The 66,252-nt window shown below is 48.2% G+C and overlaps 4 protein-coding genes across 5 annotated transcripts in view; 1 reads left to right on the top strand and 3 right to left on the bottom strand.

Annotated features, from left to right (window-relative positions):
- PPP1R2 (protein phosphatase 1 regulatory inhibitor subunit 2) overlaps positions 1-8,038 on the bottom strand; it is a 15,258-nt gene extending 7,220 nt beyond the window's left edge. For both annotated transcript variants that reach the window (XM_059822518.1, XM_059822519.1), the window contains exons 1-5: positions 7,881-8,038; positions 3,006-3,113; positions 2,449-2,529; positions 2,043-2,146; positions 611-790 (exon numbers count right to left, since the gene is read on the bottom strand). In XM_059822518.1, the coding sequence (XP_059678501.1) occupies positions 611-790; positions 2,043-2,146; positions 2,449-2,529; positions 3,006-3,113; positions 7,881-8,038 (631 nt within the window). The remainder of the gene's footprint in view (positions 1-610; positions 791-2,042; positions 2,147-2,448; positions 2,530-3,005; positions 3,114-7,880) is intronic.
- Positions 8,039-10,693: 2,655 nt separating this feature from the next.
- Positions 10,694-14,868, bottom strand: APOD (apolipoprotein D). Its single transcript, XM_009815534.2, has 4 exons — positions 14,746-14,868; positions 14,331-14,452; positions 12,433-12,521; positions 10,694-10,929 (listed from the first exon to the last, which is right to left on the bottom strand). The coding sequence occupies exons 1-4, from the start codon at positions 14,866-14,868 to the stop codon at positions 10,694-10,696; spliced, it is 570 nt and encodes a 189-aa protein (XP_009813836.2).
- A 15,720-nt stretch (positions 14,869-30,588) lies between these two features.
- LOC104256140 (D-beta-hydroxybutyrate dehydrogenase, mitochondrial) lies at positions 30,589-44,390 on the bottom strand. Its single transcript, XM_009810469.2, is given in 5 exon segments — positions 30,589-31,398; positions 33,065-33,217; positions 37,278-37,419; positions 44,107-44,241; positions 44,244-44,390. Coding segments are annotated over 5 exon segments (1,059 nt in total). The 3' UTR covers positions 30,589-30,916.
- A 3,814-nt stretch (positions 44,391-48,204) lies between these two features.
- Positions 48,205-64,558, top strand: BDH1 (3-hydroxybutyrate dehydrogenase 1). Its single transcript, XM_059822611.1, has 7 exons — positions 48,205-48,267; positions 49,599-49,730; positions 52,767-52,839; positions 54,308-54,418; positions 59,399-59,540; positions 61,114-61,266; positions 62,707-64,558. The coding sequence occupies exons 2-7, from the start codon at positions 49,648-49,650 to the stop codon at positions 63,174-63,176; spliced, it is 1,032 nt and encodes a 343-aa protein (XP_059678594.1). The 5' UTR covers positions 48,205-48,267; positions 49,599-49,647; the 3' UTR covers positions 63,177-64,558.
- The last annotated feature ends 1,694 nt before the right edge of the window (positions 64,559-66,252 follow it).

The raw sequence follows: 66,252 nt of genomic DNA, 5'->3' as shown, positions 1-66,252 counted from the left end.
ACTTTCTTCCAGTAGCTGCACTAAAAGCAAAGCTGAGTGTCCTATCCCATACTATAGAAATAAACATTACTGCTTAAGGGCAAGTGCATACTGAAGTCCTAACAGCAGTTTTACATTACAGTAAGACAGGCAGAGATTCTTACTTAGGAAGTTAGATACACTCCTCTCAACAGGGAGGAAACATTCGTGCTAGTTTCCCATTGCTGGCTACACGATGGTTTGAGAGCAGAATATGAACTGAACCACAACATAAGGCCAGGCTGTCCCATATGGCCACAGCTTTAAGTGTCCTTTAGCTATTCCTTTAAAAAGGATGCTGGCAACTTCACTACCAGAAGTCAGTTATGCTGGGGAAACAGTACAAAGCAGAGGTGTTTGCTTTGCTGTTATGTCACAACAAACAAAAGCCCACACGCTTAATTAGCAATACTGATGGTTTTGGTACCATGCTGCAAATCTACCTATCAAGACAGCATGCAGTATTGCACATTGAGCATTACATACATACTGTACCCTTTCTATTCATTCTCACACTTCAGTGTATTTATTCCCCAACAGCTGAAAGGAGCATCAGTACTTAAACATGCTTTTTGATTAATCAGTAGCTCACCATGTTCGGTAGCTTCTGTATTCATTGTTTCTACATCTGCAGCATCACGCATCTCTTCATCCTCATCATCATCCTCTTCTTCACCATGTAGTTCTTTTGCAATGAGCTGTCTTGCCAGTTTGATGTTTCGTCCTTCATTGTAGTGCATTTTTCTCTTCATTTCAAACTGTTTCTTTTTCTCTGTGGACAAACAAGTGCAAATACTTACTTCTCACCTTTTTAAAAAGAAAATCAACTTATTTCCTCTTCAGAAAGGCACTAAGTGCTTCCTAGGTCAAATTTATTTCTACCTTGAAAGTCCATTGATTATATGATCAAGCAATCACGGAATTAAAATTATTTTCTTCAAGCAGTGAAGTGTTCTTTTAAATGAGTCTGACTTACAAAAAGGCTAGTAATTAATGGACTGGAATGGCTGAAGCACTTGTTAAAAGAACCTGTCTGCAAGTAAGAGCAAGTCTGAACCCAGAGAAGGATCTAGTAACAGCATAAGAAATTCCTAAGTTTTGCAAACCATGTTTCTAAGTAAACTTAAGGACAAATTAAGACGTACTGGTGGAATAGAAGATGAACTTTTGCAGATGTCCGACTTGACTCCTGGCTAGCAACCAAAGGCCAGTTATGAGAGATATATTTACCACACGTAGAAGAAAATATTTTCCACTTTCTCCATGGCCTGAAGCCTAGCTTTGCTCCATATGTTAAACATTAGGCAGGTCTAGCAGTAACGTATTATAATTAAACTTTTCTTATTGACAGCTGCAACACTTTTTTTTTTTCCTTCCTTTAGAGTACTAAGGTTACACCCTCAAAGTTGGGGCCAGGAAAGATGAGAAGCAACAGCTAGATAACGCAAGCCTGAAACCTTAGAAGTATTATTGTTTGACTGTTTCCTCAAAATGTTCTAGCCCAAGCTAACACAAAACATCATCTCTGTTGAAGATGCATGAGGCAATTTGCTTAAGAATAAATGTAGATTTCCTGCTGGATCCATCTGCCAGTTGCTTTGAAAACAGAAATATCATCTGTATGTTTGCAAGCAATTAGTAGCATATTAATTGCAGCATTACTCATTGAACTGTTAAATCTACCCGAAATATGTTCAGATTAAAAAGTATTCCCTCACCCCAAAACCAGAAGAGTTTCTTATTTGGGAAGTCTAGGTTTAAGAGGAATTTCCACACCTTAAGCTCATATACAAGGGGGCAGCCGGTACCAGCAAATTCCTGTTTGTACCTAATTGGGACTCTCTGGTTTGGGACCTACAAACAGCATATTTGTTCAGTCTTTTACTTGTCCTTCAAAGACTATTCATCTCCATTTTCAAATGACGACATTCTTCTGTTAGACAGTACTTCCCAAATATTTCTTACTGAAAATCTGAAACTATTTGTAGGGAAAAAACAAAACAAAGAAAATAATTTATGCCTACCCCGTTCTTCAGGTGTTAATTCTTCGTCCTCTTCCTCCTCCTCACTGCTTTCCTCTAGCTTTGCTATAATCTTGGGTCCTTTACCTTCAGCTGCAGCTGCCAGTCTACATAAAACATGCAATACAAAATGCTGAAGCAGCAAGTTTTTCACTATCTAAAATACATGAAATTTCAGAACACTCATACAAACTGCTTTGTTAATTATTTTTGCCATCTTTATGTGTGCTAACAACCTGCAAGAGGTTTAAAGTACCAGTGGCACTATCAAACACCGAAAACTAATTATTTGACAATAGCAAATGTTTGACTTCTGGCGAAACCAGCAACACCTTTCCATAAAGGAAAACTACTCCAGGAAAGAGACAATTATCTTAGTATTTAGTCAATTTTCTATGACAATACTTACTTTTTACTCAACACATCTGCTTTTAAGGGCTCGTTTGATTCTGAATCACTCACTGCATCCTCATCGTCTTCTCCTACCATGCTTGGAAGGCAAACAAAGAAGGTAGCCTTTATCAATAATTTGCTGCTTAAAATTTGCTTGATGAAACAGTAAAAACCTTACAACACTCAATTAAAAGACTCCTTTAATACTTTAAAAACTTTCCAAATCTAATTTAAATATTGATATGAATGACAACTTTATATTCTAGTACACAGATGTTAACTGAAAAAAATAAAAGCAATACAAGTCAGACTTATTTATTCCATTCAAAGCCTAAAGGCTGCTAGTCACAAACCTTCTAAAAATTGACTTTGTCCTTTTTGACAGTTCTCCTCGATAGCTATAAGACTTTATTTAGAAGCTTTGTAAATCTGAGTAAGTTGCATATATCCAGTAGGCCTGCACAGTCTGTCAGGCCCTCAGCTATAGTTAATACTACAACATCCACACAGTCAATTTTTTTGTTAAACTATGTCACCTGGCATCATTTAGGACAGCAGTTTTAGCAAGCCTACCTGTGATAAGGAGTACTTGGCTCATCTATTTTCATCAAGCCATAATCTTTGCCTGCAGGGTGGTACGTAGCTATGATGTTCATTTCATCCCATTTCTGGGATTTTTTACTGAAATAAGAAAAAAAGTTAAATTTTCTTATATTCTAAAAACAATTAGTTCTGTTTGGCCACAGAAAAGGAATGTTTAGAACTTCTTTTGACCTCTACTACATACTATGCACAAAGAATATTGTTATGATACACAGGCATTTTCAAAGTATGTCTATTAAACACTGTTCTAAACATACTTTAGTTAAGTCATGACTAATTATCAATGCAACTTAATTTCCCTAGCAATTCGCAATATCTAAATAAATTCAGTGATGTATTCTTATTCATACATATACTTTCTCAAGAGACAAATCACTGTCCCATTAACTGTTTGCTCTTGTTACAAGTTACTATAAAACCATTCTTCCTCTTACTACAACCCACAACACTTCAACAAAACCAAGTAACTTCCACCTCACCACCTCACCTCTGCTCAGTGAGCTGCTGTGATTATTAGTGAAACTTGCCTAAACAGTACCAACCAACAAATAACTTCCTGCAGTAAAATAAACAGCACTGAACAAGCTGGTTATTAATACTGCTTCTGTCATCCTAAGGCGGAATTATAAAACAGAACTGATTCACTGCTGTAATTAAGCTGAGGAAGTTTCACATTTTACACAGACAAGCACCAGTGATGTGATGCTATTTAGAACCTCCTCAATTAATCAGAGAATGTACCACTTTCTGTGTATTTGCAGAAACAGAAGTCCAACCAGATTGACAAAATATATAAGCCACAAGGAAAGCAACAGCCTTGAGGCCAGAGGAAGAGTCACCCCTCCACTGATCTAAAAGCCACAGAAACGTTTAATCACCAGAACCTACCAGGTTCCACATTTTCTTTAAAAAGGTCATTGCAACCCTCATACAAGGTGGTCTTTCCCTTAGACTAAACCAAGAAATTTAACTTTAGAATAGTAAAATAATTCCACTATTTAATATTACCTTTTGCATTAACATATTCCTGAAGTGTTACCAATTATTATTTAAGGAAACAAACGTTACAGGGCTTTGTTGGTTTTTGGTTTAGGGTTTGTTTTGGGGGTTGTTTTCGGGGTTTTTTTTGGGGGGGAGGCAGTTGGCTAGAAGACTTTAACTTAACTACTCTTATTTAAACACAGACTGTTCCAATAACAAATTACCTGATTTAAAAAATATATTCAGTCTCAATAATACAACTGGTCTTGAGCAGAATGCTATCTGTAAAACAAACTGATAAAGCAAAATTCCAAGAAGAAACTAAATTTTACATTTATGGAGAGCACTGCGTAATACAATGTGAAAAAACTAAAGGGATAAAAAAAAATAGATGCGGGAGTTAATGCTGAATCCTATATGCCACAGACTTGTACTCCAGAAACAAATACAAATTAAGTGAGCTTAATCCCCTTAGCATATAGTAACCAATGCCAAACTCTCATGTTTGAGGTTTCAGGTCTATCTAATCATTTTGTTCAAACTGCAACACAAGAACTGCAACCTAAGCAGACAACACGTGAGTCAGACTGCCTGCTCTGGCAGAGTGGAGAGTCAAGAGCTTCACAATGACAAAGCAAGAGCTCTAGTCTGGGAATGCCAGTTATTCAAACCTATCTATTTAGGAGTCGAAAAATCACCAGTTAAACATCAGCTAAACACCTGCTTGAAGTTCATCTATGACTAACATAAGATGATCATACGGTTACATAGTGAGCGCGTGAGCATTTTTACTCGCCATAGCAGTCAAACCATGGTACACGGTGCCCCTATAAAGAGGCAGAGCTTAGTTGAAGAGGAAACATGACAGATGGGAGAAACTCCCATCACACACTTTGTGTTCACCGCACTTGCCCGGAACACATCAGGGTTTATTGCCTGGGATCACAACTCAACACCTAGTAACAATATTGGCAACCTTAGAAGAATCTCTTTAGCATACACTGCTCTTGAAATTAGACAGCCTACAGCTAGCAATTCAGTAACTTCTAAATACAAGGCTGAGGAAGATTTTAGTGGTTTAGTTTTTCACACTCATTTCTTTAAACTTCGATTCCAACATTAAAAGGCTTGGCTGTGGAACACCTCCCAAAGCACAATTTAAAATTCAGCTAGGGAAAAAAATAATCATTAGTGGCAAACAGACAAACGTGTCATTTTACACCTCCATGTAAAAAGCCGTCACAGGAGGGTGACTAAGTGCTCTAAAAACACACACCTCCCTTGACTGTCTCCAGTTTAGCACGCTTAGGCATGCCTGAGCAGTATAATATTAATGATAGAGCTTAGGACCATCAGAGGAAAATACTTCCTGACACCCCTTCAGATACAGAAATAATGAAATCTAATCTTCCTTAGGAAAATCAGATTTGAAAAATCTCAGAAGTGCTCACTGTAGTCTCTCACATCTTTATATATATATATATATAATAATTTATTCTGAGACCACACCTTGACAGGCGAGAAGTTTCTGCAGCAATAGTACTCAAAGGAACACCTCTCGCGCCTCACTTGCTCCTACCACAGCAGACTCTTCTCTTGCCTGTTCCAACACCACAGTTTACACACACACACTTAGTTACTTCGTAAAATGGCAGATCAGATCAGTCCACAGGCTCTTCCAGGAGCCTTAAGACAAAAAATACTGTATACCAGGAATGCCAAGAATGTATCTACCATTAAACAATGATCTTGGCTCTTAGGATGCAGTTCCAGTGGTGTCCCAATTTCACAAGCTTCCCTCTTGCATCATATTTTCATTAAGGAAGTTTTCCAAAGAATTTTATCATCACTAACAACATTGCAAGCTCAATAATGATGTAAATACATGAGAGCTCTACTGAACATGGTGCTTTAAAAGATGACAGCTGACACAATGAGCTTTCATCTGCAGCTATTTTTAAAGGTATTCAGATCTGAATTTCAATATTAGAAATAAGCAGGGAGGTTGTTGATAGAGATGCACAAAGAAAACAGATACCTTAATTTATAAACTAATTTTTAACCTTCATGGAAAGTCACAGCTGTACTGCTTATCATTCTTTTAAGTACAAAATTATTTTTCCGAAGTCAGAAATAACACTGATTTAAATGAACTGCTGCCAACCAAAAAGAAAACCTGCACACAAACCAGCTTTAAATACCATATACTGATCTTTCCAGGAAATCTTCTAATGCAGCCTGCCAGGTTTAGCCAGTATCCTTTACCTTCCAAGGCAATTTCACAATTAATCTAATTGACTTTATTGACTCACATTGGTAAACAGGAAATAGAAGCTGGACTCCTGCCCACTTAACTGCTTTACAAGAAATTACTGTGTACTATAACCAATACATCATATACTCAGCTCATCAGTTTGTGCTCTAATTTCTGATCATTCTTCAAGATGGTATAAAAGAGACTGCAGAAAATGAAGTAGAGGCTACCAACAGCCAGTTTTACTTTATGTCTGGTGTGGCAGAAAACACCTTGTGCTAAATTATATTAAAACTAAAGAACAGGAAAAAAAAAAAATGACAACATTTGTGTAGCATATTGCTACTTACATTCACCTCCTTCAAAAACATCATCTCATTCCTCCAGTTGCAATAATTTCTCTGGAAAGCAGGAGCAGCTAACACAGGCAACACAGCAAACCAAAAACTTTTCATTCTTACCTTGCTGAATTTAGACTATATTCATGACTTAACTAGGCAAAGAGGAAAGGAATATTACCATAATACGAAAAAAATAATTGCAAGTCCATTCTATTTTATCATTATTTTTCTCCCTGCAAGAGTGAGGTCCCAAATGAAGAAAACTGTCAAAAGCAATTTTTGAAACATAGAGTTCAGGTCAAATCCTGGTCATCATAATGCGATGGAATCTCAGAGCAACATTAGGCAGCACATACTGGGTGCTAACATCAGGAAAAGCGCAAGAATTCTTACTGGTCAAGGGCAGCTGCTGGCTGGCTAAAGACCACTTCTTGCATATTTGAAGTAACTCAGCATGTTACAATTAAAGCAAAATTTTCTTGACATTCAAAGTACAAACCACGTGGCCACTACATATTCTCAAGTGTGACATCTTTACAGATGAATCTTGCAAAACCAAGAATACATCTTAGTTTATGTTCTGACCCAGGACAGGTCCTCTCCCAGGGACATGCTTCTGGTTACAAAGAAATAAACTACCTTTAAGAAGACTGAGAATAAATCTCCCATGGCAAACGTATTTCCCAAACGGTACACTATCCTCGTAGCAACTTTAAAGCCTTTGTGGTTGTCTTTCTGAATGAACATTTAAAGATAATACTGCTCCTGCTAATATTTCATAAACAGCAAAGAATCACATCAGCTCTTCCAGCTGCCACACTGCACTCTTACTAAGAGTCACGACTACAGTTCCTCCGTTCCCCTCACTCCAGCAGCCGCCTCTCTCTCACCCGGGTGCACAGCCCCGGCACACCCTTTCTTAACACAGAGCCTGCCCCAAGCGGTTCCGGCCTCAGCAGAGTGCTTCCACTGCCTGACCCCCACCAACCTGTGGGATTGTGCCCCAGGACCGCCGCAGCGCGGGAAGCACACGGGAGTGACCCGCTAACCCGCCTACCCCATCACTACTCTGCCCACTTCACCTCATCCCTAAAAGACGGGACAGCCCAGAAATCCCCAGCTGGAGACGCCGCCTGGCAGACCCCGCTGCGCGGAGACCTCGGACGAGCGGGACGGCGGGAGGCAGCGGGGCCGGAGGGGAGGTCCGGCCGGGACCCGCCGCCGCCTCACCACCACCGGGGCCCCGGCCAGGCTCGGCGCGGCCCTCACCCGTGCTCGTCCTCGTCGCGGGCCGGGCTGGCCCGCCGCGCCGCGGGGGCCGCTCCCCCCGCCGATAGCTTGCCGCCGCCCTTCTTCAGGATGCCCTTGATAGGCCCGCGCCCCGCCACACCCGACGTCGAGGCGGCCGGCACCGAGGGCGCCTCCATCGCCGCGCCGCCCGCCCGCTTCCGGCCTCGGCCTCGGCCTCCGCCCCGCCGCGCGTCACAACCGCCGGCGCGAGGAGGCGGGGGGGCGCTCCGCGCCGCCGCCTCAGCCCGCCGGGGCCGCGCCCCCTGGCGGCCGGCGGACCGCCAGCTCCCTGGCTGCTGTGCGCCTGCGCGCCCGCGGCGGGGCGCCGTGCGCGCGCGTGCGGGTGGCCGGCCTCGGCGGGGCTGCCGGCGCCTTGCACGCGCACGGGGGCCCAGCCGGCCCGTGGGGCTCTGGGGCAGGCGGCGGGCTCCGGCACGCGCGTGGCTGCTCGTGCGCGTGCGCAGGGCTCCTGCGCGTGTCCAGCGCCCGCACGGGCGGCGGGGGTCTTGCACCCGCGGAGGGCGCTCGGGCAGAGGCGTCCGTGCGCGTGGACAGGCCTTGTCCCCATGCCCGGGGGTGGCTCACGCGCACCTTCGGGGCGTCGGCGCCTGTGGGGCGTGAGCGAGGCCTTTGCAGCTGTGGCACCGTGCGCACACGTGGGGCTCTCGCACGGGCGTGGCATCTCGCGCACGGGCCGCTTTACTGGCGGCCTTCGCTGGCGCGCGGAGGCAGGCGCGCGCGGCTCCTCGCAGGAAAGGCCGCCGCTGCTCCGGGCGCCCCCGAAGCCCCTCTGCGCGGCCGTGCCGAGGTGCTGCGGCCGCCCTGCGGTGCCCCGGCACTGCGTGCTCGGCAGAACAGCCCAGGCTTCTCGCGGGGCTCCGTGGCGCGAGGAAGGGGGCAGCGCGGCGTCCCGAGGGCGCGGACGTCGTGGGTTTCTGCCCTTGAGTAAAACGCTCCCGTTTCTGGGCGGGACCTGCCGATCCCGGTTCCCGGCCGGATCCAGGGGCGGTGGCCGCTGCTCCTGTGGGGGCCGCAGGTTCCCACCCCCGGGGCTGCGAGTCCGCTCAGCCACCCCGCCGTGGGCTGGCGGCACCGCTGCGAGGGGCTGCGGCACCGCCATCCCTGCGAGGGGGAAAATGGGGGTCTGATGAAGCAGTGATGAAATGATCTACCCCCAAAATCCAACACACATGGGAGCCACCATGCAGCTCTCGGCGTCCTGGCGTGCCTTCCGTCATCCTTACAGCCCGCAGGTGCGGGGGGAGTGTTTGATTTTGTGTCGCAGGTACTGCGGCATTAGGATTTAGAAGTTTAAACGGATAATGGCTTAAACGTGGCAGTTGTTTGTGATCCCTGTAGGGCCTCCCTCCCATCTCGGCCTCCTCCGACCCGTAAAAATGAGTGAAACGCCGGCTCCCTGCCCAGCTCCTGCAGCCCTCCCAGGGCAAGAAAGTGCTTTGCTGCACATCCACACTGATCGGGGTCCCACCACAGTTAAGCGTAGAACATTTCCTGCAGATTTACAGTATTCTATGTCCACATTGTTATTTCTTCATGTCAATAAAAGCAGCAGGAGATGGGGGGGCATCACCAGCCAAAGCCAAGACATGGGTTTGCTGGCATGGCTCAGACGATGAGGGAAGTCCCCACGTCCGATCCCAGAGAGCTGGAAAGACCTCCAGGCTGCTGAAGCAAACCATTTAGCTTCAGACGTGGTTGCTCATGTTGCATTGCATTCCTGCTCTTGCGGTGCCGTGGCCTCAGAGGAGGGGCAGACCCTGCACGCTGAGCCCCCCCAACCTGCTTGAAAAGGTCATGCAGCTGGGAAGGTACAAAAGCCCCAAAGCAGATATTTTTATTTCATTTTTAATGAGTTGCATCAATGCTATTCAAGCAGAGTTGTCGCGGTGCCTGGTGAACACCTGCCAGGGCAGATGCAGTGCCAGCGGGCACTCGGCACATACAAAAGCCGTGAGCGGGATGTCAGGCAGAGCCTGACATCTCTCGGTGTTCAGGAAAAGCCTTGGGAAGAGAGGACAAGGGAGCAGACCCGTCTCTCTGCCTGCTTACAGGTACTCTCAGAGCTGACCCATTGGGAGTGCAGGACCAGCCTCACTTGAGGCAAGTCCTGTACAGACACTGGGGATGGAGCGATGCTGAATTTCTGGACATTTTTAGACTTCTCAGACTTTAAATCCAAAGGGCCAGATCTGATTTCTAGCAAGGAGGTCTGCTGACTTGGCAGTAACATACACCTACAGGCCTGCACCAGAAAACATGAAAGACAGGTAGTCTTTCAGTTCCCAGGCTGCAGGACTGACCCCCCGCCCCGTGTCTGGGCGTTGCTGCTGGGAAGGCAGTGCCCACTGTGTAGCTCAGACACCATACGCTCCTAGCAGGCCCAGAAGCATCAAGACAAAAATGGGAAACAAACCTCGGGGCACATGACGAAAGGTGTTTTCCCGGAACGAATTCTTGCACATCACACCTCGTACCCTTTCCCATCCGCATACTGGAGGACTCACAGCAACAGCAGAGCTTCTTGTCTGCATTCAGGGTTTCTTTTCTTCACCCATTAGCTTTGAATCAGTCAGTTACTCTGCGAAAGTCAGAGTGAGACGAAAAAGCAGGGAGAGCAATAGAGGGAATGACAGCAAGAGGTAACTCAGGGCTGGCAAACTACCGTTAGCAAAAGGATTATTACATTTCTCTGTTACATAGAGAAATTCTAATGGATAATAGAGCAACGAAGTTCATCGCTGGTCTGGCGCTGTGTCAATGCGTGCCGGGAGTTACATCTCAGGAGGGCAGTTAAGTTGATCTGTGGGCATCATTTTCTCAGTGTCGATCTTGTAGGACTGGAGGACGCTCTTCAGGTGCTCCACGGTTTCTGGGTGCATCTCAGGAGCTCTTGATAGAATCCAGGCATAGTCAATGTGGAAGAGCCAGAGGATGTTGGTGCAGGAGTAAACCAGTGAGTAGTTTTCATAGTCGGTGGAGATGACCCAGTAAGGGGCAGAAGGCATGACTAGGAGAAAGAAGGGCACCGTGAACGCCATGGATAACCAACTCTGGGCTACTCTGCAGCACTAGAGCCACAGCTTCTGGTACTGTTCCCACTTTTGCTGCTCCTGAGCCATATAATTGTGGTCAGTACAAGGAGCTATAATTTATAAAAACCTATCAGGACTCCTTGTTCTGCCCAGAGGGACTCGAGAAAGCCACAAAGCCCTGACTAGGAAGGACTTGCTGGAAAGTTAACACTGTGACCTGAACAGCTCAGCTGGGCCGCTGAAAGCCAGCCCAGCTCATACCCGTGTGAGGGTACAAAGGAAGCAGCTGGTGGGAAGGAGCTGTAGGACTGGGAGCTGATGCTAGTGATCTGAGGAGCACGAACCACCACCACCACCTCCCTCCACACCACCCGCTGCCCCGGGTGCCCTGTCCCATGAGGCCAGCTGGAGCCTGGGTGGTGGGAATCAGTATGGCTCAGCCCATCCCACCAGCACCAGCCACCTGGGCCAAATTCTGTTCTCCATCAGGCTGCTACACCCAAAGCATCTGCTTGGGTGAGGGACAGCCACTCCAGCTTCAAACCATCAGGCAGGCCTAGGTGCCCTGGGATTTATTTCTGATCCACTTAGGAGAGCCAGGCGCCATTCCCCGGGCCTCGCGTCTGGTGAGGACGGTTGGGGTTGTGCATGCTGGGGGTGAAATGGCTGCAGGTGATGCCTTAGCAGCGCATAATTAAGTCTGGCTGCACTCATCAACAGTAATTGTATCTCCTTTGCAAGTAGCCCTGCTGCACCCATTTCTCCAAATAACCCCTCTGTGCGAGCGCTGTGAAACAGCCAAGGAAAAGGTGTGAGGGAGCAAGATAAAAAGGGAGCCAAGAGGAGACTTCTGCTCACTTTCCAAGCGTTGCTGCAGACAGAGGAAAGTGCTCTGCAAAGTAAATAAAATGCACTGCACCTCGGCAGGCCCCTGTCATGTGTTACATTGACAAGGAAAGAAAAAGCAAACAAAAACATATTATTAATGGTTATTAAAAGGTGCTCATAAACAGAGGCAGGATGGGCTAGAAGATACACTGCTGTGTTCAGAAAAACAAGCCTATTCCTGGCCTTTGCAGCAGCTGTGGGGCTGCCTTCCCCCCCTCCCTGTCCCCATCTGTGAAATGACCTGGAGGGACAGTAATGCTGCTGATCTTTCTTGCTTTGAGATCAGCTGGTGAAGAGTGTTCCACCACTGCAGGGCCTGTTGCTGTAAATGATGTACAAATATCACCAAACCACAGCCTGCTGGTCACAACGTCTGTCCTAACCCTTTGCCATTGCCCCACAGTGCTGTGCTGAAGTCACAAGGGGAGTTTTGCCTCTTGCTTTGCTAATTTTGCACCCCTGATGACATGGCAGCGGTGCCTGCTTCATGCAGGCACTGCCCCCCTGCTATGCCTGCGCTACAGCGCTGCTGAGGCCGGCGGACACCGGGCAGCCGGCGGAGGCTGCGAGCCTCCCAGCCACACACTTACACCAGTTAAAGCGGACACCCAGCTTGGCTGGCTCCTTTACATCCATGTGCATGATTTCTCCTTCGACTTCGTTGACTTTGCCATTGGAACTAAGGGGAGAATGACAAGGCGAGAAATAAAATCAGGTGAGTTTGAAATAACTTTTTTTTTCTGCTTCCACTAAATCATCCCTCCTGACGCATCCACCTGCCAAGAGGTGGCTGAAACACGTACCAGCTAACCCCAGCATCCCCGGAGGGACAGCCCGCCCCTAGGAACAGTTTCAGTGGCGCCCAGGGCACAGCAGGTCCTGGGCCAGGCACAACAGGGCAAATGCTGTCCCCGGTTAAACCACCCCAGCACCCCGGGGTGCCCCTCTCCGAGTGCCCCTGCCAGCGAGGTGTGCTTCAGTGCCACGGGGACGGTGACAGAGAAGAGGGAAAGGAAGACCCCTCCACGTGGGATGGGATGATCCCAGCACTGATCTCGGATGTGCCAGGGAGCAGCTCAACTCCTGCTACTTGTGGAAGGCATGTGTTCACGTCTGTTTAATCACCTGTGTTTTTTCCAGGTCACGGCACATTCCTCCGCACACAAATTACCTGTCCCTGCTTGATGAGCCAGGGTTTGTTTCGCTGCTGGTTCAGAGCACTGCCCTGCTGGCAGCATGCCCTACGACTCGGGCTGCCCGTCTTATAATTGCATTTTTCCCCGGATGCCTCAAGAGCTGGATGCTGCCTGTGGGGCAGGAAAATTTCACGCTTCCCCGTGAAACAGGAGCACCCAAGGAGGCAGAAGCCAATGCTGCCAGCAGCAGAGGTCGAGGGGCTGGTGCTGGAGCCACTCACAGTGCACGCCTGACCCAAAATATTTCCTGACTGAGCTGCTGAATTGGTGACACCAACGGTCAGATTCATCTCCCGCAGATTAATGCAGACGCAAATAAATGGTCAGCTGTTTGCCAGGCACTGCCCTAGCAGTGAAGCTGCAGAGACAGTGCTGCGCGGTCAGCAAGCTGCATGGACGCGGCTCTCTGCTGGACACGAGGGATGTGTTGCTGCGTTGTTGTTATTGTGAGCCAGAACAAAGTCCCTGTGCCATGCCAGGAGCGCAGGGGACAGTGCTGTATTCACTGCTCAGTCCCTTGCATTCATTCAGCAGCACCCCATGGCAGCCGGGGCTGGTGATGGAAACAGATAAATTAATATCTGCATCTGTCCATGCAGAAAGCCAGGACAGCTCAGGATAATTGCAAACTATTGAGTATAATAAAGAGAACAATTGGTGTATTCACTTTGCTCGCTGATTTAAATGGGCAGCAACTGCCAATCCCCTTACACAGCAGTTACTACCAGCGCAAGGTAAATGCTCCAGAAAAAGTCTGACAAATATTTGCTTAAGTAAAAATGACCCGTGTGCTTCACCTTCCCTGCCCCTTTTCATCAGGTCCCTTTACTCCGGAGCAGAGAGGAGCACAGGGCACTGGCACCTCTCAGCACACAGGGGCGCAAGGTGGTGGCTGCCATCTCATAACCAGCCCTGTAACCCCCCCCGGGACCAGACCCAGGGCATCCGGATTCTCAGCCATCACTGGGGATCACAAACCAGTCGGGGGGAGACGCAGGCTATTTCACACTGGAGTCACCATGTGCATTTGGTCTATTTTCTCACTACTCACCTTGGACAATGAGACAGAAGCCCCAGGGAAGCACAGGCAGAGAGCAGAGACCCACATCTCTGCCGTAGCCGCAGCAAAGCCCGTTATCCTGGCAGAGCTACTGCAATCACAGCGTGCCTCCCTCAGCACCCCCAGACCCAGAAAGAGGCAATTTGGAGAAAAATGACCACCCAGGACAGCAAGAGAGGTGACAGGAATGCCACAGCTGTGGTGAGGACACAGCCCGAACGCAAACACTTACAGCATCTCCTTGTTGATCACCTTGAACTTCCCGTTCTCCTTCAGCGAGTAATTTGCCTGGATGCAGCTTCCTTTCTCAAAACTTGAGGGCAGCTTCTCTATCTCATACCATTTCCCCAAATACTGATAAAAGAAAGTCCAGAGAGACACTTTTAGCATAGGAGGGCTGAGGCAGAGCAGCCTGGCTCGTTTCCCAGCACAGTTTCGCCTGCTCGGTTTGTTCGAGCATCCACCTCCGTGGCACGGGAGGCTGTGGGGGGTTAGGGGGGATACAGACCCGCACTGGCAGCTCTGACACAAGGCGTCAAGACCGGACCCACCAATGTCCCCCCACACCCAGGCAGTTTGCCATCGCTCCCATGCCCCCTTACCCTAACTCGCTACCTGCCATGAGATTTTTAGAAAGCTCTTCACACCTTGTTGATATCGAAGTCTTCTTGGACTGGTGGATCTGGGCATGGTCCCATGTGAAACATCTGGCCTTGCCCAAAGCCGAGGAGGCCGAGCAGGACCGAGAGCCGCACTGCTGTGCTGAGCATGGCTGCGCCGGGATGCAGGTGGGAAATGGACCTGGAGAGGTGGGAAATGGACCTGGAGAGGTGGAAAATAGCTGAGCTGGGGCCTCCCTGGAGCGGAACTCTGTGTGAAATACAGCAAGAAAGACAGGACGTCTGCAGCAGGGCACCTCGGGGGCACAGCGAGGAGAAAAGGATCATGAGAAGAGCACAAAGGTACTGTGCCAAGTAAGTCCCCAGCCCAAAATGGCCTCAAGCCCTGCCTGTGCTGAGGCTGTGCCCAGCAGCTCTGCGGGAAGCAAGGCAGTGCCTGGTGAGAGCACTTGTACCCATCATCCACACCTGACACCTAGCAAGACGCAGGGGTGATAAACACCTGAGGACACGCAGGAGCATCGTCGTCTGTCCAAAGCTGAGGCAAGAGGAAATACAGAGATGTTTGCTATAAAATGCTGGAGCACAAGGAACATACTCCAGAGCCGGGCCAAAGCCGGGACCCTGGGACATGGAAGCAAGCGGTGTACCCATGCAGGAGCCTGCATGGCGAGAGGGACATCCCCACGTGTGCCAGGGCTGCCTGGCCCTGCAAGGGGGTGGGAGGGACAGGGTGCAGCTGCCTCCGGGGGGGTCTTTGTGTGCCAGGATGTACACAGCACTGCAGGGTGGGGAAGTTGGTTGAGACTCAAGTCGGCACCAAATAAAACATGAACCGACCCCCAAAAGCATGCTGCAAGGAGGGAAAGGACACAGTTTCCTGCGGAGCAGAGGCAGGAGCTGTGCTGCTCACCTCCAAGCAGCCCCTGGAGCCAGGATGCTGCCCACGTGCTTCGGGCTCTGCTTGGGGCAGGATGGCAGCTACAGACACCACAGCACGGGGCTGCTCAGCTTCCCTGGCCAGAAACTCCTCCGCAGGAGCAGCGGTAGTGTTTTCCCCAAGTTTAAAAGAAAAGCCCAGTCTGTCTCCAGCTGCAGGGTCTGGGCCCCACTGCGGACACAAACACGGTTCCCATTTTGAATCTCTTAATTCAGAAACGTACCTTGGCTGACGAGGCGGAGTGATGCTCTGCGGAGGACCAGGGCTGCAAGGAACAGCTCTGTGGTGAGCTCTCCACCTCGTCGTTTTATAAGCGTGCTGGGATCATCATTATTCAGTGCTAGCACAAGCCACTCCCTGGTCCTCGACGTGTTTTGTTTTTTTGGCAGGCCAGTCAGCTGCCTTAGATCTGCAGCTGGTACGAAGCTGGAGATGGGCTGCAACTTGGCTGCTCACCCAGGCAAACAAAGGCACCCCGCATGTCTGGGTATTGCTCCGCAGCTGCGGAGCGCTCTGCTGTTCGGCCGCCCGTGAGAGCCTCAGACCCGGGTGCAAACGGCATGGGAAGGGGAGAAGAGCCGCAGCCTTTGAGAGGGGCTGGGGACAGCAGCGGCTCCGTCCTGCTCCCTTTGGCACAGCAGCAGCCAACACTGTGCTCGAGGGGAGACGCGCAACCTCCTCTGCCAGGGACCACTTGAGCCCTGGAGACCCTCCGGGCCACTGCAACGTCCTCGTCCCCATCACAGTCACTTGCAGGGGTACATGGGGAGGGTCAAGTAGCGGGAGGCATTGCAGGTTCGTCTGGGGAGCTGCAAGACTTCTCAGGAATTTTTCTTCTAGATTTTAAATCTCACTACAAGGAAAGATGCCAGTGCAATTAGTTCTGTGCTGACCTGGCAGTTTTTCCAACAGGTGCCCAGCAAATGAATTTGACAGCAGAGCAGCCATCTGTGAAGGCAGCCTGTCCCGAGAGTTATGCAAGGAGAGTTGAGTAACAGACAGGATACTCTCTGTGTTTAATTACATTTTCTTTTAATCTGATCTCTGTTGAGACTTTCTCTCTAGGTGTTTTTACATGCTGCACCGCGTGCCTCACTCACACATGTGCCCACACACTCTTGAGCCCCTGGCTGTCCAAATGCCACCCCAAGAGCCACAAATAGCTCAGTCCTGTCTCTTACCGGGGCCGTGCTGCCAAGGCATGCCCTGAAACATGGCCGCAGCCAAGGTGCTCCCAGGACCTCGACGGCCATCGTGGCTGAGCACGACACGGCTTATCCAAAGCAGACCCAGCAGTGCCGGCCAGCGGTGAAGAGCTTGGAGGAGCACCCGCTCCACGGCCCTGCTGGCAGTGCTTGGCATGGGGCAGGGGAGCACACAGGGGTTCTCCCTGCCTACACACAGCTCCCTCGGCAGTTTGGCAGCCGGTATATGCGTGTCCCTGATGGGGTTGCTCTGGCTGCCCATGCCAAAGTCAGAGGTGTCCTACAGACCCTCTGCAAGCCCCACATTCATCTGCACCTCTTGTGTTACAAACAGGTTAGAAATCAGAAAAACCGTGGACAGACGCCCTGACCTGAATGGTACGAGTGCTGCCATGCCGCAGTGCATTGCGGAGGTGAGATCCACCCCCGACAGCAGACCAGCAAGTTCAGTTTTTCTCCTGAGCTTGGCTGCCTGCATCCTGCAGAGCAACCAGAGGAGAAAGCACTGCAGATCGGCCAGCCTTGGCCACAGCAGAGCATTTGCCTTGTGCACGTGAGGACAAGCATGTGGAGGTGTGTCTGTGTGCGTATCCACATCTGCACATGGAGCACTCTCCTACGGGATGGAGCGAGGACTCCCTGGCTGTGGTGGCAGTGTTTTGCCCTTGGATGGAGCAGTTCTGATGAAGCCTCTCACCCTGCTGCAGCAGGAGGGGCTCGTGCTCGCTCTGGCCCCCAGGCACTGCCCAGCACCCAAGGGCTGCCCTGCGGTGCTGGCCTTGCCAGAGGTGTGCCCAGGTGGCTGGGCACTGCAGTTTTGGCTCCCGGCACCCTGTGGCCAAAGTCACACTGGAGCAGCGAAGCATCCACCCAGCCATGCTTCACAAAACCTGCTGCAGGATTGTGCACTCACTTGGGACGTGGCCAGGAGGCGATGAGGAGCCAGGAGCCACCAAGAGCTGACACTCCTTGAGCCCCAGCAAGAGCAGGGATGACATGTTGGGTGCGCTTTGCTATAGCCATCAGCTCCCTTGCAGCCAGCACCAACAGCAGTGGAAGCAAACCTGTGCCTTGGTAGGAGACACAGGGGTCCCACCTGCAGCCAAAGGCAGCACCTTCAGAAGCCCAGGGGCTGCAGTGCGTGGAGCCCCAGTCCTCCACTGGCTGCTGCCGGCTAAGCGGCATCCCATGGGTGCTGAGACGCTGCACACCTTGAAGCACAGATGACAAGAGCTGACAACCGAGCTCGCTGCTGGGTGCTGGGACCTGTCTCCATGCAAGCACTGGCTGCGCCTTCCCCAGGGGCACATTTCTGGGCTCTGCCTGACTACAGTGGGAAGCACCCAGCTATCTGCTGCTTGTGTGTTGGATTGGAGCAGGCTTGGGCTCCTAAAGCTGAGTCCCTGCTTGGGGCCACCAGACCAGGACATGTTCAGCGGCCATCCCATTCCTAGCACTGCCAGGACCCTCCTGTCATCCCACCTCCAGCACCCACTGGTACCGCTTACGGGCACAGACTAGGGCCCTGCTCCATGTCCCGCCTGTCATTAGCCCGGAGCAGGACACCGCTCATGAGCCCATCCACCTTCAGTGCACACCAGAGCAAGGGTTTTGGGAAAAGCATAACCTTATAATTGCACCTAATTGTGGGGTGGGGAGAAGTCATCTCCACCTGGTAAGCAGTTCGTACCCTGGAGCAAAGGAGGGGAGGCACATCAAAGGGCAGGAAGCTGGAGCAGGGTTGGGAGGACAGGAAGGAGGAGAGCTGGGGGGGAAACCAGGGCAAAGGAGGGGGCACCAGACACGCTCTGAACACTTCATGCAAGAATGAAGCCTCCCCCACATTTCTGGGTGATGAGGCAGCTGCAAGGCAGGCGTACGGGGTGCATGCACAGCACATGGAGGGTGAAGTGCTGCAGGGCTTGGAGGACACGGCAGCGCTGCCTGTGAGGCGAGTGCGGGTGCAGATGGGGTGCATGGGCAGCATGCACACATGCGAGGCAGGAGTGGGTGCAAAGAATACATGGGGTGAGGCAGCATGAGCTACACAGCACGTCCAGGGGTGGGCCTGTGAGGCAGCCCTGCGTGAGGGGCACATGCAGGGGGTGCATGGGGTGAGGCAGCGCTGGGCGCATGCTATGCATGGCGTAAGGCAGCACTGCATCTGGGGCACATTTGGATGGGCTACATCAGCTGGGACTTTCTCGCGTTACTAAGCTGTCCACTTCAGAGGCAAGGCTCAGCTGGCCCTAGGGAGAGAAGCCAACAGCAGTGAGTGCTGCTAGCAAAGAAAACCCCGTTGTCAGAGTAAACTGGAGCTGCAGATAAAATCCAGCCAGCTGAAGGCTGGGATAGGGCAGTGCCACACCACCCCTGAAGATCTACCTATAGCCAGCCTGGCTTAGTGCAGAAATGAGATTGTCCCATCGCGTACACCAGGGCACCCTGAAATCAGCTCCTCCACCTATATAACAGCCAGGGCTGGTGGGAGCCTGGCTCCCCAGCGAAGGGCTGTCCTATCACGCCATATCCCCCAGCTGGGATTTCACCAGCTGCAGAGAAGCCCCCCAGTAGTTCTGCACCTGCTGTGGGATGGGAGAGCAGCCGGAGTGACATCGTCCTCTCAACCCTTTGATGAGATCCTTGACACTACTTAGGACAGCCAAGAAGCTGCCCAAGCTCTCACCAGCAGGAAAAGCCTCCAGTGGAGGCACTGCAGGGACCAGAAGTTCTGGGCACACCCTTTGCTTATGGGACACCACCAGCTCCAGCCCTGGAAGTCAGTAGCCCGGGGCTCCATGCCTGTCCCCATGAGGAAGCTTTCATCTCCAGATGGTGTCTGAGCAACCTAAACACACCGGGGCTGGAGAGCTGCCATGGTCATAGCTGTTTTGCACCATTTTGCATGAACAGATCTTGTCTTCAGGCCTGCTGCCTTTGAAGCCCCGGTGCTGGAGCTCCTCTGCGGGACCTGTGGTGTCGGGGCACCGTATCCTGGGATCTAGGATATCCTGAGAGTCCCAAGACTGCAACCACAAAGACGCCGTTGTTTGCATGGACAGCTCGTCCTGCCTCAGGAGGTGCCTTTCCTCCTTTCTCTGTCTTGTCTCCTGCAAGTTCATTTTTGTTGTTTTAATCCCTTCTCTAAAGGGAACGGGGCTTTGGGCTGGCCAGACAAGTTGCCACATGTGTATAGAAACAAAAATGAACTTGCAGGAGACAAGACAGAGAAAGGGAAGGCAGGTGGGAATTTTCCTCTGTTTCTAGGAGTGGCAAGAAAGTGCTTTGAAATCTGTTCATGCAAAATGGTGTAAAATTTCAAACTACAGTTATGACACCAAAAGAAGTAAACAGACCGTGGAAACGTGAACTGGCCTCTGGGATATGGGAACTCAGTCCAAGGCAAGCGCACGAAAGATGTTGTGATTCATGTATATACAAGTAGTGAGTAGCTCTCCACCCTGGAAATTTTCCAGTTACGTATTCAAAACACAAGAAACCAAAGAGAGAGATTTAAGAAGTTGGAAAACTAAAAAAGTTATTATTACTTAAAGGACAAACCCTGTTGTGCAGGACCAGCAGCGGTTCTGGCTGGGGTCCAAGGAGGACTCCCTGACCCACCAGGCACTGCTGCCGACGTCCAAGTCCCTGGAGAGAGTAGCCAGAGGGATCCCTACTTTTCTGAAAGTAAAAAAACCAAAATAGAGCAAAGAAAAACAAGGACAAAAAGAGGTACAAAAGAGAGAACAGGACAAGTCTCTGCAGACAGAACTACATTGCAAAGCTGGAGCTGGACCAGCGATAAAGCTTTGGCCCAGCGACATCTCACCCTGCGGATGTGTTCACCATAAAAACCAGAGTCCAAGCAGTGCACTTAATCCTGGCTTTTCAGTATGTCCCAGAAGTGCCCCACACCAAGGTCAGCCTTATGCTGCTAAATAAGGTAAAAAAATCTTGTTGTTGTTGCATTTTGCTGCCAGGTTACCACAGCACACACTAGGTACGGGGCAGGACAGGCGTTCAGCCAGATTTCGTTCTCACTGAGAGGAGCGAGGAAGCGCACAGCAGAAGGGGGCAGAGCAGGACTTCTCCAGTGGATGTGGGAGCAGATCCCGCAGTCTGATACCAGACCCCCGTGGGCCCCTGTCCGTGAGTGCCTGCTCAGGTTTAAGTGCCATGGGTGCTGCGGGGCCCCGACTGCCACGGCTCGGCTCAGGGTGCTGCTCCCCCCTGGCACGGGTGCGCCTGCGCCCCGCCGAGCCGAGCCCCCACAGGCACCCCGGTGCTTGCCGCTGTGCTCTGCATCCCGCACCTCGGAGGATCGCTCCCACATTCCCCCACGGATTCGTGATGCTTTTTCCTGGACTCCTTAAGCAGCCCCCAGCATACCAAAACATATTTTAAACGCTTTAAAAAATGTTGGTAAACATAGAAAGCGCCTTCTGCAAAGGGACTTTCTGTTGTCCTGGAGGAGGCACAGTGATCTGCTTACGGCATCGCCAGGTCTGTCCAAGAGATGCCCAAGTAAGGCTATTTAAAGCCGAAAGCCTTATTTTCTGCAGCTAAACCATATTTCAGCACCTTAGCTCAGGAATGCGTTAATGCAGTTACACAATTATATTTTCTATGACCTATATACAACCTATATCTTCCTCATGACATAGATTTATAATGCGTGGGTAACTGCAGCTCCACTCACGGAAAGAGAGAACAGACTTTATTGCATTAAGAAATGCAATTAAGAAATCTCCTGCAGATTATGCTGTCCAGCCAGCCGAGCACGGAGCCCTTCAGCAGGGACGCGGGCTCTCCGACTGCTGGAGTGCTTCGGAGCCGGCTTCAAGTCAGCAACTCGCATCGGCTACCAGGAGCGCAGGAAGCACACACAGAGTTCGGGGGTGGCCTCAGACCCTCAGATATCCCCCGCTCCTACGCCGCAAGGCTGTTTTATATATGTTTTATGTTTGCACCAGGAAGATCCGAGGGCAGCACTTTGGCCCTGATGAACTTCTCCACCAGCCAGCACAGCGTTTCCAACCCCCGTCTCTGAGCCCCCCAATCTCACACCACAGGTCAGAGGAGAATTTTAAGAATTGCCTTTCTGAAAGAGCAAGTTGCATCCCTCCACACAGGCTGCGGAGCGCAAGACACTGTCGTATGTGTTTGGCTTTGCCCATGAATAGCTGCACTGAGGCCACCGAGCCTAGAGCACACATGCCTTGTGTTGAAACACAGGCCTAAGTGTTTGCTAGACTGGAGTTTACGTTATACAGAAAATAAATAACATAAATTCAGTGGTCAACACTCTGTTTCAATACATAGTTACAGTCTGAAACGGCACAGAGATACCCATTCATAGCGAGTTTCATTCAAACAAGTTAGGGGATTTTAGGAATGATTAGTTTAGACAGTGTTAAAAATGCTTTTATCTGTGCTGCACCCCAGGGATACTAGCCAGGCATGTATTTCAGTGTAAAGAGACCTCGGGTGAGACAAGGAGTGCGTTATACAATTATCTTGAACTTTTATGACAACGGATGTCATTCCTTGCATTACCAGACATAATTATTCTTGCAAAATGGTTGTTACCCATGCAATAGAGCAAAAGCTTCTCACACCAGGACAGATGTACAGGAGTGTAGGAACTTCCTTGGCATGCAACGGAGCAACCTGGAACTGATTTTGAGTCTGTAAGTGCCCGTGCGCAGACAGAGCTGGCAGCTGGCTCCTGGCCTGTGCCCGCAGGCAGGGCGAGCTGCCTGAACCAGGAGCTGGAGCCGGCTGTGCCAAGTGCCATGCCTGCCCCTGGCAGCGGCTCAAGCTGGGGGCTTCCTGCTCCTGTTAGTGCTGCAGGTACACCTGGTACGGGTGTCCCCGAAGCTTGAGGGAACCAGGCAGCTAACATGTGGCTCGGGGCTGGAAAAGTGCCGGCGGTATGAAAAGACTGTCCAGATGTGCTCTAGGGGATACACGGTCTCAGGGACTCGCTTGTCGATAAAGGTGTGCAGCAAAAGAGTATGTGCAGGGAGGGGATGAGGTTGGGACTTAGTGTGGGGGCTGAGAGTATGTGAGAAAGACGGGGAGGAGAGGTGCTTCCTGCGTGTGCATGTGGTGGGGCAGCAGTGGCCGGTAAAAGCACCGGCACCATCCCCACACCTGTGCTGGCCCTGAGAAAACTCGCTGGTTGGGACAGACAGACCACTGCAGCCCCCGGATGGCTCTGTCCTGCACCTCCTCTAAGCCACCTCGTGCCACAGAGCCAAGCCACCACACTATCTCATCCTCTTCAAAGCTGGCCATTGCCACCTCAAAGCCTTTCCCGAGTCCCCAGGCAGATTTTCTGCAGGCACTTTCCCATTATCAAAGCGCACCTCGGCTGTACTGGAGCACTTGATCCCCATCTTCTCTGGAGGGCTGCCAGGGTAAGTACCTGTGCAAGCATTCAGGCGCTGTTTCCTGTAGGAAGAGGAGCCATATAGCCATACTCCAGACACCCACTGGATGTCTCCAGTGGGACGCAGGGACTGCCACGTCCCTCCCTGCAGTAGGTGATGGAGCTGTGGGGCCTTATCAGGGTGCATTCCATCTCCCGCCTTCTCCCTCGTTAGTCATGCTTCCTGGAGCAATGGTCGCATCTCATTAGAGTTGGAAAGGGAAGGTGCTTTACTGTGCTCTGAATGCTTCAACACCCCTGACCAGGCAGAAACCAGGAAGGAAACGCAAGGACGCGTGGTGCTGGCAGCCTGCTGACTGATTGTCATAGTAACCCGGGTTAAAGTCCCACCAGGAAAATGACTTCTACTACAGCACTTGACCCCACAAGGTGACGGGTACCACCAGCACCCCTGGGAGCACAGTCGCTCTGGCAGGGAGGCCCTGGAGTTACACAGTAAAAGACGATGTAGAGCTTTCTCCTAAGCTGCAGTTCAAGGTGCCTGGGCAAGGTGCCCGTGGGGTGATGGTTAACCTTGGTGCCCATTTAAAAGCAACACAACAGTGTTAATGTCTGCCCTCACTCAACCCTGGCACCTTCCTCCCTGAAGCTCTAAAAATTCAGGGGACTTTATAAGCCACTTGTAGCAGCTCTCACGCAGAAGACTAGAGATGCCACATTTTTTATTCTGCCATAAAAAGTAATTCAGCCTATGGAAAGGGGGATAACACCTGTTCTGGCATCAGTTATAACAACAGAAAGAGTCAAACAGCACTGCATTGCATTGCAATGTATACTTTTTGGTTTTCTGCTTTCCAGCATGGGCAGGGTGGTGGCAAAGATGGCTGGGATGGTAAGGGAGCTTGGCACAGGCAGAGTGGTTTGTTCAGGGCACTTAGCGAGGCAGTGGCAGGGCCAGGACCAGAACTGCTGGATCTCAGTCCTAGGCAGAAGTTTTTCTGTTATACCATTAAAACAGACCAGCTCTTACCTGGTTACTCCACTGAATGCCCTCCCTACAGTCAAAGCAGAAATTCTTTCTTTCATTTTACCTATTGCTACTTTTACTGATGTCTTGACAAACACAGTGAAGAGAGATCTGCCAGACTCTCAGGTGACCAGAGCTGCTCTGGCTGTGTGCTGGAGCTGGAGAAGACTGGGAAAGTTCACTTCTCTTCACAACATCATCTGCCAGGTTCTGCATGAGAAAGATCTTTCATACAAGGGGTCCAAACACCTGATACAACATGCTTTGGGGGTGGACAACCTTGTGCCATGCTGGCTAGGAAAAGGCAGGCACAGGGGAAGGCAGGAATGAGGAATGGGTAGGCAGATCAGCTGTCACTGTGCTCTTCAAAGCAAACCTATAAAACTCATGGTATTTGGGCCAATTTCACAATGCAAGGGCTATGAAGCTGCAAAGTTGGCAAAGGCATAGGAGTACCATTGAGTCTTAGAAACCCTCGCTCTTAAAAATACAGATATTTTTCCAAAAAGCCAGAAAACTTTAGACTCTTTCTCCATGTTGATTCCTTGGGGCTGCAAGCTGCCTGGTGGCAAGAGATCCTTTATTAAGGGTAATCTGATAATGATGTGCTTTATCAGAAAAGAGACCAGAAAAATGCCTCCCTGACCATACCTACGGGACCAAAACACAAACAGCTTCCCTGTTAAAGACAGAGGAAAGCCATACTGCACATCCGCAGGCAATGGGGTGAGCAGAGACCCACTCTGTTACTGCTCTGTTGGCAAAAGGTGCTGTGAGGCAAACCACCCTCGGGGAACCAAATTAAACCGCCCTGAGGGAAGTGAATTACTGCATGTTCACTGTAGCACGTGCATGATAACCGCACCTGAACCAAGGTGCCAAGCGCTGTGCCCAGAGCTCCCTTCTGCACCCGCGAGCCGATGCCACCGGTCAGCCCTGCTGCCGGCGTGCCTGGAGCAGGATAGCGCTCACAGCACTGTTCGTCAGGTCAGTGCGCATCTCTCCCTACATCCTGCTGAGTGCTCTGAAGAGCTGGTTCACTGCCAAGACACCGCAAGAGAAGGCACTGCGTGCTGCAGGAGACCTGTCCGCATGGTCGCGTTGTGCCTCCTGATAAGCTCTTATCAGGGCAAAAGTATTATTTCACATCACTGTTTTGAGGTGAAAACACAGGTCTGCTCCCTCCCTGAACAAGTGCTGGGAAGAGGATGATATGTCTGTATCAGTAGCATCCCTGTGGCCCTTCCAGCACTGCTGAGAATGAATTAACTGTATCTGGCTCCAGACCAGGCCCCGGAGGTGGAGCTGGCTCCATTACAAATTCTCATGCTATTTGTAGCATCCCTCCGCTCCCCGGGGCTCAGGCTGCTGGCTGAGAAACCTGCTGGTATTGGTTTTGGTTTGCTTCTAAGACATTTCTCAGCATTGCTGTTGCACAAGAAGCTGAAAACTCATGTTTCAAAACCCCAGCCAGAAGGACAGGTGCTGCTGTTGCTATTTAAACAGCACCACCATGTTCAGGGGGGTCTCCAAGCCAGAAAGATAAACCCACCCTAGGTTTCCTAGGTCTTAAAGTTTCTAAAATGCTCCTATTTCAGGGTGCGCTGGGTGGCACTGTTGCAGAGCTGGGTGCCGGCGAGCAGAGCTCCCTGCAGAAGCAGCAAGCCTGCAAAGGCGTCCTGCTGCCATGCACTGCCAGCATCTCTCTGTGCAAGGCAGGACCTCAGTCGACTTTCTGACCTGTTGTGGCTGTTGTAGAGATCTTTAGCACAGCTTCCTAATCTTTATTCGCCAACGGCATCCTGGCCTGTATCAGAAACAGTGTGGCCAGCAGGAGCAGGGAGGTGATCGTGCCCCTGTACTCGGCGCTGGTGAGGCCGCACCTCGAATACTGTGTTCAGTTTTGGGCCCCTCACTACAAGAAGGACACTGAGGTGCTGGAGCGTGTCCAGAGAAGGGCGACGAAGCTGGTGAGAGGTCTGGAGCACAAGTCTGATGAGGAGCGGCTGAGGGAACTGGGGTTGTTCAGTCTGGAGAAGAGGAGGCTGAGGGGAGACCTTATCGCTCTCTACAACTACCTGAAAGGGGGTTGCAGAGAGGTGGGTGTTGGTCTCTTCCCAAGTGACTAGCGACAGGACAAGAGGAAGTGGCCTCAAGTTGTGCCAGGGGAGGTTTAGGCTGGATATTAGGAAAAATTTCTTTACTGAGAGAGCGGTGAAGCATTGGAACAGGCTGCCCAGGGAGGTGGTGGAGTCACCATCACTGGAGGTGTTCAAGGAACATGTGGATGTGGCATTGTGGGACATGGTTTAATGGGCATGGTGGTGTTGGGTTGATGATCTTACAGGTCTTTTCCAACCTTAGTGATTCTGTGATTCTATTTAACACATTTTTTTCCAACTGATAGTGCTGATGTCTTTCTTTCATTTTTTTTTCCTCAGGGAAGACAAGGAGCCCCCGGGGAAGCAGCCCGCCCAACAGGCACCAAGTCCCCACACGGAGACCTTTGGGAGCAGGAAAAGCACCACCAGGGAAGCAAGAGTAAGGCCCTGACTTGGGGCAGAGGACAGCTGCCCTGCGTAATCTCCTGTCCTGTTTTCAGAGCCGTTGCGGTGTGTGAAAGCACTGCCATCACTGGCCTCCTTTTCCCAATAACATTCCTGGCAGTGGGCAGTTCCTCAGCTGCAGATTCAAAACCAGACATGCAAGAAGTGCTTCTCAAGTCCTAAACTTTCCCCTAACACCTATCAACTTCATCCCAGGTGTCAAAGCAACAGGGTACGTAACAGACAGCACCAACACACCACAAGTCAGTCATGTGCATCATCTAGCCAGAAACAGGAGTATCCATTATCTTGGGTCCACTAGGCAGAGGAGAGAAGCTGCTTTGCTAACACTCTGGCATGCCTTGCGCGGTTTTTTTGCCAGTGCTCAGTAACCAGACAGCACCTACAGGTCCACCATTTGGGAGGAAAGTGGCACATGGAAATATCCTGATGGTCAACGTTATCTAAGAGAAATCACATCCCACTGCCTACAAACATTCCTCCAAATGCTGGGTCTTGCCCGTCAGCCCAGCAGAGTGTTGAGCACAGTTCCCAGTAACACTACACAGCTCACATTTGGTACCGCACACCTCCTGGCCAGCTCTGCAACTGTTTGAGATCTTCAGCCACATCAGAACAGCAGACCTAGGACATCAGCCACTCGTGACAGTGGTAAAGACTTTTGAAGCCCAGAGGAAGAAGCACACATTACCATCCTCTGTGTAGCTCATTCTAGAAATAAACACATACGGGACTATCAATGAGGGATCTCCATGGCAACTTGCTGCTTCTCGCCTCTGCCTGAAATGAACCACTTCCTCTGCAGCTCTTGCCACTCAGAAGAGACTTCTGGATTCTCTTGGCTTTTAGAGATGTTCTTTATTTACTTCACCCGCAATAAACTTTTTGCCTGCTAAACTCTCCCTTTGCTGCCAGTGGAGGTTTCACGTTGGGGCTAAACCAGGAACCACAGGTTCCATGGGACACACACTGGGACTTGCCACTGGTTTGTGACTTGGCTTTCGGTCAAGACAGAAAGAACCTGAAGCAGTCTGAAGTATCCAGACTCACAGTACTTGCTTGGGAGACCCCAGAAGGCCCCTTACTGTGTTAGGCTGAACCAGAGCAAACATGACATGCAGAGGACCACCTTTTGGTTCCCAATGTCATTGTAAAGAACCATGCTGATCTGAAAGGGAAAACAAAAACAATTTACAAAGGCTAAAGGGTGCACTGAGGAGCTGTAGCATTGCTGTCTTCCAAAGCATTGTGAGAAACATGCAGAAAAAGCTAGGACACTGCCACAGCCTCAGCAGCTGGCCCTTGAAAAAAAAAAGCGCCACAGGCACCTTCGGCAACCTAACTCCTCATAGGATACCACAGCAGCAATGAGCACAGACTTCCAGGGGATTTCACTGAACTTCCTTCTGTCTCCTCCATCCTCTGGCTTTGAAGGTCAAATGGAATTGAGATTCCTTCCCTCTGTTACTCACCAGCAAGACAACGATCTGTCCTCAATGCCTGCATTAATGCAGCACTACGGTGCGAAACAAGGGTCTGGCTGCCTCCGGGAACAGATTTCAGAACCAAGTTTTCACTTGGCACTGAATGGCTGCTGGAAGCCCAAGACTGGTCATCTTGACTTTGCTCCACTGGCTCAGAGTTCACATGATCATCTGCACCATACAAAAACAGATACTTGCTCTTCCTGCACCAGCACTATACTCCTCTCATCTGCAGACATCCACCCAAAGTTCCCCACCCAGGCAGAAACCAGATCAGGCACTGACAGCTCACCTGAGCACTTCTCAGAGGGCAGAGGCAGGGACTGGGGCTCACATGATAAGAAATCCTAAACCTGACTTGGCCACAAGGCCCTTGCATGGCCTCAGACACTTCTTGGCTTGCAAGTCTCCGTTCTGTGAGAAGAGCTAATCCTTATTATCAGGCAGCTGTAGCATTTGGATTAGTTACACACAGAGTGCTGAGGCAATGAATAATGCGCAGCACCGCTCTTAACACTGTCATTCGAGGGAAACCACATAAGATACAAACACTGACTGTGTGTGTGTTTGCAGAGAGGCCTCTCTAGTTGCCTTCTGCTGATGAAATGGGTTGTGCTGCCCATTCTGCTCCAGGCAGTTCTCACTCAGCCTCCACAGTTCCACTACCTGCTGAACCACTGCCACCTCCTTAATTACTGAGCCCAATTAAATCCCGACCTCAGATTCAAGGGGGGTGGGAAAACCAATGTAGAAATAAGCACTGGAGACACAGACACATGCTTTACAAATCTCACAGTTTATTTTTCTCTCTGTGCAAATCGGTGCTACTTAACATTACTCACATTTCACAGTGCAGAAGTAATTACAACACTACTTAAGCTGCAGTTCAGTGGGATCGTTCTGGGTCCTGGATCCCAGGCAATCTCCATGTGCCAATGACCTGGAATAGAAAAGAACTGCATGGCCAGCATTTCCAGTAGTTGTTACTTGTAATACAAGCTACCTTGACAGCATCTCCAAGGGAAGCCTGCTTTCCTCCTCAGGCATCACAGCATTCACGGCTGCATGCAGACTCCAAGTGTTTAGAGCCAGTGGCATATAAAAATTTTATGGCACAGTTTCCAAGTCAGAGCTAGCAGAGACAGATGAGGAAAGAGCAAATGATAAGCTCTTTTCATAGCCACTTAATCTCACATAGGACAAAACAGAATGAAGTTTAGCAGTGGAAGGGAAAGTTGGTCCCTAAAGTAAGAGGGTAGGGTCCCAGCCTGGCCAGCAGCGACTGCAGCCTGCTCTGCTAGCAGTCACCACTAGGACAGAGGGAAGGGGACATGAAGACAGGCAGCCCCAGCACTTGGAAAAATTATTGAAATCCCTGTATATGGCCAACAGGAAAGACCCTTGGGGAAACTGTGCAAAAGTAGCTCATACCAGTGATCAGTAGGTTCTCTGAGGAGACAATCATGTGTGACATGGAAATTTCATTGTGCAATATTAAAAAAACCCCACCCCCAAGAAATGTGTCATTTAAAGCACCCTTCCAGAGCTCATAGTCAGGCCACACACTGTTCAAGTACAGAGAGGATGAAATCAAAAAACTGATTTGGGAAAGCAAGAGCAGCTCCCTCACCAGCAAGAGGGAGCCTAGCATGGGGCAGTGACAAGAGATAAGCAGGGGGATGGCTGGACTGTGTCTGTACCACAGTTGAGTAGCTCAGGCACGAGTACCTAAGGTAGCAGTCAGAGGAGCCAAATTTGTTTGCTACACCAGGTTCAACCCTGTCCCATAAAGCTCATCAGCAGTGGGTGGACAGAGGCTGCAAGACCCAGCATCCACAAGGACTGACTGAGGCGTGGCTCACTTATTATTAGGAGGGCTTTTCCCTGCCTAGTCTGTCCGCAGTCGCTGGCTCTGGCACCTCCTGGCCACAGCGCTGGGAGGGAAGAACCCTTCTTTGCAGGGATCTGACCCCTCTGAAGCTAGGTAATGAGGCTGTTTAGAGGCAGTGTTGCTGTTTTCCTGGGACGAGCAGACAGTCACAGCACAGCAGAGCTTCCTAGCAGTATCATGAAAACAACGGAAGGCTGTGACTGACCCATTTTTAATCAAATGGAAAACTCTGCTTTTGCTTCCCATTTTAGTCTCTCCCTTTGAGACATCTCATAGCAACTGCTTTATTTGCCAGTAGCAGCCTCTCCTTGTAAGGAAAAGCAAGAGCCCATTAATGAGCCAAATTTATCACTGGGGTAACTCTGCTGATCTAATTACACTAGCCACGTATTTGACCCATTATGTTGGCCTTCCTCTGCCTCCTCCACAGTTAAAAGGAAAATACCTTTCAACTTTAATCAGGTCAGCAGAGAATACTGCTGAAGAATTAGGGGGGAAACAAAAAAAAAGAAAAAGAAAAAAGCCATGCGGTTCTCAGCATCCCACAAGACTTGAAACCATAATCCAAAGTGAAAGCACACACATCTACACAGGAGATGCATCAGCAGTGGATGCAGAACAGCCCTGACTAAGTCAGCTCTGACCTGTGCATACGTAGAAGCACTGGAAGGATGCCTGAAGGATGGCCATTTACAGGGTGGCTCCGGGGATGTAAAGCCAGTCGGCAATGGCAGTGGGCAGGTGAGTCATGACTTGCAGCCTCACCCACCAGTAGGTCTCCATGGGATTGTAACGGTTGTTCGGGCATGGGGAAGTGAGTGCATCAGTGATGTCATTCAAGACCAGAGACATGTCCTTCAGGCCACTGTTAACGAAGGACTTCATCAGGGCCACGTGGCGAGTGAAATACTCCCTCCCATAGTCCTCCCGCACAGTGTTGCTGGCTCCGCTCCACAGTGCCTCAGCCTGTTTGTCAATGCTGTCTGCCGTCAGGATGCCTGTTGCTGCCACGAAGTTACTGGGCTCAATGAGGATGACTCTGACACCCCAGCGGTACATCTCCTGCCGGAGGCAGTCGGAGAAGGCTGCCACCCCAAACTTGGAAACGCAATAGCAGGAGCGAGATGGACTCACCATCCGTCCCAACATGCTTGTGATATTCACCACACGGCCTAGAGAGAAAAGAGCAGGGAGAGATGATGGGCTGCAGAAGAAGCAACCAGAACATCCCAGTAAAAAGGTGTTTTGTTGGATGATGCCGATTTGTAAAATCTGAATCTTGAAGAGTCATCCAAATGCCCTGTCAAGGAGCCTTTCTCTCCCTACTCAAGCAAGGCTAGTCCCTGCTCTGGCCTCCTCCATGGATAGTACCCATGCATGCCTCTGTATTAAAAAGGATTTACAAAGTATACAAGGCATTTCTCTCCTAATTTCCAAGTAGGGAAGTACCCAGATCTTCTGAGGCTACTAGCTGCATGCTCTCACATCAGTGTGCCTCACTGCTGCATCTTGCTAGAGAAGTGTTCAAGCTCCCAGCTAGCGTGATGCCATACAAGTGTTCTGGTTCTTTCTGTAAGCACGACAGGCAGAGTGGCTGCAGATGAGCTAACACAGCTACCTGCTTCTAGACCTGAGCTGGACAGCAGAGACCCCATAGAGGTTTCTCTGAACCTGCAGCATGAGCAGCACAGCCTGCTCACCCAGCTGGCTGGCCAGGAGTGCGTAGAGTGCTACCTGCCTGGGACAAATGGAGAAGAGACTTGACGTGCTGCTGCTTATGGGGCAGTGAAGAGCAATTGTCCTAACTCCCACCAGTAGCCCATGTCAGCCCGATTGCAGAGCTCTGGCAGCTTGTGTCAGATCACGCACTGCCTGGGGGCAGTGAAAGCAGTGGTCACTCCTTTGTGGGTGGCTCTGTCCTTCCCTAAGACAAGATGTGTGCAATTACGGTTTCAGATGCACTCACAAACAGGCCCTTGAAATCTCACCAGCTATTTTTACAGAGAGGATTTTCACAGCCATGGAGCATGACACCCTTCTGAAGCTTGACATTTTAGCTGAGAAACAAGTGAGCGGCTCTGCTCTCTCATTCCAGACCTAAGTGCAGCTCAGAGGGACTGTGAAGACCACCTGCTGACCTGATGGGTAAGCTACCTTTGTAGTGAGGTGGGGCTTGTTTAGTGGGTCCTTGCTTTCTCGAAATGGTATCTGAGCATTCTTCTCAATATAACCCCTTTCTGTCCTCACAGAACACGCAGCTGTGCCAGCATTCTCCCACACATGCTAAATAAAGCTCTTCAGACTTCTGGTCATACCTATCTTTTTTTTAATATAAACCAAAGACTTTTGATAATACTGTTGTCTTGTAAGATATCCAAAATGGCTGTTATTGACTCTCATTTATTCCACCACCACCACTCTGCAATCATCTGTGAATTGAATAACATGAAGGGAGAAGATTCAGTTATCCAAACATAAGCACTTGGTGGACTCTGGAGGCCAGGATTATCTTGTCTGGCCTCCAGTCACTTTTTCTAAAGGTGGCCTGAAGTCCTGTGCCGTATCTGCTAGCACTGCACAAAGGTCTCTCATATCCTGGGATGTTTAAGATAGCACCCGCTGTATAGGTGCCTGGACTGCCCCAAGAGTGGCCTCTACTACCAAATGCTTACACAGCATGTTGAACCCTGCTGTCTAGTTTGCCTGCATGCCTCAGACACCCTCCTTGGACTGCACAGGCATTCCTCGAAGCACAGTCTGAGTCATGATTTTCAGCTACATCTCTTTGCTGTGCTGCAAAAGCTCTCTCTAAGTCTTGCCACATTGCCCAGCATGTACCTTTAGCTCTGCGAATGAGTGGCAGGAAAGCCTTCGTCACCCTCACTGTGCCCCACAGGTTGATCTCTGCCACCTTCTTGTAGTTCTCTAAACTTGCAAATTCCACCTCTCCGAAGGTCGAGACGCCAGCGTTGTTCACCAGGCCCCACAGACCTGCCAACAAACACACGGTTAAGGAGTAGAACGAGGAAGAGTGTCACAGAGCAGAAGCCTTCCTCATTCAAAGTAACCCAACCCCTTGACAAAAACCTGGGCACTTTTGTAGAAAAAAAGTTGTAGAGAAAAACCCAGCAAGGAGATGAAACACACTCTTGGTATACCAGAATTGAAGCCAGTGGGGCTTGTTTGGAACATCAGGGAGACTGATGGAGTCACACAAGCATTGCCTCCCTGAAGGTCCCCTCTAAGGTCAAATGCTGTCCTGGGACTTTGTATGGCTGGATCTAGCTGACCCTCTTTTATGCCTTCTACCAGTCCCAGGTTTGTCTTCACTCCGTGACTTTACCATGGCTTTTGCAATTTGGAGGGGGCTGGACTGTCCCTCAATTTAAAAAAAAATTAAAAAAAGGAAAACAAATATCTTGGATTTCTAAATCCCCTTCACAACTCTGACTCACTGTTTCAGAGAGTACATGGTACTGAGCTGCAAGTTCATGGCCCAGTTAACAGCTGCTGTATTTTAGCCCAGGTATTTGGTTTCTCTCAACCCTATCTATAGCAGAAGATGGCAAACTTACAACCAACCCTTGAAACTACTAGAATTTTAAAATTAATGTCTTTTGTGTATGCAGTCCTGTCAAAATTAAATCAACTGCACTTACGAAGAACTTCTACACCGAGCACCTTACATGTCCAGGACTTAGCAGGTCACTGAGGACTTGACCCTTCAAAGTGACTACTGCAGGAGTCCCAGTGGCAAACATTTGTAGGACTGAGTCTGTACTTTGTGAATTTGTTGAAGCACAGGACTATGCAACCATAAACTGCAGGAGGAACAAACAGAAGAGCTGGAACAAGATAACAGAGTTGCTCCTCGTGAGATGTCCTGCCATACGCCATGGTTATTTTTCACTGTGTAAGTACTGAGCTGGAGTCAGGGCCCCTTTCCACTCCCTGACATTCCTCTTACCACCAAGAACAAACACAGGGCTAAGGAGGAGTCTTCATGTACAGGGAGCTCTGACATTGCTATTAAAAGCACCCACGTCATGCCACCCTGTTGATAAAACTTATCAAGCTCTCTCTCAAAATTTTTTGGGCTTTTTGCCCTGCCTCTGTGCCATAGCTTCCCCACCCTGATGACGTCTTTTAATAACTTCCAGCCTATATTTATTCATGGTCAGATAGTAACCATGTATTGTATTGAACACAGCCTTCTAAGAAAACTGCAATATTCTACCATTGCCCAATAAATACCAACGGAATTTATCCTCCTGGTGCATTTAAAAACACCAACATGCCCTTGTTAGACTGGCTCTCTCCTCTCACACCAGTCCTAGTAACCCTGCCCCATTCCCAGCTAAGTTCGTTTTTCCTGAAAGCTGTTGACCAGCCGTGTATAGCAGACCAGAGAAGGTCACGTCCTACTCAGTTATAACAGTGCATTAACCATTCCCTCATGCTCTGTCCCAGAATAGATTTGACTATTATAGCTTCCACCATTCCTGCATCTCCCAGCTCTCACATGGTGATGCCAGCACACCTTTTGCCCTGCACACCTGTCTCTGACAGACAGTGGTGAACATTGCTCCAGTTCACTGGCCTGCAACTCTAACCTCCTCCAGAACAACCCTTTCCCAACTCCCACAGGGCCACAACAGCCCCAGGGGCTGTTTGGGATAACAGCTAAGTTGTGGCCTGCAGCAAAAACCAAGAAAACATCTTGCTCACCTATCCTTCCATTTTTATTAATTCAAGGTTCTAAATGCTGCAGTCAGGTAGTTCTACTCCTGCTCTGCCCCAGATCCCCTGCCTGTCACTGCTGTACTTACTGAAGCTACCAGCTTTAATGGGTCAAGATAACTCTGAAATTCACATTCATCTGGCAGCCAGTACAGTATCTCAGCCTGAATGGGGTCTCCTGCAGTGCTGCAAAGCAGGCTGTAATCACGAGCAGGAGGACCACGGAAACAGGGCATCTGATGGTGTAATTTCACCAGTAACAAGAAGCTGTGCAGATCAAATTTGGCAGGGATTTACCAAAGACCACAGAAGACTTAAACTGTCAGTCCTAAACTGACCTCTGCAGATTATTCCCAATTCTAAACTTCTCTACAATGATTTCACATTTCTTGGGTTATGAGGTTAGATTCAGGGACATTCATGAAAACATTATTTACAATAGTTCATTCCTGGAATTTCATCGCTCACCGATCAGGTCACGTTACGTACAGAACAAAGTGCTGATAGGTACACGGTCATAGGGCTGTTTGCTGGACAGCGGTGTGTTTACTGAGTAGAGCCTTATCACTATTATTTCTTTAGTGTCAACAATACAGTGGGAACTGCTTAAGATTGAAAACAAACGGGCACTCCTATTGAAATGAGTTTTGCCTTATGTACACAGCACAGGGAGAAGAGGTATAAATGTACAGCGCAAGAACTGTTCTGCACTAGCTCCTCTGGGACCACACTCAGTGTGCAACAAGCACCCCTGTGCAAGGCACCTCAGTCTCAATAGGCTCTACGTTCCTGCACTTATTTATTGAGCACTATTTATTGGCAAGCCCCAAACCTCAGTGACACTGACAGGCCTAAAAAGAAGCCTTTGTTGCTTTGCACACTGTGCTGGAGCAAACAACTACAGGATAAGGCTCTCAAGAGCAGGAGGAACCAGTCCAACTTGCTGATCAAGGATGCAAGACTTCTCTGTCCTGGCTACACACATGGTTTTGCAAACACTGCTGCATTTATAGAAGCAACAGAGCTGCTCCCTTACAAGCTTTCACTCAGTGGGAAACAGCTCTGTGCCACTACTGTTGTTGCTGGGCTCTTCAGGAAAAGCTTGAAAAGCTGTGAAATGTGTGACGAGGGCTGGGTGACTGTGTAGGAAGAAAAATCATGCAGCAAGAACATGTGTGGGATCTGAGCTGGTACGTAATTCTGTTACATTTCATATGCTTGTTTTAGGAGAAAGGGTGTGCTCACATAATTTGCATGAAGATTAGAGCTATTGTTATTTACTAGCTTTATACTTGCTGTGAACAAAGACAGGCCCATGGCAGTCTCATCCAAGCTTCAAGAGGAACAACCACCCTCCAGCCACATGACCCTTAAGTCCTGGAGCCACAGATGTGAAACTTCAGTTCACCTTCAGCCTGAGTCCACAGATGCTGTCCAGCTTGCTACTCACACAGAGGCTGCAGAGAAACCTATGCAGGCCAAGATGCCTCACAACCTCACTACATGGGAAGAGGTTAGGTGGTGTCACACCAGGCTCCGACTGTCAGCTCACATCCCACTGCCAAAACACTTCCATGAAGGAAAAAAGCATGCAGAAGGGACTCCTATCTTCTTTCAGATGCTCTTAGGGTCCATAAGTTAGACTCACACTTTAGGTGGCATGTGGATTAAGGTGGTCTATGCTAAGCTCACCCTGGATCCTGCCTCACATCACCTCTGGGATGTTGCATGGCAAACTGAAAGCATGGATTGACCTGGCTGAAGAATAATCCAGGTTTGGAGTCAGGTCAGTTTTGTGCTCCAGCTCAGCACTCTGTTACACGAACAGGTTGTACCAGCACAGCAGAGGGGACAGCAGTAAGCAGCCAGGGCCCATCACCTCTTTACCAGCAAGGTCACTGCAGAGAGGTCTGCGTGAGCCAGGCTGCAGCAGGAGCACCAAGAGGGGATCAGGCTCTGACCATCCTATGCCCTTCACAGACACTCAAGGAGAAAGACACAGGCTCTTCTGGGCTTGCTGCCACTCATCACTTTTTTTTACAGGATGTAGAGTTAGAGCCTAAGCCACCAGCCAGTCTTGGTCTCTTTCCACATGGATGGCACATCAACAGCAAGACAATTCTCCTCACTGACCCAGGTACAGCACAGTCTGACTGCCAGCCACATGCTGTCCCAGGCCTTCAGGCTTGTTACCTCTCTTTAGATAATACAGAGGGAATGACCTGGCCAGTGCATGGCCTGCTCTGTAGGAAGAATTCTGTGAGCACACCAAAAAGCCAGCTGTGCTGGAAATACAGAGATCCCCACATACCTTTCTCTGGCTCCTTCAGGGTCCTCTTCACGAAATCCACAGCCTGAGCCACCTCCTGGTCACTGCACACATCCATCTGTAGCACTTTCATGCGATCTGACTTCATGTTCTTCAGCTCCCTGGCTCCATCTCCATTTTCGTCCTGTTCAGCAGAAAAGAAAGATGTCCTGCTAAGACAGACAAGGAACAGTCATGCAGCTTGGAGCCAGGCATGTTCACATGGACAGGAAATAGAAGCTATTAACATTGCACACAAGAGATGTAAACCTCGTGCACAAATAAGCACACAAGCCACGTGAACCAGCATGCAATCCACAGCCATCTTCCTATTCCCTCCAGCACAGCTCCTGTACCTTCTTCATCAGTGACCCACTGCTGTGAAGGGCCACAAAGTCCCTGCTCTTAGCTCCATGCATGAAGGGTTTCACATCCGAAATTCTGTGCTTGAGAGAGTGGTGAGACACTGGAATAAGCTGCCCAGGGAAGTGGTGGAGTCACCATCCCTGGAGGTGTTCAAGGAACGTGTGGACGAGGCATTGTGGGACATGGTTTAATGGGCATGGTGATGTTAGTTGATGGTTGGACTTGATGTTCTTACAGGTCTTTTCCAACCTTAGTGATTCTGTAACTCGCCACTGCCTCAGTCTCCATACTCGGAAGGTTAACATAGCAAAAACACTTTTGCAGAAATCAGAGTCAGATTTTCTAGGCTTAAAAGCAAAAGAGTAATTAGGCACTGTTCTCATGTCATCCCAAGATACTGCCTGGCTTCTAAAGAAATAGTATTGTCAGACCACTTTGAAAACAAGACAGCAGGGACACCTTTGGCATGCCCAACAGCAGATAGTCTGATGCTACAGGATACAGCAGGAAACATTTACAGCTGAAACTATAAAAGAATAATATTTTGCCCTTACTACACAGCAGAACAGTATGCACAGGAATAATGCACAGTGGTGATCTTCCATACAAGGACAAGATTACAAACATGAGGCATGAAAGGAGGAGATTCTGGCTGAGGAAGCAAGAACAAGTCTTCACACTATAGGTAATAATAATGTGACGGCTCTGCTTTCCTTTCTAACATTTTCCTTTCTTTCCTCTTCCTCTCCTCCCTCCCCCCGCTATCATTAGAGATTCTGTTACTATTGTGGGTTTTTGTTTGTTTGTTTTTTTATTTAGTCAAACACAAATACAGTTCAAATTCAAAATTTTACCCGGTCACTTTCAGACAGGACTGCTGCCTATGCCTTACAGCCTTGTTCAGGTGGTATATAACAAATACAGTGAAAAGAGCACAGATTAGCCATGCAGTTCCACAGCAGGCTCAAGATTTAATTCGCCAAACTACTCCCTGAATCACAGGCTCTGCCTCACTAGGGAGAAAGAAGTTATGAATTGGTGAGTCACCATGCCTGGCTGCCACTCTTCCTTTAGCACTTGATACCAACTCCCACAGCACAAGGGCAAACAAGGTGAGCAACACTCCCACAATCACCTGCTCAGCTGCCTCTGCAGCCAGGCTGATGGAAAAAACACGTAACCACTTAGTTTTTCTATACATATCTCAGGCTATTTAATGAATATAGTATACAGCTTCTCACCTCCACCTTCAGTCCACTGAACAATGATGTGCAATGAAGGAAAAGAGCCAAAATATCCATCACAGCCTTGAGCAAAACAGGGTAGCTCTCTTAAAAATCAATATATAGTTACACCAGCATTATGACAATAGTAGGAATAAGTTGCTGGCCCCATGGCTGCATATAATTTCACAACTGACTTATTTCCAGGTATCACACAAAGAGCAAATAAGGACTTTAAGCTTTTCTAATGCACATTGAACACAGTAACATGCTGTGTCTAGCCCTCTTATCTAGCCACGAAAAGAATCTCTGAAAGTGGCATTACAAGTAGTTAACAACATAGTCACCAAGATACTATATTCCCTTTGAAATGGCTGAGGGTTGTGTGATGCCTCACTGTATTTCTGGAAGATGCTCTTGCGTCTCACCGAATTATACCAAGCAACTTTCAGCAGCTTAACGGTGAATAAAGTGGAGCTAATTCAGCTTGGAAAGAGAGAGATTTACTCTATCTGTATAGAAACAAGAACTTAACTATATCTGTACTCAAGTACCAGCTGTCATTTCAGAGCACTGAAAACACCTTTCCCTACATGTTTTTTAATCTTTCATAATCCTTATAAACTAAACAAGAAATATTTCCACTGTTTTTTGAGAAACAACGTCATAGGCCAGCAACTTAAAAATCCAGTATAAATGGTTTGTATTATTCACGTTGAAAGGAATTTTGCCCTATCACCAATGCAACTAAATCTGCAAAGCTACCTTCCCAGCTACAATTATTCATTGTTGACAGAACATTGATTTTTGAAGACTGACTTCAACATGCAATATCAATTGGAACCACTTTTCATAGTTGCAGACACCACCTCAGCCACTATTTAACTGTAAAACAAATTGCTTAACTCTTATGTCCAGAAAACCTCTTCACAAATGAAGAAGCCATGTATTTTTATGGAAAGGAGTGAACATCATCTGACATTCTGTGGCCTTCAGGGGCTGCAAGCACATTCCCTGTTCAGGTACCCACATGGTACTTCCTCCTTGTTTTTTAAATGGTAGATTAGCTGGCTGGGAGTTTGCAGGCTGTCCTCCCTGGGTTGGCCTTGAGACTCACCAGCAGGAGCCAGCAGCAGCGCGAGTCGAGCGGGGTCCTGGCAGCAATGGCCCAACTGCTCCTGCAAAACCTCTATCCCCCTCCCTTTGCTGTCACTTCTTTTTTTGTCTGATTTTTGTCCTCTCAGAGAATCTCCCAGCTTCCCCTTCCCAGTTCAATCAGAGTTGAAAGCCACCCTGCTCCAGCCCAGCCTGCTGCCCAAGTACTCTCCAGAGAGGCCTTCAGCGGGACTTTGCCGTTTCCTCCCAGCTATCTCATTTCCCCTGGTTATCCTGCCCTCGCAGCCTGGCACAGCTCTGGCTGTCCACCCCACCCTCTGCCTAGCAGGCGCTGCTCCTGGGCGAGGAAACCAGCAGCCACACAAGCCCTCTCCACCAAGCAGAGGAGCCTTGCTCCAGCTTTTGGCTGCCTTCCCTTCCTCTTGCTCACTCCCCTACCCTGCCGTGGTTCAGAGGATCCCAATGCAGCTGGTGCTGAGGGACACGCAGATCACACAGGGGCTTGTTAGCAGAGAGCCCTCCTGTAACAAACCGAGCCATGGCTTTGTCTCAGGGAAGCTCGTGGGATTGAGGATTAGGTCCTGGCAAGCACTTGGGCACCCACAATGAGATGTCAGCGGGAATCAGGAAGCCACAAACACAATGCTGAACACCCGTGGATCCGGCTGGCTTGCTCTGTCCGCGCCAGTTCTCTCCCGCCCTGCTGCTGCCTATCCACCCACTCCCTTCCTGCGTTTCCTGGGCAGAACACCTTGTACTTGTCATTACTGGATTCCACCTAATTGATTTCAGACTCCATACAATCTATCAGGATCATTTTGAACCCTATTCCCCAAAGGACCTGCAATCCTCCCTGCTTGGCACCATGCACATTTCGTTCTAAGTGAACTCTCTATTCCAGGGGGCACTTCCAAGAAAATTTCCCTGGGACTGAACAGCAGTCACCAGCTTAGAGCCTCATGAGCAAACTTAGGCTATCATGAGGGACTGTGTCAAAACCCTTATTCAGGACACATTTATTCCTTCCCCTTTAACCACTGTGCTGCTTAGCCAGAATGAGATTGGACTGACATGGCACAGTTTGTTCCCAGTAAACTTACACAGACAGTATGTATCACACTATGATCTAGACATTTGTAAAATTGACAGATCAGTGTGTTGCAATTTCATCTAGCACACAGAAGGCGAGCTGCCTGGTTGACAGTTCCAGAGGTCTGTCTCCTTTGGGAAGGGAAGTATAGTATCTGCACTCTTCCAGCCTTCTGGAAATCGCTTGGCCTCCAGGTGCTGAAAATACGGGGCAGAAATCACCAATGGCTCATCCTTTAAATGCTCTTCAGTACATTTTCTCAGGCCTGGTGCACTTGGACTCGTCCATTTACGCAAACATTCCCTGGTCTTCCCATTTTCTTGCCTGCAGTCCTCATGAAAACTGCTGGCAGTAGGCATCTGAAAACAATTTATCCTTTTTTTCAGTAAGATCAAAGAAAATAAAACAATGATTATTTCAACTTCTTCCATACTTTCTACTTTTCAGGTTATTTTGTAATTGATTTCTGTGTGTTTTTCCATCTTAATCCTAATATATTAACAGAAACTTTCTCTGTGGACTTACTTGTCCTTGCTAAATGAAATCCCTTTTGCACTTGATCCTCTCCAGTTCTATCCCAGTCTGCTTGCAGTATTCTTGTTATTCCTGTAACTTCATTTTTGACTGTCTGATCATTAAAAAGGTCCTGATGCACCTGACAGTATACCATCTTGTATTTAATGCAAGACCTTTCTGTAGTGGTTAGTGGATCAGGGATCCTTTAATTCTCCATATAAAAGCACGTACGTAAGCGACGATGGAATAACTATGTGTTAACTAATAGCCTGGCATCTGCTCTACGACAACTGCCCCCATACCTGCTCTGACCCTGCAGTGAACCTACAGCAGCTCACACTTCTCTCATAACAGGGTAAGCTTCCTTGCATTTATCATGAGCAGTTATATGCACACTGCCAGTTACCATAGGGTAGCTGCATCCTTAGCCACATTGCATGTGCACTTCTTCACTTATCAGCAACAATCACTCATATGCTCATAACTTGTTCTTCACAAGTGATCTAACCTAACAGCTCCCTGCCTTCACTGATGTTTCCTGCTTCTTTTGGAAACATCATCCTTTTCTGTAGTCACTACATGCTTCCTTTTCTCAGAGCAGTCAGCTCTAGATTTACAAGCATTTTCATCCCACGTGCGTTCTACTGTTAGGTTTTCAGTAAGCTCCTGCTCATCAAATTTTAAATTCCTAGACTATTATCTCCCTTAACCGTCTAAAACACAAGGCTGTTCCATGAGGATTCTGGGTGTCCCACGAATTGTAGAAAGCATTTGGTAGTAATATTTTTGCAACAGCTATCCAGGGAACTGTGTTACCACCAGACCCTGTCCTTCAGATGCACCTAACAGCAGCTAAGACAACACTAACAACCTTGGTGGGGGCAGGCAGGGGGAATCCACAAATGAAATCCAAGGGCTCCGAGTCCAGGTCTCCTGAGAATTTGTTAACACAAGAAAAATCACATTCTCCCACTCTCTACCCCTGCAGGTTCAAGTGCTCAGTTAATGTCCTGAAAGTCACCTGCAGATCAACTATGATTGCTGATGCATTTTCCACTTCCACACAGAATGCAAGTACAGAACCACAAAAAATTTGGCTCCAAGTAAGAAGTTGCCAGGCCAGATCAGAGGGGATGCTGAGAGCTGCCTGACCGTTCTGGGAGAGGTAATAATCTGTAATCAAGTAGTAACATTCGTTTTTTTTAAATCAATAAAACAAGCAAGGAGGACTCACTTTGGGACCATTTAGTTTCTTTATGTGGCTTCAAATGGAGCCTGGCCATCTCTGCTCCACACTAGTGTGCTGCCTTCTCAACAGCCTTCTCAGACCACCCTATCTCCCCTCTCCTTTTTGTTCCCTACACCTGCTGCTCCGCAAAGCAAGAGTCTGACTTGCTATCACCACAGAGACAGGCATCCCAAAGCAGCGTATGACATGATTACGGAAGGATTTACAGACCCTCCACATGGAAATTTCCAAATAGTGGCAATTTTCCAACAGGACTGTCTTGCTCTCAAGTTACACAATATGTCAGCTGATAATAATTTTCCTTTCTGGTGTGGTAGAAGAACGTAACCTCTGCTGAGATCACACAGGCAATGAGGACCACCTTTTTTTGTTTGTTCTCACCCTCCACACTGCTCAAGAATCTGTGGTCATCACTCCCTGAGCACATGTGCTGAAATCGCCATCTTCAAATGGAGAAACAAGTTGGGTGAACTGATTTTGAACAATTCAGGTCAGAAATTACATGAGTTTTGACTATCAAAACAGCAAAAAAGCATAGTAAGGGTAAAACTCCAGCTGAGATAGAAGTGGATCTGGCCCAGTTTATAAAGAGGATTACACAGTGTGGTTACCTGCAAGACCAGAGACAGGGATGATGGGTCTGCAACCCCTTCTAATTCAGTGTGCCTAAACTGATCTCTTACAACAAGTGCTGCCATCTACTAAACACAGGTGACAGAGGGTGAGACCTACAGATACCAGAAAGGTACAGTAAATTTGTTTATTCAGCTATCCAGAAATTTAATAGCTTCTACAGAAGCTGTAGAAGCACAGTTAGAAGACACTTTGGAAACAGAACCTGAACAAGGCAGAAGAGGTGGCTTGGAGATGAGTTTGAGGAGAGTGTCCCCAAAGGAAAGTGACAGAATGAAAGACAGCAACAGAGATGCCAGGGAAGACAGAAAGCCATAGTGCCATAGAAATCAGACAATCAGATTTATTGAGTATGTTGTTGTATTGCTGAGAGGCTTCCTGCAGTGAACAGTGCCCTACTGTGCAAGCTATTGTACAGATATGCAGTTGACAGACTGTCCCTGCCCTAAAGAGCTCAGAATTACAGGAATGACAAGATGCAACAGGCAGATGAAGCAATGGAAGATGTAATGATCCCTGCCCACTGCACTTCCCCCAGGTCTTGGACTAGGGTAAATGGAGGCTGCAGATGAAGATGCTGTCACTTGAGAAGCATTTTTCTCCAATCAGAGAAGAATTTTGATCAATATTACTACTCACCATGAGCAAGCATCCAGCAAAAACAGTAAATCCCTTTGCGTGAAGCTGTTTTGCCAAGGCATGTCCAAAACCTTTGTCACAGCCTGTTATTAGCACTGCCTTCCCTTCAGCCTGTGTGGGGAAAGACATTAATATGATACCATCAAATATTGCAATGCTGAAAGCACCACCAGCACCCAGCGACATAGCACAGGAGCAGCTTGCAGCCCTGCAGCCAGGGCCAGACAATGTTTAGGAGGTACAATTCCAGCTGCAAGTCACAGTGGCCACGTCCCTGTCTGCATGCTAACCTGACCGCAGTCTAAACCCAGCAATTTCAGTGGGGCTTCTGCTGGGTCAACCAGCACAAACAAGGTGATGAGATTTCTGTGTAGAAACACAACCAGCTCCTAACTACTGTGAAACCCAAAAATTATTCAACTGCTGGTCCGTAACAATTTGTGTTGCCTTGATACCCAAGCTAGAACAGTAACTCTTTCTTTCAAGTATCAGTGGCCAAAGCAGAACAGAAACATTTCAAAAGAAGTTAGTGATCTACCAGCTCATAGGCTTTATAAGAAACAACAGCACAGAAAACATCCAAATGATAGTATGTCACCTTATTGAACTGTACAACAGCTCTTTTAACTACAGAGTGACTCTCTACCGTCTGTTCCCCACCTGCTCCCACTCTATGCGGTACTTTCAACGCTATATTTTATCATGCAGGAATGTGACTACAGCTTAGGGTTTCCTTTTGAAACACTGCAGTCTTAACAGGAACAACTTATCAAATCCTACAGTTCTCTCCTACATTATTATTATCTTTTGACTGACAGATAAATTGAGAGAGAAGATTTGATACTCCATCTGGTATGACACAACAGGCTTGTGGTAGATCTGAAAACAGAATCCCAAATCCTGAAGAGAAGCCTGTAGCGAAACACTGCCCATTCACCCTCTTTCTTTGCTTGAAAGCCATCTCTCCCCTGCTTTCCTCACCACAACTGTGAAGCAATAAACTCCTAACACTTAACCTGACTAGGAGGCACCCAGCTGCAGTGCTGCACACTGCTCCAAACTGAAACCATATCCATGAGGCAATAATGCGATATAGTAATAAAGAGAATAGAGAATGCAAAAGGAAGTGAAGTCACTTCCATCTCTGTGGAGATATCTGCAACTAATATTCCCTGTTACTGTATTAACAGCTGCTAGAATATGAACATTTGTATTTTATACTACTTACATATGAATTGCACCAGCTTGTCCAGCCACTTTTTCAGACAGAAATGGGGCAATCACCAGTGCTCTCTGATCTCTTGTTTTTCTGACATGCATGGTAGTGAAGTGGCAATAACAAATAATTACAGGGTGATAGTGATCAGAGCATTACTGTAGAACCTCAAGATGAGCCTAAGCAGAGAGCAATATGCAAATAAGCTACACCCTGTCCTATAACTTATGTTGAAGTTACTGCTTTCAAAGGGGAATCATGATCTGAAGTTGAAATTAGAACTGATTAAAAGTCTATCCTGTATTTATCATACAAACACCCACATCAACACTGATTCCTACACTCAAAGAGCACCCAGCTACAGGCTAGCTCTGCTAAAGCTCAGAAGATAGCTACAGTTAAAGAAGAAAAGATAAGTGCTCAGTCTTATTTTAATTTACAGTGACACAACTCCAAGAGAGATGAGGATCAAGTATAAACCAGATCACAGAATTTGCCAAGGTTACCTCCCATAATAATTCAGCAAGCTGGACCATGGAAAGAAATGGGTTTCCTTTTTTTCTCTGCCTCACCTCCCTAGACCCTTTGCCTCTGAGTCCTGAAGACAAAGGACTTGCCAAAAGAGCAGGAACTGTACAGGAAATAAGGAGTTGCTATCTCTTCCTGAACCCAGGACAGGTAAACAAAGAAGATACCCAATCCTCAACCATCATTAGCTCCTTCATCAGCCGGTCTGATAAGGACAGAGCTCAGCTGCAGGAAATAAAAGCAAATGGCTGGGCTGTGTTCCTGTGTGCATCCAGTTTTAGCTCGTAGCAGCTGTTTTGCTTTCTCTGTTTAAAAAAAACAACCACCAAAACACCAAAATGTAGACAGAAAGGAAGGGGTTTAAAAATAATTTCAGCTGTCTGTAATGGGGAGAAAAGTAAGGAACAACTTACAGTACAAGAAAGTTCCTGTGATTATTTGTTAATTATTTTCTATTACCCTAATTGCTGGTAATGAAACATGTGACTACAGCAGCATGGTTGATAGCAGACTAAGGCCCCAGCAGCACTAACGAGCACGCAAAAAAACAAGGGAGGTACTACATCTCACATCTGTAGCTGCCCCCATCTTTGTGCCATGCCTGGTCAACAAAGAGCTCCCGGGCATGACAGCAGTGAGCAACCCCGTTCCCAGCCAAAAAGATCCCATAGCCAAAAAACCTCCGAACACAGAGAAGCCTGATCAACCTTATCTTTTGTCCCAAGATAAGGCCTAATGGGCCTGTTCCTGGAGTCTGACAAGGTCAGTCTGCAGCTTACAGTTTGACACAGTGCTGAGACAGGCAGAGAGCACTAGCTATCACCTCTCTAGCAGGCACCACAGTGACCTTAATCAGTGTTTTGAGGAACTTCAGGTGCCTCACTCACTAACGGTCACACAGGGCTCTCAGGAAATACTGCTCAGTGTACAGACGGCACTCGTGTACAGTGCTGCCAGGGCACCTGAGACCTGCTAAGAGTGCAGAACAACTTCTTGTACTGGAGGTGCTGCTGTGGCATCTAGGCAGGGTTACACTGTCTGTATCCTCGCTGTGTGATCCATAGCACTGTAAGACATGTTCCACACAGTTCAAACAGCCCCAGCAAGGCAGCCTGATTTTAACCTGCAGCCAGCTCAGGTACACACACCTCACTAGCTTTTCCTACTGGGATATGATCATTTTGTTAAATAGTCGAATTCATTTTACTCATGCAAGTGATCTATCAAAATTATACACATTTACTGCAAAAGAGGCTAAGGAAAGGGAAGCTACTTTGTCAGCCTCGGTCTGACATGGAGCCCACCATGCTTGGCTAGACTTTTATCTTCTTCTACTGTGTCACTTGTTTTCTGGATCCTGTTCCCTTTTATGCCTTCCTCTGACCATCTACTTGTTATCAAACAGATTGATATGAAGATGAGAGCAGTTACACAGTAAACTCCTTGTTCCTTTTTTTCCAGTCAGGAAGTTGAGGTTTTCAATCCCAGGAAAGGGAACTGAAAACATTCACTAAAGGGAAGGTGTTTTCTCAGGTGGGACAGGGATGGGGAACCTCAGAGGAGCAGAGCAGACAGAAGAGGAGCGAAGTGGGAGGCTGCAAATAGCAGGAGCTAAGTTAACTCCAGTCTGGTGAAAGAACCCCAGGCACTTTGTGTTATTTTTAAGAAAAAACATATAAAAGAGTCCAGTTATGCAATTCTGTTCCATTCACAGGGCTTTTTTTTCTCGCTTATGCTCATTTTCTAATTTAGAGCACTGGAACAAAACCCACGCACCCACTGCTCACGACCCCCGTGAAGTAACACGGGGTTTCACAGCAGCGCGGGCGCAGCAGTGAGCCGCACCGCGGCCCCGGCCGGGCCCCCTGTGAGGGGTCTGCAGCGGGCCCAGGGCCCTTCACTTCCTCTCCCCTGGCAGTGCCGGTGTCAAGCCTCCACCAGCCCAGCTGCGCGCTGAGGCAGCGCCGTTTCGGCTGCCTACAACTGCCACAGGCGCGACGCCTTAGCCCCGGCCCGGTTAAACAGCAGCCGGCGGCAGAGGCGGGCCTGAAGGCGCGGCGCCATTTTGGGCCCCGGGGGAGCCCCCGGAGGCCTCCCCCTGGTGAGCCCCAGAAGGGGCCGTAGCCCCCCGGCCTCTCGCCGCGGTACTCACGGGCTGGGCGCGGCGGGCCCGCCACGGCAGCAGGAGGAGGAGGAGGCGGCGGGCCAGGCGCCGCCCGCCGCCCGCCAGCAGCAGCGTGGCGCCCAGCGCCAGCAACGGCAGCGCGGCGCCTCGCATGGCCCCAGCCTATCGCCGCCACCGCCCGCGCCCGCCCCGGCCCTTCCCCCGGCCCGCCCCCCGCCGCGCCCCGGCAGCCGGGGCACCGGCCCAGCCTCATTCAAACGGCAGCAGCGCCCGGCAGGCCCACCGGCTCCAGGTAACGTGCGGGTGGCCCGCTGTCGCCGCGGGGCCTCCGCGGGAGGGGGGCGGGCGGGTCGGTGCGCCGGGAGGGGTCGCGGCGGCAGTGGCAAGCCGACTCCTCGCCGGGGCCCTGGCTGCCGAACCGCCCGGTGACCTTCCCGCCCGCGGGGAGGGGGCGATCCGGGCGGGGCAGGCCGCGGCGGGAAGCGGAGGGGGCTGGCGTCTCCCCCTGCGCGGCCTCCGCCTGCAGCCCGCCCCACGCCGCTCGCGCGTGGGGGGCCGCGGCCCTCTTCTTGCCCCTGCGCTCCCACGGGCGCGGGGCCGCCACGCACTCGCGCGCCCTCGGCGAGCGCCGTGAGCCCGTTCCCCGCCGCGGGAGCCGCGCCCCTGCGCGGGGCCGGGCCGGCGGGGCCTGCCGGGGAAGGCCCGTCCCCTCGCCCCCTCGAACAAAATTCTTCACAAAAAATTGAGTGGGCAGCAACCGAGCTCTCGAATTTGATCAAAACCCCTGAATTTCTGAGGATTACCGGAGCCAGCTAGTCCCCCTGAGCCTAGACCTCTCCCTTCCGAGCTTGGTGCCCCACAACAGCTCTTTTTGTGGTAATTTCACTGTTTTTTAGTTGAGGCCTGTTTCCTGGCAGGCCCTGAAGCTGCCGCAGCAGCAGCTCAGCCTTAGGCAGAGATGCAAATAAGCCCTAACAATTAGATACCGTTTTTCTGCTTCATTAAAGGAGGCGGTGCATTGAGCTAGGGAGATGGTTTTTGTGCACTGGATCGGTTTTATCCAAGATGAATATGACTGAAATTGACTTTCTGTACTTAACTCTTGTTCTTGAGCTGTTTTCACCCCATAGTGAGTTTAATGGTGATTCCCTATGCATAGTCCAGCATCACCAGCTACTTAATTACAAAGAAATGTATTTTTAACTGCACGGCTGTACTAGCTGTAAAGCCTAAGGATTGCTTTGGGACTATGTAACATAACATCATACGTGACTTGAACTTACATTTTAGTTTAAAATTATTTCATATAGCTCACTTAATATATTCCATGTAAGTACCTTAATTTTTAGCTGTTTCAGAGAATACAGTTAAAGATGCATTAAAGAAGAGAAATTGATGTTTTCTTTAAATGCCTCCCTGCTTGTCAGCTGACTTGTAATATTCTTCCTTATTTAAAAGCCGCTTGAGGTGGTTGAAGGTTGAGCTGTTTATCTCAATGTGAGAGACTGCAAGGGGGAAAGACGAGTTCCTTTGCACTTTATTTTCTTGTTGAAATACATGGTGTCAGCATGACTTACAAAATAACTAAAGCAACTAAAACAGATGTGCTATCTCCTATTGCAGAGCTAAGAAAGAACAGTGTTGCTGTTGGTAGAGGGTGTTAGTTGTAAGCATGTTGGCTACCAAGCTGTCCCGGCCTCTCCTGAACTTCTCTATGAAAGCCCTGAATTTCAAGGATGCAGGGAATGGCTTCAGGTAAGTAACTTGGTAGAGAAGAAAAAGGAGTGAGATCCTGAGTAAAGCACACATTGAGGGCTCATTTGATTTCAGTGGGACAGTTTATTTACAGAATCACAGGATGGTTGTGGTTGGAAGGGACCTCTGGAGGTCATCTGGTCCAACCACCCTGCTCAGGCAGGGCCTCCTAGAGCTGGTGGCCCATGACTGTGTCCAGACGGCTTTTGAATATCTCCAAGGATGAAGACTCCACAACATGCCTGGGCAGCCTGTGCCAGTGCTCAGTCACTGAGCTGAGCACAGAGGAGATGGCCTCTATATGCAAGGAGGCGTTGGCAACATGGTTTTTTTACACTTGGACAACCATCTGCAGTCAAAAGGGGGCTGACTAGAACATTAGTTCAGTGTCAAGCAAGGATTTATTCCTGAATATCAGCAAGTAGGCCTTGCTGCAGTGCGAGGAACTGTCATATATTTCTATGACTTCATTAAAGAGGCAATGAATCACATAAAATGAGAGAAAGTTGAGGGAGAGTTTTAGTGAGAAATGGAGGTGGGCTGAGTAATGAAGCTTTTTTTTTTCCTGAACATGAACAGAAAATTGCCTATCTAATTCCTAGCTCTGAAAAAAAATACCTTTTGTATTGGTATATGATGGGAACCCTACTAGTCCAAATTCAGAGCAAGTTGAGTGCTTTCACTGGCTTCGCTTTAGAGCAGGGGTCCCAAACAATGGTGTGTACCACTAGTTGTACACAAGCTCTTTAGAAGTGGCTCATGGCCTGCTAAGCGAGAACTGCTACCTCCAGTGTTGTTCTACTGCTGTTGATAGTGGTGTCCAGCACTGGCTGTCAAGGATGGCTCTGGTAATGGAGTTGTAAAGACAAAAGATAGCTAAGCTGTTGGAGATTTCCTATGCAAACAGACATAGGCCTTTTATCTGCTGTTTACTCCACATGCACCAAAGCTGCACCAGCAGGAATCTGCTGTGGCCTTAAAAATACAAATTAATGCTTTATTAACTTGAGAAAAGAATTTTCAGCATATTCTTTTTTTTTGTCTTCTTTTGTTTTGCTTACTGTGTATTTGTGCTTTTCGTGTCTTGTACTCTGGGGAAAAAGGTGTTGCATTTTTTGAAGTACCCACAAGCTGCTAAACCTGAAATGGAAATCCAAGTTTTCATCTGAAAGGCAGTGTTGTCACTATACTGGTGTCTTAATGCATTGAGGTAGCATTTATATACTTGACTTGTAACTGAACAAAAGCGAGTGCACGGTTACAAGCACAGATTCAATTCGAGGACCATCTGTGCATTTTAGAAGTCTCATTTGTGGTCTCTAGAATTCAGTCATGCAGAATGACAAAAATGGCTCATGGTACGTTAGTGTACTGTGTGGGGGCTAACATCACATACGCATCATAGCTGTTTCCTTAGATGACATTCCTGCTGATCAGCCGCCAGCATCTATTTTATGCCCTTGCCTTCAGGTCAAGGTAGGCTGAATGTCAAGTAGTTGTTCTCTACAGGTTATTGTGAATGGAGTGCAGCAAATCAGTGCTCTGCAGTGAAATAACAGGACCAGACATGACACTGAAAAATAAAAATCAAGTTCATACAACTAAAAGAAATGTTACGAACATTTCTGGGCACTTTGAGACACACCAAGAAGCTTATTGTTGAGCTAAAAGTTCCAAGCCAGGATTGCAGGCCAGTGATATTAACACAGACTTTGCCCGGGGACTGACCTCTGCAGCAATTAAATTCGCTGTTGCTATTTCAAGAGCTGATTGGGCTTGTGACACTCAAGTTAGAAAAAGAACTGAACTGTTGCAGGAAGGTGAGCGGACTGTTTGCCTGAATATAAATCAGCTCCCCTCCCATCTGGTTCAAAGCTTCTGCCCTAGCAGACCCTTTTTCCAGCTTTGCTTTCCCAAGATGCAGCTCAGCAGCCAGACTGTCTGCAGATTGCTGTTCAGCGTAGCACAGGTTACCCTGGGAGTGCCGGTGATGTCTGAGCAGGAGATAATCGTGAATGATTGTGCAAATTCACTTAGAAGATGGAAGAGCAGTGTGGAAGATAAGCTCTACTGTAGGATAGATGTTGTTAGAGGGGCCAGAGGGTAGATGAAGTACAGCAAGCCTAGGGAAAGGCCAGAAGGCTCTGGGAGGGCAATGTCAGTGCCCAAAGCAAAAATGAAAAAGCTGATATCGTCCAGAGAGGTGGCTGGTAAGGAGAGAAGCTAGGGTCACTCTCATGTGTTGTCTGGGCCCAGTTTTGATGAATGATGGCAAGACCTAAGACAGCGTGATACTACTGGTAGCATAGCTTTTCTAAATAAATACTCACACCCTGGAAGGCATTGCTGCTTTGCTCTGGTTGGTCTTTGTGAACATGGTTTATCTTCCTGGCAGTCATAGTATCCAGAGGAGCTTCAGATCTGCATTGCTCGAAGACATAGTGGCTCTTAGTTTAAACAGTTGCAAAGAAGGGAATATAAGGTCTAAGAGTATCTAATGGGTAGTCACTACAGGGGAAGAAGCGTCATCCAAAATGTTGGAAGGGTGGAGCTGTGTGTAAAAGCATTGAGATAGATCCAGGCAAGTTCGACCTTAGGCTGGGTGTAAGAGACAACGCTGCAGCAGAGTACTTTCATCAGGCAAATGAATAACTTCCCCTACCCCAGCTTTGTGCAACTCTAAGTGAGAGTGTTGTTGCTGTTGGAAATGAAAACACTGTGCTGCCCATTTTGCGTGTGGAAGTAGCTCTGTCCTTCCAGACCTGGAGCTATTTCAGGATTCTTGGTAATATTCAGACAGCTTCTGCAGCTGGAAATAGCATCAAGGTCTTTTGAGAAACAAATGTTTCATACTGTAGGAAACACACAGGCTCAGACTAGGGAGAACGGTAGACTGGATTCTGTCTTCTCAAATGACAGTCTACATAACGTATATAGGCAACACTACATTCCTTTTCATGTGTACGCTGCAGCACCAGGGTACGGACAAGATATTCCATGCCTGATGGTTCTGTTGTTTGTTTCTTTTTTTAACAGGCCTATGCAAAGATTTTGCTTCCCTCTCTTGTCGCCATGTGGCAGTCGCTCTTATGCAAGTGAAGTCGATCAGGTGAGTGTGATTGTGGTTTCCAGAAACTAGTTCTGCTGAGCTGGGGTTTTAAAATCCCTGAAGCCTGGTGACCAAATTCTTCTTTCCGATTTGCCAGAAAGACTCAGAGCTGGACCTCTCCAACATACTCCACATTCTTTCCTAGCATGTAGCTTCCATTGACGTAGCACAGTACATGCTGCTAAGGATGGAAATAAACAATCTGACTAGCGGGTTTTTTCTATTTTTGGAACTCACTTAGCAGATTAAATCTTCCACCTTAGACTGGAGGGAATTTGCATGACAAATTCTTAATAAAGCACTCTTTCTGGAGTATGGTTGTGTAAAGAGAGGTAAATAAACCAGTGTGTCCTCACCTCTTGTTGTGGAGAGTGGCCCTCTTCTTTAACAGCCCTTTCCCTGAAGGCTCTAGCTTGCCAGGAACAGTGCCAGACAAAAGGAAGAGGGATATTTTACCCTCTTGCCTGTCTTGTGGCACAGAATTCAACACCGTAGCACTGCTAGAGCATGCACATCTTGCTCCATAAGCCTGGGACAGAGTCTCAGAGGAATTTGGATATGGCCCTTGCATTGCTGTTGGGCTTCCAGTGTGATCCTGATCAGTCCCTGTGTATGCTGCGGAAAGCCAAATTTCTAGTTTATTAAAAGAGATGAGTTGGAATGAATGGCAAGTAATTATTACCTAATCCCACCCACAGCAGCACCTTGCTGCATGTGCACTTGTTGCTGCTGGAATGTCTGATACACCATACAATTTTTAACCTGTCACTTAACTGCTGCCTCTCTTTGGGTTAGAAGAAGGGGTTTGGAGAAGGAAGGAGGCATACTTCTCCTATTTAAATTGTAAGTCGGAAAAATAAGAAGACCAAAAAACAAACAAAAAGACTGATGACCAACTGGTCTTAATTTCAAATATTAAACCCATTTGATTCTGCTTAGCTTTTAAAACCCAGCACTAGAGGGTTTATGTGTTAGAGAGAGAAAGATGAGTGCGCAATCAGTAAGGTTAAGCCATATCCTTTCTTCAGTCAAGCTATCTTCCGCACACCCTATGGGCTGCATGGCACAGAAGAGTGGACTCCTGCCTGCTTTGAACATACAGAAACAGTTCCTACTGAAGGGAAAACATTTCTTGGGAACTGCCTGGTATATTTTCAGATTTCAAGGTGGATGTGAACTGCCAGAGAATGGTGCTTTGCTTGGTCTCTTTGTCTTGCGAGCCTGTTGCCAGAGGTGCTGAACTTTTTGTGTTGGGAGGACAGTGATCCTACCTCAGTGGAGTGAACTCAGTACGAAACCTTTGTTTCTTGTCTTCAGGAGGCACTGGGTGGCAGTAGCTGGCAATGAGTGTAGAGAACGTTCCTGGAACAGACTGCTCCTGGCCAAGGACATGTTTTGTTCTGTGCACTGCAAATCACCGATTTCAAATACTCAAATCCAATGCTTTTTGTTCTGTTTTGTTTTGCAGATTGGCAGCAGGGCTGTGCTTATAACAGGTTGTGACTCAGGGTTTGGATTTGCCTTGGCCAAGCACCTGCATGCCAAAGGCTTCATTGTTTACGCTGGCTGCCTGCAAAAGGTAGGGAAAACAAAAACTGTATTCTTCACCTGTGGCACGTGCACAGACACACAGCAAATCCAATCTTCTCTCTCCACTCTGCTCAGCTTTCTGCCAAGGAGAGGGAGGGTGGTTGGTAGCCCAAAGGGAAAGACGCGTGTGCTTGAATTTCATAGACCATAACCTGGTCTAGACCAGATCTAGGACTGAATGGTATCTAGGGAGGTTCTTATTTGATTCACAACATTGTGGTCTGTTCCATATCTGATGGACTGGAACCCCAAATCTAATTTTATAGGCTTATCCATAAGCAAATTTTGGGATCAGGTTGAGTCTGGACCTTTGGCCCTGCTTTCAGACTATACATATTTATGCAGGGTTTATTTTGATTAATTGTGACATACAGCGAGCCACCAGTGATGTTATAGCATGTGGTATGGGCATATTTTTCTATATTCATGAGTACAGCCATGCCTCAGTGTGTATTGAAGGTCTCCTAAAATCGCTGTGGAGGCAATAGAGTTCCACTAGTGCAAATGAGAGCAGAATCAGACCACAAATAGCTTAGTGATGCAGTCTTGATACACTCTCCAGGAGCGCTCTGTATGGTAGTCAGAGATGCCTGGTCATGGAGAACAGGAGAGAGCTATAGCCTCTCTCTCCTTATGAAGCACTGCACATTTTTACCTGCATGGCCATTTCCCAACAGAAACAGACTTACCCCTTAGGATATCCTGGGGTGGGTCAGTTATTTTGATTCTAATCTTTTAGCTCACTCATCACTATAAAGGTATCTTGAATAGTTATATTATTTAAAAGGAATTCGCCAGGTGTTTTTTAATGTTATCAATACTCCTTCTGCTGTTAATTTTTCCATTATTACTAAGTTTTGCTTAAATTTCTAGTTTCTTTCTGCTGCGTTTTTCAAAAGAGAAGTTTGTGTTTCGGTAGCTCTGTCCCTTGTGGTGTCTCAGCTTTGGGTCAAGGGTTTATTTGTTAACCTGGGCTCCCTCTACAGGCTTCACAGCAGAACAAGACACTTATAAACTGCTGCTTTTCAAAAGATGTCAAGAAGAGAGAGGGTGGATGAGTACTTTTTTGGCAGATGTTTCTACTCAGCTTTTGTAACTGAAGATCAACATTAGAGAATATAAGAACGTTGGAGACTTAAAAACCACAGTTTAGAATAATAGCCTGCCTCTATGTTGACAGGAGCCAAAAATTTCAGAGCTGCCAAGTTACTTCTGGGTTTCACTTCCTCTGTCTGAGCTGCCAGAAAGACCCGATTTTCAGTGAGCATGTCTTTAACTATCACTGAAACCTCCCTTCCTTTTTGGTGTCTTCGGTACTCATTCTACTGAATGCATGTTAGTGGACAATCTTGGCCTCTGACAATTTTAGCATAAGCTGACATGCAGCAGCATGCCAGAACTCTTTTAGGCTTTGATCAATACTTATTTCCTCACCCAAAATCAGCAGGAAGCTTTGCTGTATCACTTTGTAAATAAATACTGCTTTTTTAGCTGGACTCAATATCCCATGTTCCAAAATCTGTGTGACTATGGCAAGACTGGTAACAGCAGTTGTCATCAGAAAAACACTGTAAAATGCAAAGCTCCTTAGTTAACAGATTGGCCTCCTATATGTCTTCAGGCCATATACTTTATGTAGAACTGCTCTGTAGAACTAAAACAACTGCAGGAGACCGAGCAGTTCTACTGCTGTGCCACAGGTTTCACTAGCAAAACCATAAGCAGAACTCTGATCAGAGTGTAATTATTGCTGGTGCTGATTTTAGGGGCAGAAAAAGCCTGGTGTGTTTTTAGATGCTAGATAGAAGTGGAGGTAGAAATTAGAAGCATCATCTTTTGCTTGGGTATATTTGACCTAGTCCTGACAGAGAGGAAATGACTATGAAACTTCAGTGTTATTTTCATGGGACTGTTTTTCACAACACACCTGCACATCAGAAGCATACTCTAGCTTGGGGAGCCATCGTGTCCTCAGGGTATGCACTGTTCTTAGGAACGTCGTGTTCTTATTGCAGATTAAAATTGTGTGCAGTGCTGACTCTTCATCAGAAAAGGTTTCCTAGAGGGGCCAGATCCTGAGCACCTGACTGTATTTTTACTGAAGGAAACCCGAGAGAGGTGTTTAGAGTCACGACTGAGGGGAGCCCAAGGATGGATCTGTGCTAACAGTGTGCTATTTCACACACGGTTTCTTCCTAATATGTTCACTGGCAAATATATTCATGTGAGAATTGTGTTGATGCTTCATTGCCAAAAGACAGTGGTAGACTGGATCCAATGAACGATCACGCTGCAGCTGTTTTATTTTTTCCTCTTTGGTTAATAGCTGGAGGAGCCAGCTGACACAAGATGAAGAAGGTATTTTTCCATCAGTATCTGTTACCAGTGGACATATGTGATGTTTGTCATGGCTGTCAGGAGTGTGGTGGAACCCCTGTTTGCTTTGCTTTGTGTGCTCAGGCCTGTTGGGGCTTGCAGGGGGATGAGAAGGCAGAGGTTATCTGAGCAAGCCAGCATGCAGGCCAGTTACTGTAGGGCTCAACAAGAGTACTCAGAGCCACAGGGTGTTACATACCACTTCAAAGACACACTGATAAAGATACAAGCTGAAGCCCATGGGCCCCAGAGGGTGACCTTGGAAAGAGGAAGATGAGACAGCGGTGTGCTTTTTCAGAGCTGGGTCCTCTTTCCATGGGGACAGTGGACCCTGGGACTGGTAGCAGAGATGTAGTAGTCTCTTGGCGTAGCATGAGAAAGTCCTTCCACTGCTGCATATGGGCCTGGGCATTGTGGGACAGGCTGCATCCCGTGCCAGGAGAGCATGACACAATCACAGGGTGCCTGACTTAAACAGCACCTATCTGTCCTTTCTAAAGGGCCAAGGGAATGGCCCTGTGGGTCTGCGTTAATGCCCAGAGTGCAACTCTTGGCCAGGATCCCAGCCCCAAGGGTCCCTGTTCAAGCACCTAGCTGCATGTGGGTGGGAGGGCAGGACTGATATTGGCTTGCTGAGCCAACTCTGTAAGGGAGGAAGAAAAGGATGCTGTGAAGGTCCCAGTAGAGCTTATGAGGACTCTGAGGCTGGTGTGTTGTTGTGGCCCAGAGATTTTGTAGCACCCTGCAGACCTGGGATAGGGGAAAGAAGCACCTTGGCCTTACCGTTCTTCCTCTTCCCTTTAGCCATATCTGCTGCTTCCAAGGGACTTGCATGCTTGCATTTGCTGATTCCCTATTGGCATTCCCACATGTGCCACTTGTATGCTTTTCAATGCTTTGCCATATGCACTGGCTTTGGCACCACAGTGCTTTTGAATGAGCAGCAAACTTAGCACAAAACTATTTTTTGGTCACCATTAAAAGCAACACCACTAAGCTCTGCATGGGACTTCTAACTGCTCCATTTTGTATGCGTTATGCTCCTGTGTGAAGAGAGTGCAGTAGATGCCTTCTCTTAAGGACAAACACTAACCAGTATTAACAGTCTGCAGTGGAATAAGGAAGGGTGGAGATGAAGACAGAGGAGACATCAGGTACTTAGGTTAGTAAATTGTCTGTGAGCACAGCAGATAAGCCCAGGAACAAGAGGAGCCAGGAGAAGGTGTTTTGGAAGATCAGGTGGCACAGAGACAGGGGGATGTATGGCCACCCTTGTGTGGTATCTAAAGTGTGATGTCTGATGGGGACTCTCACTCTGGGGGGGGCAAATGGGCAGCCTGGGTTCAGACTGCAAAGACGAGCACATCTCATTGACAGCTGACTATTGACCGTCTCTGACAGGGAGCACCTGTGGCTTGAGGTATTTAGAATGAGCTAATGTCATTCAGCTGTCAGGAAACAGCCCTGCCATGAAGAACTGACCTGTTTCAGGTCAGAGGAAAAAAGCTATCTATCCAAAAAAGCCTCGTCTATCACACCTGCCTTGTAAAAGCTCAGGTGTGAATGATGCTTGCCTTCTGATGCTGACACAGTGAGTGGGGCTACCTGGAGGGTTGAGTGGTGGGGGAAGAAGAGCTGAGTAGCCATTAGATGATCCTGGGGCACACATGCCATGGCTAACCTGTTGATGGGGAGTAAAAGACTTCAAGTGAGGGATGATGTTGAGGGGATAGAGGGACTTCCTTACAGTAAAGACAGGGATGTTCCCAAAAAGTGATTCTTTTCAGAGCTAGGCCTCACCATCCTCTACAAAAGTACCCTGGAGTGGCCAGCACAGTCCAGTAGCTTACAACCATGGGAGTGATTCAGGGATAGTCCTAAACTCATATTAATGTCCCATGTCTGTGTCTTGGAAGCACCATAGCCAGGCTTCACCGCTGTGAAGGGACTAGCTCTGGCATGGCAGCCTTGTTGCTAGCAGCATCTAGCCCATGTGAACGGTATCTCAGGGGCTGGCCGCAGTTACATGGCTGGGCTGTGAGTGGATATGTGTATACTGGGGGAATATGCTGTTCTGAGCTGAGAAAAAAGGAGTGGAGTTTAGAGGACTGTCACTCCCAGAGCTGGCAACATGACTGAGAAGTATATGCAATGTACATGTGCAGCCACTCACCAGCTATTTTATACCATACCCCCGCCACGCTATTTGCTGTGCCCCATATGCAAGCCGGAGTGAGGATGGCACCACATACCCACCACCGAGGTAGTGGGGCACAGCTTAATCTCAGGAGCTTGTACTAGGTGAAAGTTGCCTTCCTGGGGCAGATCCAGCTCTGTCTGCTTTCTTGGTGGTCGGAACAGTTTGTACCAGCTGACTCGGTGGCAGGGCTCATGATGGAGATGCTCGAGGAATGGTGTTCTGCTGCAGAGGCAGCCCTGTCTGTTCCCCTTCCTCTTAGGGCTGCAGGACTGTCCTGATTATTCTGTGACTGCCCTGTGCACTCTCTGTTGCTTGATTTGATGGTTGCTATGCATTTGATCTTCTACATAAGCTCTTTGGCCAGATTCAAACCAGCGCTTTCTTCCCCTCTAGGACAAAGGAGATGGTGGCTCCAAGGATCTGGACAACATGAACAGTGATCGAATGAGAACTGTCCAGCTCAATGTCTGTGACAGCAAAGAAGTGGACCGAGCAGTGGAGCATGTGAATAGCAGCCTGGAGGACCCAGAGAAAGGTAGGTGCATGCAATGGGCTCTAAGGTCACATAGGTGGCAGGAGCTCCCTCAGGTGGGCTCTGAGAGCATTTTCAGGGCATATTTCGAAAGCTGAGCATATGATTGAAGGGTACAAAGCTTTGAGGAGCAGCAGTGCAGAGCAAATGGCCTATTTAACTGTTACGTCATATCAGAAAGCAGCTTCCCACTTAAGACAGCACCTACGAAGAAAACTGCTTTTTTCTCCACTAGCTCCTATAGGGACATTAACAGAAATCAGGGTGGTGTTCAAGGCCCTGGGATTAGTGCTTTATTCTTGTGACCTGAAGTTTATCGTGACTCCCTTTATGTTGTAAAACCTGGACAGTGCCCAAAGATTGGGGATTAGCAACGGAAGTGTCTCCCCCAAACTTTCAAAAGGCAAAGGAAGTGGAGAGGTTTTCCAAAGAATTTCCCATGAAGCCAGCTGAGTTATCATTAATGCCATTGCAGATACTACCATATATCACAGATTTCAGAGTTCAGGGGGTAGCTGTAACTGACTTTCTTAGCCTGCCTACCTCATTCTGCTGAGGTGATGACAGCAAATTCTGCTCCAGTACTGTGAAAATCCTAGTTGCTCATGCATTCCTGAAACCTTTCCACCCTTTGAACTACATTTTTCCCTAGATAACATTCACCCATCAGCCCATGAAGGTTGTTTAAAAACAGAACAACCAGTAATGTTTTATTTTGGATTTTGCATAAACCTATTTCTTTTACTTTTCTTTATATTTAATTTTTATATATGGATCTTCTATATAAATGAAGTTTTCCAGCTCTGTATTCTCAAGCACAGGTCAGGATGTAGTTGCCTTTTCTGGGCTGCTTCTGAGAACACAGATCTGGACAGTTAGTCAACAGATAACAGTGAGTTTTTCTAAACAGCAGAGAGAAGCCATCCCAGTCTGTTTCCTGTGCAATTAGAATATTAAATGAAGTGAGTTAATTTTATTCCAAATTCCTTTTAAATCCTTCTTCTCATTGCCAAATGAGTTGGTAGCTTCAGTTGTTGCCATCTTGCTTGCAGCAGAATAAAAGGGAGAGGCCGTGGCCTGCATGCCAACCCATGTCCACCCCATGCCCACATCCTCCTTCCCAGCATTGCAGACATTCTAGTTCTTATGGTGACACAAAGGATTTTACTTTGAAAGAATTACTTTTGTTTCTTACAAGGTCTTTCCTATTCTTATTATTTGCATTTAGAGACTATATTTTGCTTCTTTTAAAAAATCATGATGGATAAAAAGAGAATGGCAAGGAGAACAGCTTAGACAAGGTTGAAGTTCTCTGCTGGCTTAGAACTTTCTGGGAAGCCTTATTCACGGTACTTTGTGGCTGCAGTGTTGGGCAGTGCGGGCAGATCCTGATTGTGGTTATATTTGTTCAGGAGGCTGAAGTTTGCTCTGGACTCTCTTCTGTCTGGCTGTCAACTTTACAGGTCTTAATGAAAAGCTCTGTTTTGTGGTTCCATAATCTATTAGCAAGGCCTTTTCCAAGCTGCTTTCACTAGTGTTCCAGGGGGAAAGCTTTCTGCTTGATTTTGTCTTCCAGGGCTCTGGGGGCTGGTTAACAATGCTGGGATCTCCACATTTGGGGAAGTAGAGTTCACAAGCATGGACACCTACATGGAGGTAGCTGAAGTGAATCTGTGGGGGACTGTGCGAACCACCAAGGCTTTCCTCCCGCTCATCCGGAGGTCAAAGGGTGAGTGATCTCCTCTGGACTGGCACTCCCTGGAGCAGGTCCCCTGTCCTGCCCCATGCCTTGCTGTGTTAGAGGCCAAGAGGTCTATTAAGCTTCTTTCTGCACCATTGACCACCTTCAGACCGTTACAGACAGAAAGTGACCCACAGCATGCACGCAAATGACAGATTTCCTAACCACTCTGAGTTACACAGCAAGGCAGCAGTCCTGAAAACCAGTTATTTTTTCTCTTTCCCATCTGTGCTGCCTTCTTGTGCAACATCCCATGCAAGATCTAATCTGTCATACCTTCAGATCTAATCTGTCATACCTGTCACACCTGTTCAGAAGCTGCAGCTCACCATAAATTCCAGTGCCAGGAGCAATCCTCCCCTCTATACAAAAAGCAGCTGTGCCAGTGCTGGGTGGGGTGGGCAGCAGCACTGTACTATGACATGCATCTTGCAGGGAAGTTGCCAGCTGTGCGCTGTGTTACTTTGGGAGCTTGTAATGTGTTAGAGGTGGGGTTTGTACAGGAAAGGAACACAGACCTGGAGCTCACATGGATCTTGGCATAAAGGGGCAAAAGCTTTCCTGTACGGGGGCCAAGTACCTGACTAAATGAGAATATTTTTTACTCTTGAGGCATTCGCAGACATTAACAATATTGGTCTGTGCTGTAGACCTGGGCTGTATGTGGCCCAGGGAGCATTTCTTACACCATGGAAAGGTATCCACTTCTGTGGTCAAAGTTTCTTTCTAACCCAGCTCAGCAATAAGCCCTAATATAAAGTGCAGAGAACTGCAACCTCTGATTAGACTACAGCATCTACAATCTCCTGCCAGCAGTCTCCCCAGCCAAAATGGATGGCTTCTGGAGAGGAGAAAGGCCCCAGCTCTGTACCTGGAGCCATAATCCAGCTGTCACACAGAAAAGGGTGCAGTGGACTTAGACTGCTCTGTCCGTTTGTGGTGCAGGAGCAATCCATTCCCTTTTAAGAGGCAGACATTATAAGCCACCATTGGGCTCCTAGATTTTGTGCCTTTGACTTGCAAATAAACAAGCTCAGCCTTGGTGCCAGTGGCTTTCTCTGCTTCAGCTTCCTCTCGTCTGGCCTCAGCCCTGATCGCTGCTGAGCAATCCTGTTTTCCACCGTGCAGGTTCTGTCCAGTCTCTTCTGTGTTCCCTGTAGCACTGAGCTCTGTGTGTCACCATGTGCGTGGGCCCTCAGGTATAACGAGCCGGGGAGCACAAGCAATGGGCTTGTTCTCCTGCCTGAAGGTCGTCGCATAGGACAGCAACGTTCAGATAGAGCCACCAGCAGGTCTGCCAGGCAGCCCTTACAGATATGCAGTGGGTGGGTGGATGCGCATTCAGGAATCTCTTGGATGTTATGTATCAGGTATCTGCTTTGGATCAGGTACCACAGCTCAGCTGTGCTTTGTCTGGCCTCTGCCTAGGTCGTGTGGTGAACATCAGTAGCATGATGGGTCGCATGGGCAGTCCTGCCCGATCACCGTACTGCATCACCAAGTTTGGCGTGGAAGCCTTCTCCGACTGCCTGCGGTATGAAATGCAGCCCCAGGGAGTAATGGTCAGCATCGTGGAGCCTGGCAACTTCATAGCTGCCACCAACCTGTACAGTCCCGAGCGAATCAAAGCCATAGCCGACAAAATGTGGGACGAGCTCCCTGAGATAGTGCGCAAAGACTATGGCAGAAAGTACTTTGATGAGCAGGTCAGCAAGATGGAGACATACTGCAACAGTGGCTCGACAGACACCTCGCCAGTCATTGAAAGCGTTGCCCATGCACTCACCTCCACGACTCCCTACACCCGCTACCACCCCATGGATTACTACTGGTGGCTGCGCATGCAGATCATGACGCACATGCCTGCTGCCATTTCAGATCGGCTCTATGTCTATTGAGGCTTCACGCTCCTAGGCTACCCAGGTGGGAAATTTGTTTTAAAGAGCGCATTGTACACACTTCCCATTAGTAATTTTTAAATTTTTCTAACCTCATTTCAGAGTACTGTATTTTAGCTCTAAAGGGTTCATTTAAACATCTGACATAACCTAAAGGGCAGTAATTTGCCAGGGATGCTTCATAGGCAGGAATACATTATGTTTGTGCAGGGACATTGACTCTTTGCTATTTATTTCATGTAATCTTTTTTTTTTCGCCTCAAACGTCAAGCTAAAATCATTATTTAAACTGCAATTGCTCTGAAGTGTTTTCGGAATAATTTCTGCTGATGGCTGAACACAGTCTTCACAATTCCTGCCTAGGATGCAGCCTTCACACCACAAAACAGAGGCCCTCCATGCTGTAATGGCAAACCACTGCCTCCTGATGACTAAGAGTGTCCAACAGACTTCTCCAGGCCTAGTCACAGTAGCCCAAGACAAAGCAGAGACTTTTTTAATTAGGGGATCAGAACTCAAAATGCTCAAGGTGCTGAAACTGAGCAATTGACCCTGTCCCTTTCTTTCTTACAATTGTACTGATGAAACCTTAGAGAAAAGGAACCAGTCTGCTTTTCTTGTATGCTTTCTGGCAAAGGAGTTCGATGATCTGGGGACTCAATCCTGCAGACCTTTCCCACAGGAGTTTCTTACTTATATGAGCATTCCCATGAGTGTGAGCAGCTTTACGCACAGGACTGCAGGCATCAGTATTGGCCTGTAGTAACATTTCTCTTCTCTTCAACAGTAATTGAACATGAACTCCAGACTTAGTTTGGAGAAGAGTTTCACTCCAGCTCCTATAATTTGTGAGGATCACTGCTGAGCAGAGGGAAGCAGAGAGGGTTATAGTCACATCAGTGAATGCTGTTCTTACCAGAGACCTCAGAGTTACACCGAAGTATTTGTACAGCACCTTGCACAAAAGAGCCTTAACCCTGACCGGGGCCTCTAGACAGTAATGCAGTGCAGGTGATGATAACAATAACTTTCATTGAAGGAGTCACTGAGCTGAAATACATCTAATGTGATATAAATCTTAACAGAACGTCCGTAACAATAAAGTTAACTTTAAGAGCAGTTTCATTTCCATGATGGTTGTTTACATGTCTGAGAAACATTTGTTTTGTACTGTACGAAAAGAAAAGAAGAAAAACTTAAAAGATCCTTTCATGGGAAAATGCAGAAAGAGTTTTTTTTTTTTAAGCTTGAAAGGCAAAAACCAAACAAGTAATTAAAATACGTTCTTAGCAAAGTTAAAGAGAAGGGATCTCACATGCTATAGTAACATACCGTGACATGATCAAACTCCTTTGGCTTAATAAATGTATACATGAATGGTAACAAAATTCAGAGGCTCCCTCTCATTATTTTTTTAATACTTAAGGTGAAAAGCTCATATTCGTTAGTGGTGGTATTTTTAATGTGGTGACGTTCATGCCTGTTATGCATACACAATGCATTCAGAGGCTGATTTGTAGTCTTGGGTCTTACAAGTCCGTGTTGGATAGTGTAAGACTTCTATAGGAGTACCAGATATATACTGTATCTCGTGACAAATATGTCTAACCCTTGCACTCTGTGTATTCACAGCTCTTAAACCTGCATCTGTACCGGCCCCCTCAGATTACAAAGGATTGTTACGGATTACTCCCAGGGAGCAGGAAGAGAAACTGAGCTCTGAAAAGGGGAGGGGGATGGCGGTTTTCAGGAGGGCAGGCACACAGCAAGTCACTGACAAACCCAAAACAAAACCCTGGGAGAGACTTGCTGGCTTCATGATCTTCTCCAGAGTCCTAGCAGTAGTAGCTGCATCTTGTGGTGCAGGGAGGAGCATTGCCTCATTTTCCAATAAATGGACTTCCCTCTGGGACAAAACGTAAGAGTATGAACCACAAGAGACCCAGCAGGTACAGGGACTAACTTGCAATGCAGAGCAAAACACCTGGATAACAATGTTGCAGATGACACAGCAGAAAGAGAAAAGCCTTTACAAGAGAAGTTCTTGTAGTCTAAAAATTTAGCCCCAAGATGTTAAGTAACACAAAAAATCATGTAATTCTGCTTGGGATGCAAAGTCCCAATTTTACATGTGCTGCTGGGTTTTAATACAGACAACAAGAAAAGACGTGAGTGCGCAGCTGAATTATCTCAGTTTAGCTCAGAGACCCCTGAGAGCAAATGTCGTGTAACAGCGCCATGTTCCTTCCCAGCCAGAAAGATAGAGCCAAACAGTGATAACTGTGCTCACGTCTACGCAGCATCTCTTCTGGAGGCTTCTGAACCCTTTCGCGTGAGGTGACCACAGGGAGCTCTGAAACAGTGCCACCGCTCCGGGGCTGGAGGTACCACTGCCCTGCAGTGTGATTCGCAAGTTTTCCTGACACTGGGAGAGTTTGGTAGCAGATTTGTGGTCAGGAGAGCAGCAAGCTGGCTAGTTTTCCCGCTGGGATCTTGGCAGTCCCACAATTTCAGGGTTTGCTCTGAGAAGCGCATTAAAAGCTAATCCCCTCTGGTTTTGTATGACTGTCCTTGTGACTCAGTGCATTCTAGGTCCTGCCTGCATGGTGCCACTGTGGCTCCTGGAATAGCTTCAGCCTTCTAAGTTTATTAGAAAACTAAAAAGAACAAAAGCATAGCAAAAGAGGACTTGGCCGGGCACCAGGTCCTCTGCACTCCCAGAGCTGCCTACGTGGGAGCTTCTGCCCTCTTGGGAGGAGCTGGGGAGCCCGGAGGGGTCAGTTGGCAGCTGTGCCCACCCCTGGGCTCTAGTCTGATCCCAGCTGGCTGGAGGGAGGGCGCTCTCTTCCCAAATTTATTGCCAAGCAAAGACCATTGGCAGTGATGCAACAGATCTCACTGTGCAGCATCCCTTGGGCAACCTGGAGTTAAAAATAACTTTCCCTGGTGTGGTGGGAGGCAGCAGAGATGGGGTAATTTTAACCACAGCTGTTACATCTTGTTCTGAGCTTTAATGAGGAAATCATGAAGTCCTACCCACTTCAGAACTTTTTGCTCCTAGTGATGAGGGTGGTGA

Source organism: Gavia stellata, chromosome 11 (genome assembly GCF_030936135.1).
Source record: "Gavia stellata isolate bGavSte3 chromosome 11, bGavSte3.hap2, whole genome shotgun sequence".
Taxonomy (NCBI): Eukaryota; Metazoa; Chordata; class Aves; order Gaviiformes; family Gaviidae; genus Gavia; species Gavia stellata.
Note: the sequence above shows the minus strand (reverse complement) of the source record. Positions and strands in the feature narration are given on the sequence as shown.

What these genes read in the sequence shown, in the direction of transcription:
- BDH1 (XM_059822611.1), top strand. Translation starts at nt 49,648, where the DNA reads ATGTTGGCTACCAAGCTGTCCCGGCCTCTCCTGAACTTCTCTATGAAA. An exon ending in GATGCAGGGAATGGCTTCAG is followed by an intron (nt 49,731 to 52,766) that starts GTAAGTAACTTG and finishes TTTTTTTAACAG; the next exon opens with GCCTATGCAAAGATTTTGCT. An exon ending in ATGCAAGTGAAGTCGATCAG is followed by an intron (nt 52,840 to 54,307) that starts GTGAGTGTGATT and finishes TTTGTTTTGCAG; the next exon opens with ATTGGCAGCAGGGCTGTGCT.
- APOD (XM_009815534.2), bottom strand. Translation starts at nt 14,868, where the DNA reads ATGCTCAGCACAGCAGTGCGGCTCTCGGTCCTGCTCGGCCTCCTCGGC. An exon ending in GTGATCAACAAGGAGATGCT is followed by an intron (nt 12,522 to 14,330) that starts GTAAGTGTTTGC and finishes TTCTCCCCTTAG; the next exon opens with TTCCAATGGCAAAGTCAACG. An exon ending in GGGTGTCCGCTTTAACTGGT is followed by an intron (nt 10,930 to 12,432) that starts GTAAGTGTGTGG and finishes TCTTTCTCCTAG; the next exon opens with TCATGCCTTCTGCCCCTTAC.